Genomic DNA, 72,089 nt, shown 5'->3' with positions numbered 1-72,089 from the left:
GAATTCTGCCAAGTTCATTACACAGAAGATTCATTAGAGACTTTTTAAATTGGGTCACCGAAGTCCCTTTTGTTTATTCATTTCATTTTAGCTTTGTCAAATAAAGCAGCTGTTAATCTTGTTAATGTAAATCTTCTTACTCTGCCCATAGGAATCAGAATATCAACCCCTTTACAAGCAGAGAGAGCTCCAGGTATTCCAAAAACCTTTAAATATTATATCACTTTCAATATTAGGGTTTTAAAATGACATGAATTCCTTGATGAGAAAGTCTTGGCGATGTGTTGGAGATGACAATCTCAGAGCCCAGAGCCTGTAGGGGAGTGCTGGTCCATAAGCAAGAGTGTCCAGGAGTCCAAACACATGCCTTGGCTAACAAGGGACACTCTTCCTAGAACTCTGAGGGAAAGTTATTCTTAAACTTCCAGTGGACGCTATTAATTGACTCACAGAGGAGTAAGTATACATTTATGATTTCACTTTTTGAGAGATTAGATCAGGATTTCTTTAGAGGAACAAATTTGACTTGCATTTACCAAAATCAGCGATGCATATAGCTATTTAAAAAATTGTAAAAATAATTAAGTTTATATCATACTTGTATTTTCTGTAGGAAGCATGACCTTTGAATACATAGCTTAGCCAAGATAGTGTACAATGAGTGTTATCTAGACGATTACCTGAGTGTTGCCTGACATGAACTCACCCTCCGCTTCAGAATGAAAAACTACCTCCAAACATGACACATTAACTAAAGTTAATGATATAATGAATGGCCTCTATACTCTTAAAACTAAAAAAAAAATTCTTGGAAGACATATAGAGAAAACAGAAATGTCAATTACAATTCCCTTTCAATAATTTTCTCAAACTTTGTGTCTCAGTGCTTTGCACAAGAGGAGAGGATTAAGGATTGGAAAAAAAGACCAGTATTTTAGAAGAAGGGATTCTGCTCCATGTGGCCAGGGCAGTGTTTGCACATTCTGCACTAAGTGCTTGTAAGATGAAGAAAAGGGATTGACAGGAGGCTAGGTGGGCTGTAGAGATAATCCTTCGGTATGTCCTAATTTGATCTACTTAGCTATTCCCAATGTGTGCCTACAATCACTAGGAATGTCATAGGTTCCCAGAAAGTTCCAGAACAGTATTCCTTCTTTAGATGGTGACTGTTTACTCTGGGGTTTTACTGGGGACTAGACACATCTGGCAGCTTACCCTGCTCCCCATTCTAAAAGAAGGAAAGACTTTAAAGAAAGAAAAGCTATTCTCATTCCAATCTTGTCAGGGCCTCCAGGGATAAATTCTTTTCCATTTATTGATTTTAACTAATCTCAGAATTTATAGACACCGATTTAAGATTAAAAATATTTGAGATTATAATGTGGTTAACTGGTAATTACTGAGAAAGAATCATGGACGAGCTATTGGCACAAACTCAGTACATAAAGTCCTTAGGCTCATATTCATATCTTACTGAAAGCTGAATTGAAGAGGTATAAATAGCAACAATAAGAGGAAGATGATATGTTTGCCTAAGACAGGGAGAAGGACCCAGGTATCCTTCTGTTCCTCGGTTTCTGTGTTATGACTAAGCTATCAAGTGGATTGTGCAAATAGATCTATGAGATATTTTAAGGTAAATGGCATATGACAAATTATATATTCCGTTGTACAAGATTTGTATTTAATGTTTATATTTCTGTATTATTTATAATATATAGGTATACTTGTAGGAGGAAAATCTAAAAGCATACGTTCCAAATTATTTGCTGTCTCTACTATAATATTCTACATTCTTTTCCTCTTTTTACATATCAGACAGAACTTTTCTAGTTTCTAAATTATCCATACAATAAAAACAGACACAGAATAAATGGGAGGTGTTACAATTTCCAACTGTCTTAGAACGTATGAAAATAATTGTTAGACTTTAAAATTTTGCTCTGGCTACCTATGTCAGATGTCATTGATGCTTACTCTTCTTTCTGAAGATGCTGTCATCACTGGTTACTGTTAGGGATTTTATTCACATTTCAATACACGGAAGATCTGTTAGTAACTTTTGAACCTATGTTATATCTTCAAATCTTTCAACTTAATTACAGATTACAAATGTTAAATTGGTAGTGTAACAACCTCTCAGTCCAGAGAATTTCAAACATTAGCTTTTCCTCCCAAAGACATTGTTCCTAGCATTACTCACTTGAAAAGTTTTTCACTCCACTAATGAACAATACTGGAAAATACTGAAGAAAATCTTCCTACACATATAATGACAGAAAAGCCACTGAAGGTATGCTTTTGCATGACACTGGAGATAGAAAACACCATGAATTCCAAGGGCTGTGTGTGAATGTGTTTACAATACTGTCCGTAAGTTCACATAGAAGTCTCAGACTCACATTTGTTTTCAGTTTTGTATCCTTAACAATTTTTGTGGTTTCACAGTGAACAGAAGCAACGAGTAACTTTTCAAAGCACGAGAACACTACCGTTGGATGCGTCATAATCATTACTGCTAGTAATTAAGAGAAGTCATCAAAATGTCATATTACTGATTGTCATGCAGTAGCATCATGTGCTACACCTTCAAACTAAAGAGGACCTTAAGTTATATCATTACATTAGCGATCCCCACATGCATTATAAATGTGAAACATTAGAAAGATAAAATAAAAGACATCAGTTAGTCACACTTCAGAGTCAATTATTTTTCCAAAACTTGACTTACTACTCTATAGATGTTTTTTCATGGAATAATGTTATTTGTAATTGCAGTAAGATAATTATGTTTCTAGAGCCTCTAATATTTCCAAAGTGTGCAGAGTTGGCTTTAATCCCATGGTGAAGCATTTGGTGTCTGTGAGCTGAAAATAATGAGATTCAAAGGAGGTGGGTTGCTGAGGTGGATCTTCACTACATCTTAATATGATTCATTGAGGTTATCCCCTGTGTGATCCTACTACCTTTCAGAGTTACAGCTCTAAAGAAAACCAAACGCCTAGTTAAGGACATTTCCGAGACAGTTGCATAAATGTGAGAACTGGATGCGTGGTTGGAGTTGACCCTGTATCCACCCGTAAGAAGAGGATATTTTAATCAATGCATCAAATCCATTCTTGCAACTATGTAATTGGAGTCTCCCAAGAAAATTTATTTTCATTCATTGATGTAGGAAAAATAGCAAGCCCTAAAGACGCTGAAAGTATTTGATTGCTATTGTAATTAACTTGTGATAACAGAAAAAAATGATAAAGGAGCTATTGACTCAAAATTTGTATTGTAGAGTTGACCAAGGAAACAAAATTGAGATTAAAATGTTCATTTACACAGGAGATAAGACAAGGAGAAGAAGCCGGTTGTTTCTTTGGTAATGAATATTAGCAGTTTTATGGCGTGACTTAACTCAGTAGCCTTCACTCCACTTTATTGCAAAAAAAAAAAAAAAAACAGTAAATAAAACACAAAATACGAAAACCATGGGCATAGAAAGTTTTTATAGAGTAAGTTCAGTGATAGAACAATATTAAAAAGAAGTGAAAATAGGAAAGATGGAAGCTTTTTATGTGTCAAGAAAAATACTGACGTTGACATCCAACCAATAACCACTGTTAGGCATTGACTACGTGCTTTGGATGTGTTAGTCTCCCTCATTATCCCAGCAAAAAAACATATTTCCTAACCTCAACAAATTTATGTTGTCAGGGTAAGTACCATGATGGAAATATGCTTTGTTTGGCAATGGTGCAGAAATAGGGGTTGGGGGATCCAAGACAGCTACCGAGTTTGAAATAACTTCCCGAAAGAAATAATGCTTAGGCTGAAAATCAAAGAGAAATCAGTATCCTCAAAATGAATTCAAGAAATTTTAAAGAAAGATAGAGTAGAAAAAGGGGAAAGGGTTCGATGTGGGATTATTCCAGAAAACTGCTTCCAATGAAGTTATTATACAACACGTGGTATCTTGTGTGAGCTGAATTTCTGTAACCAATTAGCCTTATTAGAGGAAACACACGGGGAGAAGAGGATGGGGATACAGAGTCCGTGAAATCAACTTTGCATGTGTTCAAGATGAGATGTGAGTGGCTGTATATAACTGAACTTCAGAAAAGAGATCACTACTACATATATGGACAGAAGGATTATCACATAAAGATTCCATGCGAAATCAGAGGACTTGATGGACATACCCCCCAAAGTTAATATACACATTACACACAATGTCACAAACATTATTTTGTTGTTGGGGTTCAACATAAAATTATAGTTGGTTAATGGATTTTGGAGAGCCTCTATAGCAAGACCAAATTATCTGTTATATAATTGTGTTTTATCAAGGACCAAGCTACAAGCAACTATAGGAGACTGGTGATGAACTTAAGATTTCAGCTTGAAAATAGAGAAGAATTCATGGCAGTAAAAGAAAAATTTAATATTGATGACGTAACAATGCAGTGTTAATAAAACCAATCCAGAATATAGACAAAAACTTAAACTTGAAAAATATAATTGAGATATAGAATCTATAAATTATTGGATCGTGGCACAGTTAAGTTTGATCTATAAGAAATTTCTATTCAAAACCTACAGAAGGGATATTTAAAAACTAAGTCCTCCAGTATGCTAACAATATTAATCACCAAATTAAAGAATAAATTTCAAGTGAACCAGCTATCTGCGTGACTTTACTTGTCAATGTTTATCACTACTGAACTTTGCCATCGCTATATTCTAATAAAATAACTGATTTTTCATGAATGTTGGAAAAAATCAGAGTCCATATATGAGAAACCATACAGTAACAACATTCATTCTCCTGGGATTAACAGATGATCCACAACTTCAGGGTCTGCTTTTAATATTTTTATTTTTTACATACTTATTGAGTGTAACTGGGAACCTAACTATTGTCTCACTTACATTAGTGGATTCTAACCTTAAAACACCAATGTACTTTTTCCTACAAAATTTTTCCTGCTTAGAGATCTTATTCACATCAACGTGTGTTCCTAGATACTTATATAACCTATCAACAGGTGACAAGACTATTACCTACTGTGCTTGTGCCATTCAAGCATTTTTTGCTGATCTTTTTGGAGTGACTGAATTTTTTCTCCTGGCCACCATGTCCTATGACCGCTACATTGCCATCTGCCAACCTCTGCATTACACCACCATCATGAGCAGCACAGTCTGCAAAACATTCATCCTTTGCTGTTGGATGGCTGGTTTGTTAATCATACTCCCACCATTTAGCTTGAGCCAAAATCTGGAATTCTGTGACTCTAGTGTCATTGATGGCTTTCTATGTGATGTATCTCCCTTCCTGGAGATTTCATGCTCAGACACCTGGGTCGTTGAGCAAGTGGTTATAGTCTGTGCTGTGTTGACCTTCATCACAACCCTTCTTTGTGTAGTTCTCTCCTACATATGCATAATCAAGACTATCATAAGATTCCCTTCTGCTCAGCAAAGGAAAAAAGCCTTTTCTACCTGTTCTTCTCACATGATTGTGGTTTCTATCACCTACGGCAGCTGTATCTTCATTTACGTCAAACCTTCAGCAAAAGAATCAGCGGCTATTAATAAGGGTGTGGCAGTCCTCACTACTTCCATCGCTCCTATGTTGAACCCCTTCATTTACACCTTGAGAAACAAGCAAGTAAAACAAGGCTTCAATGTGTCAATCAAAAGAATTATGTTATCTTCCAAGAAGTAAAGGAACACTAAAGGTGATGATTCAAGTTTTCTTAAGAGATTGGCCTCCCCAAAGCATATATCATTAAGCTCCTAAAATAATTTTTCCCTCCTAATCTGAAGTCCTTTCAAGTTAAATTTCTCAGAATCATTCTTGTATCCAGCACTTCCCTTACTTAATAAGGTCACTTGTAGAAAATAAACCTCTTTTATTGATGTTATATTCATAGCTTTCTATAAAGGACAAAAATGTAACACCATATCCAGCCTCAAAAAGGTGCAAACCAAATAAAATTTTTGAACAACAAAATGTGGATATTAATAATGTAGATTTTCAATCAGTCAAATAAATAATAGTGTTCACTTTGTTCTATCCATAGCTTCTCAAATAATTCCTTGATTCATTAAATATACATTCATTGAGTGCCTCATTCATGGTAAATAATTTCAGTGAAATGCAGAACAAAACCAACAATAATCCTGCCTGCATGTAGCATGTATCGCAGAAGAAATGTCGACCTAAAGTGTAAAAATAAATCAACACCATTATTAGGAATCACGAGGCAAAATTTAAATGAAAGACAACCAAAACAACAATCATGAAAATCAAGTATAGATCATGCAGAATTAATCTACAATACTGAAATTATTAAAATCACAAGTAAGTTTCCTAAGTGAAAGTGATACAAGCTCTTCTCAAAAGACATAAGAAGTTATAAAGAAAAAGACAAAAATGGTAATTGAGTTTAAGGAATCAGTGTGATTATTGGTAATGCAAAAAGCATCCAAAAACCTGAAGCTAGTAGTAAATCTTCAAATCCAAATTGTAGTTTAAGGAAGCAAGCAAGTGACAGCAAATCGAGGGAAACTTGATGTACTCATGAAGAAATTAAGAAAATCAAACCAACAAAATATATGAAAGCCGCAGTCAATGTAATACATCATATTAATATAAAATTTGCATTGTTAAAACAGCAGTAATTTTGTTTGACTATGTGCTATAAGCACAACATGATTAAAAATTTTTTTCTAGATTATCATGACATATTAACGAATAGAGATTGGAATGGAGATGAGCCTAACAGTATAGCGCCAACATTATTTGAAAGGGTATGGAAAATTCAATTAACCATGAATAATTATAGTGAAGGAGTTATGAATATCAGGACCATGCTGATTCCCATAGCAAGACGTTGCAATCAGGTAGACAGGACAGGCAGGGGGGGAAGAAATTTGGCATGTTCTCAGATAGCTTCTTTTAATAGAGGAAGAATTCTCTCTAATAGCCAATACACCAATATTTTTATTATCATTTCTTCTATCTACTTTGATATATTTGCTCCAAAATTCTCTTGACTCAAAATTCCCCCTAACTTTGGTTCCTTTGCCAAAACTCCACACATTTCCTTGACTGGCTACCTTTATGGAAATCAATAATTTGACAGACCTCTGGGTTCCCTAATGGTGTGAAGTGGCACTTTTTATAATCAACAATTTACTCTGTTGCTATTAATTTATTCTTAAGTTTTCTAAAAGCTTGCAGGTACCCTCTGACCTACCATGGACCAAAGAGGGCCCAGAAGCATCTCTGAGTGTGCTGTAGGAGGTGGGTCCATCCTGCAGTTGCAGGAACTGTAGCCTGGTGGGCCCAGATGCTCAGCTCTGACAACAGTTAGGTCTATAAACATGTTTCTAGAACTCTTGCGTTTTTAACTTCCAGAGACCCATTTACTCGTTCTCCTAATTCTTTTTAAACTGTCCAAAAGAGCAAAAAATATCCTAATGCTAATAGCTAATATATTTTGTGTATTTATTCTGTGTCTTTCCTTGGACTAAGCAGTCTAAATTGATTATCTTATTTTATATCCACAATGACTTTGTAGGTAGACATTAATTTTAACTTAATTTTTTAAGAAAACAAGGAAAGGAAACTGGGGAACCAGTTGAGACTTCATTGAAGCCCGAGGTATGTCACTCAGCTGCTCTACATACACAACTCATGCTTTTCTCCAAACTTTTAGAAGGTTTAGGAGAAGGGTTCTCCATACCTCTTTTCGACAAATACATCAATACATTGAGGAAGCAGCCCTCAACTTGTATAATAAAAATTCATTAAGAAAATGTGGAAATACTTCATTATCTACAGAGAAAGGGACTAGGAAATTATTAAAAAAAAAAAACAAAGACTTGAGGATTTTAATTGCTTAAACTCTCAAATTCATTCCATCTTCTCAGATAAGGTTTATGCAATAAATATATAAATATTTATAAAATAAAGACTATAGATAGATGCAATATAAATATAGAATATGTACTTGTATATGTATATATATTCTAATATTTACATATATTTTTAAGAAGGAAGTATAAGTCAACAGTTTCTGGAAAAGTTTCTAGGAATTTCTCTGAGATAAACTCTCTTAGGAGGCAGTTTCATTCTTACTCAAATTAATGTGCAAATGCTATAAAATAAAAGCCGGTGGAATTCCTGGCCAGAGTTTCTCTGTAGCTTGCATAAATGTCTCACTCCTAAATGCCCAAGTACATATACACTGTTAGAACACTTACAGTTAAGTGACACCCACAGGGGATGCTGCAGTATCCTGTTCCTATCTTCTTACTCTTCCTGCTGTGATGTACACCCACATGACTTCCTGACTTCCAACTACCAGAAGCCACCTAGGGTCAAAGTCTTGTTTTCCGGCCACCAAGGCCTATTTTGGCCAACTGTGAGAGAGGCCAGAAGTGCCTAAAATCAAAACCCCTCAAGAGGAGCACGGATCCAAAGACTATGATGAATTGGTGTAAAAATATCCCTCCTCCCTTGACCCACAAGTGGAAGAACTCTGAGGCGTGCATTTTACCCTCGTCACCAGAGTTTCCACAGTAGGATGGAAACATCTGAATGACTGTTCTTAAGAATCTTGCACCCTTAGGCTCCCCTACTCTCTCTGACTTGAAGGAGTGGTCCACTCCTCCTTGCTAGACCATCACAGCCTCCTCCTGTTTGGGGAATATACAAAAAGTCCTCATGTGAGGCAAATGCACTGGAAGATGATACTTTTTTTCCTTAACATCTGTCCTCACCTCAAATCCTGGTTTCTATAACAACACCTAGGATCAGCTCTCAACATGCCCTTCCTAAGGAAATACTTACCCTTCTGTAGAAGGAAAATAATCATTCACCAAAATGGCTAATATGCACTGCAGGAATCAAGATAACACATATAAGAATGGATCATGAGGTGTCAAGACTTGAGTGAGGGTTAAATAAAATGCTGAATAAGGGCGATATTATCTATATAGGGATACTCGTAAGTGACTCAGTATTTAAGAAAAACGCCTGAAGCCAGTCCTAACGTACCGCTAGTCTGAGTCCTTAAAGCCTGGACACTTTGGAGCCCACAGTCAATGAGGTAGGGAATCTGGAATAGCTTTAAACGGTGTTTATAAAGGTTGGAAAAGTCTCAAAGAGTTAGGAATACTAGACTGGATTTATGACCTAAAACCAGAGAACTCGCTAGCTGTGAGAGCTCAAAGGAAATTCCCTTCACAAAACAAATAGGCAATGTTCTAGTAGAGGCCACACCAGCGTCATTGGGAGCTTAGTGGTGGCTGTTGTTTGTAGACCAATGGTTTTGGGAGGGGATCCTGCCATCTCTCAGTGGAAAGATTCCGAGTATGAAAGGCCAGGCAGTAACACTTAATTGTTGATGACAAGGTGGACACCATTTTCCCGATTTTCGTTTACCTGGGAATGGAAATCCAGAGTCACTGACCCACAGAAGACTTTCACAACCTCTAATAGAGTAGGACTGAAATGGGCAGCAAAAAAGGATTTTATTTGATCTAAACAATCAAGAAGTCTCAAAAAGAAGGCTGAGGGAAGCCATCGCAATGAAAATTCATAGTCCCTTGCTCAGTTTCCACATGTGAGCCAGTTTTCAACTGTCAAACCCAGCATTGAAGGAGAAGCCATGTCTTCTTATGGAAGGACCCTGCAATGCCACAGCAAATTTTGAGAAAAGTTTTTCAGTTCTTCCTCAAAGAGAAGTGTGGTCACTTATCAGAGTAACCATAGACTTGGGAAAAAGGGACTCTCAAAGCCTTGTGAGGTTTGTTGAAACTGACCTTTCACTTTCTTTTGGAACTGACTCTGACAACACAGGACACAAATGCTGTTAGAATTTGAGTGTTTGGAGGCCAGCTGGTTGAATCCTGTCTAATCATCTTGCAGTAGATGCAATAGATCCACAGTCCCTCCTAGTCTAGTAATCATTTCTCTGCACCTTGAGTGTCTAAAAATCAGGATGGACACATTAGTAACTGCCAGAACTCCTTATTCATTCCTTGAGTACCAGCCTGGCTAAAACAGGCAAAACTAGCAATTGTTTGCCAACGTGGTTCCTAACCTGCCGGTGGGAGAATAGATCAGTACAGCCACTTGGGTTAACTTCCACTAAGGTATAATGTAGCGGTTACATTGCATTTCATTCTTCCCAGAGGAATATACAATTGACATGGCACTATTTATTGAATCTATCCTTCCCCTTACAGCTGTAAATTTGCTGTAATTCGGGGGATCAAATAAGTCTAGATCTGTTACAGAAATTTCTATTCTATTTCACTGGCCAATTTCACTATGTTTAATTTTTATTGTACCAATACCACAGCATCTTAATTACTGTAGCTTTATAATAACTCTTGAGATTTGTAGTAAGTCTTCCAAATTTGTTATGCTTCCAGATTGTCTCTGTTGTTTACTTATCTGCCTGTGGAATCATTTCTTTCATTAACATGAAATGCCTCTGTTACTTTGTTTGCTTGCTGTTAGCCATCGTATTAACGTTAAGATAGATGCTTGTACCTCTCTGAACATTTACTAGTACAGTTTTTCCTATCCCATTATTCATACATTTAATATTTAATTTGGTTATATTTTCAACATTATAAACTATGCACAGGTGGGCTCTGTGGTTTTTTCTTTTTTTTTTTCCTTTTTGTTCCCAAGTAAATTTTGACATTCTCTGATTTTTAGTAGATGATAATATAATAAAATATAGATCAGAAATATAACAGTTTCTTATTTTTTATATTTTCGAACTTGTTACTACTGATGTAGTTTTTACTTTCTTTTTACCACACTACTTGCTTGTCATTGTTTAGATTTTATTGCTTTCTTTTGCCCTCTGGTTATGTGGATGACTTCCATAGAATATTTTTTATACTCCGTATATAAAAATTAATTTGATTCCTGACAAACTTCAATTGTCTCGTTGTGTGATACAAGCAAATTTCTTCTCAATATTTATAATATCATAATTGTGGGTAAAATACACAAATGAGAAAGTTTCATAATAAAAATATTTTTAAATACAAATATTAAAAATTACCAGGAATGATAAATACCAAATTAGTATTGAATTGTGCACTGAGAGGTAAGGATCACATTTGGGCTCTGGTCATAAGTGGGAAGCTTAGTTCTATATGGTAATTGACTTTTGCAAAAAATGTTTTTCTTCATGTGTTGTAAGTTATTTTCTTCTGTCTTTCTGTCCTCAATATTTTTTCTTAGTCATTCACTTTTGCCAGTTTTACTATTATATGCCTTGGAGAAGATATTTTATCATCGAAATAATTGAGAATTCTATTAGCTTCATGTATTTGTGAATCTTGTTACTTCTCCAGGTTTGGAAGTTCTCAGCTATTTTTTCTTTGGACAAGCTTTCTGCTCCTTTCTCTCACTCTTCTCCCTCTGGAGTACTTATAATCTTTATGTTGCTTTTCCTAATTGAATTGGATATTTCTCAAGGAATTCCTTCAGCTTTTTAAAAACATCTTAGTTCTTTCTCCTCCTACCCCTGTAGCATTTCTATATTTCTGTCCTCTAAATCATGAATTCTTTCCTCTATAAAATCATCTCTATTTTTAAGGACTCTAAATTATTTTTTATTTCATTAATTGTGTTCTTCATATCCAGAATTTCTGCTTTTTTTAAAGAAATAGTTTCAATCTCTTTGGTGAAGTATTCTTTCTTCTCATTAAGGTTATTCTTGAACTCATTGAAGTGTCTGTCTGAGTTTTTTTGTAGCTCACTGAATTTCCTTATGACAGCTATTTTGAATTCTCTGCCAGTTAGAATGTAAATTTCTGTGCCTTCAGGGTTGTTTTCTGGAGAATTGTGTTTTTCCTTCTGGTCTGAGGTGTTGTTGTAGTTTCTTATGGTGCTTGATGAACTAATTTTTGTCAGTGTATTTATCATAGTATTAGGTATCAGATTCCACGTGTTATCACTAGGGGGAAGCGGGAGCTATGTTTCTGATCCCATCCATCTGCTGGGAGTTGTTGGCATACTATGGGCACTTGTGCCAGCCAGGAAAGTGTTAGGCCACATATGTAGATCTGCTGCTCCTTCTTCTTCTTGTTGCTTTGGCTGCTGTGCTTGGTGGACGGGGCTTCCTCACATGGTCTGAGACTGGGTCACTTCTTGGGGCCACAGTGGCATGTTGGGTGCTCCCATCACAGGGAAAGTGATCACAACTGGGCTAAGTTCTGCCACTGCCTCTTCCTATGGTCACGCTGAGATGTATTGCCACTTTTGGGATGCAGCAGTACTATGGGTGCTCGTGTTGGCCAGGCATGCATTTGCACCAACATGTGCATCTCTTCTTGTGGTCACACCAGCTGCTATGCTTGGTGAGCTGGTCTTCTTTGTGGGGACCAAGCCTGGGCCACTCTTTGGGGTGAGAGTGGCATGGTAGGCTCTCCCACCGCTGGGAAAGTGGTCTCAAATGGGATAAGGGCTGTTGCTGCCTCTTCCTACAGTCACCCCAAGGCACATTCTTGCTTTCAGGATGAAGCAATACTATGGATGCTTGTGCTGGCCAGGAAATCATTCACATGTGTCCACAGGGCTGCCTGGGAAGGGCAAGGGAGTGATCACCTAACTCCACCACTTCCTAGAGGGCCCATCCATCCACCTTCAGATATATAGCTGCATGGGTCTCTCAGGCATCCTGTTGTGCTGTGTGAGTTTCCTCCATTGGTCAATGATTGTCTATTTAGTTGTAGTTCAAAGGCAGAGAGATAAAGGGAACAGCTCACTCCACCGTGTTGCTGATGTCACTTATTTTCCTAATTTTATTAGTCATCTGTGTGTTTTTGCAGTTCACTGAAATTCATTACAAGAATTATTCTGAGTTAATTGTCTTTAAGGTCATAGATCTCTATTTCTTTAAGGTCAATTATTGGCGAGTTTTCAGTTTCCTGTGGTAATGTCATGTTTCCCTGATTCTCTGTGATCCTTGTATCCTTGCATTGGTAGCTTCTCATTTGAGAAAGATGTCTCATCTTCCATCCTTTCCGGGTTCAGTTTGGTAGGGAAAGACTTTCAACAGTCAGCCCACCATGGCCCTGTGGACAGGTCAGCTGGTCATGGTGTGTGCATGCAGGGCTTGCTTTGAGGCCCTCTAGTGGGTGAGACCACAGCTTATGCTCTGAGGATGGGGGTGGGGTTATGTCACTAATTGGGTTCTGTGGTTTGGTGGCCCTGCTGGCTTGGCTGCATGGTCAGGTGACACCACTGGGTGGACTCCCTGTTGGTTGGGGTTGCTGGCTGTACTTCAAAGTCAGGTGGGGCCACTAGTTGGGTTCTATAATCGCCTATGGTGAGCAATGTTGCAGGTTATGTTCCTTGGCAGGGCAGTGCTGCTGGTTATACTCCATGATTGGGCAGAGCTGTGGGTTTGGCTCAGTAAATGCTCCCAGACAGGTGGGAGTTCAGGCTGTTCTCCCCAACTGGTTTGATGCTGCTGGCTGGACTCCATGTATAGGCTGAGCCCAAGGCAGGGTTTTGCTACAAGATGGAGACTCAGGTTGTGCTCTGTGATTGAGTAGGGCCATAGGCTGTGCTTGAATTTGGGCGGAGTTACAGGCTGGGATTCCCCATTGGGTAAGTTATTGGCTCTGCTCTGCTGTTTGGGGAGGGGATTGACTGAGCTCTCTGGTTGGAAAGGGCTTCCAGCTGTGCCATACAGTTGGGTGGGGCTAAAGATTGTGCTCTGTGACTAGAAGAGGTCACTGGCTTTGCTCTCTGCCAGGGCGTGTCTGCAGGCTGTGTTCAGTAATAAAGCAAGACCAAAGGCTATGCTCTGCTGCTGAGTGGGTTGTGGGCTCATCTCTACGGCTGGGAAGTACTGTAGGTTGAGCTCTGAGGCTACCCAGGGTCTCTATTCAGTCTCCCTGGTTATCTGGGCCAGAGGTTATCCTTAATATTTGGGCAAGGCTGCTGACTCGGGTCCCTGCCTGAGCATGGTTGTAGGACATATTCCATGGCTGTCAAGCTTCTGCAACCAGGCTTCCCAATGGAGCAAGACTAAAGGCTATATTCAGTCATTGGGCAGGGCTATGAATTTGCTTCCTTGCTGGTGAGTCATAGAATGTGTGCCATGGCTGCTATAAGGAATGGCTGTAAAAGGGCCTCCATGGCTGGTACATCCCTGATGATCTAGTCCCACAGATTCCCATAGTAATCCTCATGAGATGAGACTCATTTGGGCTTCCAGGAAACATTCTGCAATGTTGGTGAAGCTTAATGTCAACCTGGGACTCTCTTTTTCCCACTGAAGTCTCCCAGGGGGCCCCTCTTGGTGCAGTGCTATGCCAGCATATTGGAGGAGCAATGTGTTCAAAGTCTAATTACTCTTCTACCCTTCTAATGCTGTCATTCAGGGTCTCTGTGGTCTGGGGGGGGGGGGGTTCTTCAGCCACAATCCCAGGTGCTGGGATTTTCACAAAGGTTTCTAGTCTATAGAGAGTTGATATTTGGGCTTCATGTGAGACAGACTGAGTCATGAATGATCTATGTCACCATGCTGTTGGTGTTACTCCCTTAGAGTTTTAATATTGAGAGCTCTAGAGTGCGTAATTTTGTTTTGATAACTTTTAAAGCTACAGTACACTACTTCTAATTACTGTTGAATTTTTAAAGTCTAGATATTAAAGTATTCCCAATAAGTAAGAAATGGTTTGTGGAATTTAGAATACACATAATGAGAAGACCATATGGCTAGAGATGTAATTTCATTTATTTTCATTTCTATTGTTGACATTAGATATTTTGTGAATCTAGTCTCAGGTGCGTGAATTAATTGAAGGAAACTTTTTATGTAAAATAAGCAAAAAGGAGAACTAAATGATTTGATTTTGGTTTTCTGACTATAAGACAAATGTGTTCTTGAAGGAAGGCTAACTCAAGGAGTGTATGGAATAGGAAGAAATCATATATTTGGCAAATTTGTGAAAGTTTTTCATGAGTTATTCAGATTTAAATTTAACTTAACCTCCAACATCAATAACATCTTGCTTCTTTGTGAGAAATGCAATCCATTTTATTGGACCTTTGAAGGCTTCTATCCCTTGTTTGTTTCAAAGGGGACAAAAAAATGGGTTAAGCAAATGAGCAACTGAAGTAGTGAGCCAGAACATGACCTTATTAACGGCCACTCCTTCTTTCCCTGAAGATTTGATGTAGATGAAGATGCAGCTGCCATAGGTGATGGAAACCACAACAATGTGAGAACAGGTTGAAAAAGCCTTTTTCTCTTGTTAGACAGAAAAGAATTTGAGAAAGGCCTTGATGATGTTTGTGTAGGAGAGAGCCACACTCAGTACAGTGACAATCAATATTAGCACAGCACTGCTCCAATTTTTTCTATAACACTGTCTGAGCAGGTTATCTGTAAATTCGAGGGCGCATCACAGCCAAAATGCTCAGTCACATTAGAGTCACAGAATTGCAGCTGGAGGCCCAGGCCAAGAAGTGGGAGGATGATTAACAGGCAAGCAAACCAACAACAGACAACAAGAGCAGTGCAGACCCTGTTGTTCATGATGGTTGTGTAGTGCAGGGGTTTAAAAACTGCCACGTAGAGATCCTAGGACATGTTTGCAATGAGAAGAAAAAATCTGTAGCTCTAAAGAGGACAATAAGAAATAATTGGGAGGCACAAACATTATAGGTAACGTTATTATCATCAGACATCATAATATATAGGAATCTGGGAATACAGACAGTAGTGAATGAGATTCCTAAGGAAGAGAAATTTTGGAGGAAAAAGACATGGGCGTTTTAAGATGGAAATCCAAAAGTGTGAAGGTGATAATGAGGTTCCCAGCCACACTTAACATGTAGGTGAGTAACAAAAATACTTGTAGAACTTATAGTTTTAGGTAATCTGTCAATCCTAGCGGGACGAATTGCTCTATGATTTCTCATCACTGCCTTGCGCCAAGTCAAGAGCAATTCAACCTGAAGAGAGAAGTGTCCTAAGAAGCTAGCACTGGAACCTGAATGATGGATACAAGCAATATTAATATAGTGCTTGTCATTTGAATTGTAGAATTAGAAATCATATTTATAAAGATGTCAACAGATAAACTTTAATCACGTGTTTGGTTTCATATGCATATTGTCAATATTATCGCTTTAGTAAATGGCTCTTGTTTGTCTCAAATCTGTATATTATTATATTATTGTAGACTTTTTCCCCAGCTTCTTCTTTCTTTGCTTTTTCCCAAGGTACTGAAAGGCTCCACTTTCATAGCCGAGTAGGATCTGTCAACTAGTGTTTTATGCTTATCTCTGATTGTATTTTAACAGAAGCGAAATCATTTCAAAGGATTAGTTCAGTTCTTTGCTATTTAAATATCTCAAACTGGGTATAAAAAGTTTAAAATGCAAAGGTATGTCTTTGTGTTTCCTGTATGTAAGTCAATCAAAGCATTTCTGAGCTAGTAAATGCCTTGCTAAGCAGAGGGTTTCCTGAAATAGTACAAGGAAAATCGTCCTGGAAACTGAGTATAAAGCTGATTTAGTCTTGTCAGGGTGCTTGGGTCATGGAGAGAGCCCAGAAAGTATTAAGTGTGTTAATTGCTCTTTGCCAGCCTGAGCAATCTCCATGCCTTTCCCGCCAGCACTCAGTCTTTCCAGAATTTGTCTCAGAGCATCCTTAGTGACCTCTCCTTTCAACAATGTCTGCTGTTCTCCTCCTGAAATCACCTTCTCTCACTAGGTTTTCAGCCCGTTCCCTAACCCTCCTGCTCATATTCCTGAGTTCTCGATATATATAGCTTGCCCAAGCAACATCCTGGAAGAAACAGACCATGTGAGTCAAGTTGCTTTGTGAATAAATGCTGAAGAAGCCTACTTCCTCTTTGGCATTTATCATTGCCAACTTTAGCAACTGCCATCAGTTTTATGCCTCCCTGCACTCCAATACTTCATGCTTTCTCAAGATTCCCATGAGGTAGATTGGTGGAGATCACTCACGGAGATCACCCCTCCTTCATATGAGAACTTGCATTCTGTTGGATTCATATTGTAAGCAGCTACACACCATCCTGTAAAAGAGATCTGGTAAATGCATTCTCACTGGGGATACCAGTAGTTAATGATGGAATATATTGCCCCATAAATGAGTCTTTGTATTTTATTAGGGGGAAATAATCATTCAATGAGCAATTTAGGCATAACCAGAGGTTTGTGGGAAAACCTTACCGCCCCCAATTGTATCCAACGTGTGTATTTCCAGTTGAGAATCAAAAATGAATTAGGTTACTAATTCTGTTCTTCCCTATCACTCCAGCAAATAATCAACATTCCTTCATTCAAATAAATATTTAATGAGCACCTGTTGTTTTCAGAGCATAATATCAGAGACTGGAGATCCAACCATGAATTTCCCTCAAGGAATTTCAGGCTACTAGTGGGAAATGGTTTTTCATTTTCTCGCATGCTCAGTGACACAGTAATATGAGACAACAGAGAAAATGTAACTTCGGGTTGGGGGCAATGATTATTCCTTGTTTATTCCTTGACAATCACTCTTGGTTATGTTGGTTGATATTCATGTTTTCCTAAGTTCACTCAGTTTCTCTAGGCTCTTTTCTTTCTACTAACGTTGGCAGTGTCACCTGCCAGCATAAGCCAAGTTAGCAAAGTGCATTCATTATACAGGGTTGACCGTCAAGATTATGGAACAGGCAAATTCTCCTCTGCCTACAGGAGAAATGGTTTACTGGAGAGAAAGTATCTTGCTAAGTACTGTGAGAGCACACAAGGGAGACTTTGATAGCACAAATTAAGTGATAGGTCAGATTTATTTCTGCACTCCTAATTTTCCCTTCTCCCTCCCCACCCCCGTTCCTTTTCTTCCTTTCTCTCTTTCTTCCCATTGTTTTAGAATACATTCTATCTTCATACTTGCCATTGTCATTCTCACTCCTGCTCGCTGTCTCCTAACAAGTTCCTTGGCTCTGAAATTATTGTCTGCTTCTTCTTATAAAGACTCTTAATCTCCAATATTAATTGGAATGACTTGTGAAATAAATCACATTAGCATTTGAATGTTCATTAATTTAATGAGATCGTTAATTAATATAATCTTAATTCATAAAATTTGTTACATCAACATTACTTTCAATATTGCAGCTAAACCTGGGGTGGCAGTCTTTTGGATATAATGTTCCTTTGTTTTGATATTTGTCACCCTGCAACCATGTCACCTGCTTTTTTTGGTTGCCCTGATATTGTAAAAGTTACTTTTTAAATGGCATTGGTTTGGATCAATTAAAATTTGAAACAATTTAGTTAAATAAATTATAAATTTTACAACCCTCAGCTCACAGATAGTATTTTCAATTAACATTAACAGGCAGTCCTTGACTACTTGACCTACGCAAAGCTACATACTATCACTGTCACTTTGAGAGCGCTAAGAATCATTGAGATTCAGTTCTTTTCCTTCATTTGACTCCCTATTTAGTGCATTCTTTTATATATTTCAGACACTTTGACCTTGGTTATATTTGGAACAAACCACATTCAGTCTTCATTTAGGACAGAGGCAGCCCATGGACAGGAGTAGTTGAGGTTCAAAAAAGACTCTAAATGCATGGCACTCTGCCAGCCAAGCCCCCCCACCCTACCTGAACGTGGCAGAAAGGATTTACAAAACAAGTGGATAGTAAGGTCACATTCACTGTAAGATAATTTCTCATATGAGTATTATGTTATTTCTATGTCACTAGTGGACATTTTTAGGTAGAAGTATCTTTTCCACTATCCTTCATATTTTGTCTCTTAAGTAGTAACTGTCTCCTCAATTGATGTTTATGGCTGGTCTTAGAAAGGATAAAGTGACCACGGCAGGAAAATTCTAACTTCATGTTCCTTCAGAATAACCACATATCAGAAATGATTGTTGGTTACCTTCCTACATATCAATTATAATGACCTGAGATCCAGATTTTAAAACTGACTGCACTCACCCTCTGCCTCTAGTTAGAGAAGATGGAAAAATATGTCATGACAATTACACACTTCCTTTTCTGATATTTCTTTATGATAGACCCTTGAGGAAATTGCAATTTGAAAAGCATTAACTGGTGAGGAGGTGCGTACATTTCTGTCCTTGCTCTCACGTGTCAGCGATCTTCACCCTACTCCCATCCGCACACTCGGAGACACACACACTCAGACACATACACACACTCTCTCACAGGCAAGTCTGACAAGGGACAATTCTAGCTTAGGTTTTCATCACTCTTGATAAGATGAGACCAGAGTCAGCCTTGTCCCTCCAGACTTGATGCTCTCCTGGTGCAGCCTGGTACAAGTTTTCATCCTTTTCCTTCCCACTTATCCTTTTTCAGGTAGACTATGAACTACTTTTGGTTACATTAAGAGTCTTGTCGGGTTAGCCTGGTGGTGCAGCAGTTAATTTCGCACATTCCACTTCGGTGGCCTGGGGTTCGCCAGTTTGGATCCCTGGTGAGGACATGGCATCGCTTGACAAGCCATGCTGTGCTAGGCGTCCCACATATAAAAAGTAGAGGAAGAGGGGCACGGATGTTAGCTCAGGGCCAGTCTTCCTCAGCAAAAAGAGGAGGATTGGCAGCAGATGTTAGCTCAGGGCTAATCTTCCTTAAAAAAAAAAAAAAGAGTTTTGCATTCTAAGCACTGTACTAAAATTGCCTGGTCCAGGAAATTTTTCTGTTTTGCTAGGATTTGTGACTGCTCAAAGACCTTCAATAAATTTTTTGTTTTACTATTTCTGCTGCCATTTTTGAACAATTTCCCTTCTGCTGCTCATATGTGACCACGTGTGAGATTTCCCACATTATTTCTTCATTGTATTATACTAGACAGGTTTCAATATCGACCTTAAACTGCTTTCATGACATTAGGTGAATGTTGTACAAATAATTTCATTTTTTATTATCTAGAAGAATCTATGTAAGATTTCTGTTTTTGCATCCTTAAATTTTGGATAAAATCGATGCCATAACACTCTTCTTACTGAATTGAGGAAAGGTCATTATTGTCATTTTTAATGAACAGTTTTGAGGGATAGTATATTTAATGAATAATACATAATCCTGAATGTACAGCTTAATGAATTTTTACACACTGGGCACATCTATGTTACTAAAACTAGATCAAGAGACAGAATGTTACCACAGGATCCCCATTAACACCCAGGAAAACGTGTCTAACGGTGGCAATAGTCTTGACTTTAATGGTTGCATTAATCTACTTTAAATGTTTTTGAACATTATATGTATTCATTTTATAAGTGGATAATGTAAATCATTGTGTAAATATAACGTTTATACTTTGTTTAAACATACAGTTTATGTTTAGTGCACAGTGTTTAGCTGTACACTCCTTCACATACAGTGTCTGTAAACAACAAACAGTGTTTAGCTTCTTTTTTTCAACATTACATTGGTAACATTCATCCATGTTGTGGCATATAATTGTAGTTTGTTTATTCTCTTTTTTGCACTGAATAGTATCTTATTGTCTAGATGTATCACAGTTTATCCATTCACCTACTGAAGGACATCTTGGTTGCGTTCAAGTTTTTTCAATTATGAACAAAGCCACTGTAGGGGAGGAAGACATTTCCTCTTCCCAAATGTGGGTTCTTCTGGCCGGAGAACAAATTAAATTCACATGAGACAGAATAGCAAGAGAAAATTAAACAAAGCTTTATGAGGAACCATGGCCCGGGGCCTTTCTGCCCGAAGGAAGAAAGGGCACCGAAGAAGTGGGGTGCACACAGTGGTTATATACCCCCAAACAGGGTGTTTCACATGTGATTGAAATGTCCCTCCCACAATAGTCACAAGATTGTCCTGTCGGCACAGTGCTTGATGGACACAGCAGGTAGTGGTCTGCTGTCTCAGAAGGCGTAGCAGGAGGCTAGTGGATTGTCTGGAGCTGGGTGGTCACAGGTGAGCGCAGCAATCAGTTCCTAGCCTAAGGAAAGATGCTTAATCCTTAAAGAAATGCCAAAGTTGGGAGGGGGAGGGAAGTCGGTTACAGGAGGTTACCAGAGAAGAACAATAAAATGCAGATTTAAGTCCTTGCCTTTGGTATTGATTAAGAGTTTCTAGAGAGAAGGTCATCTCCTTTCTTCTTCCTGGTACAGAGAGGGAGGCACCTGTACAGATAGAGATTTACCTTACAAATGTAAGTGTCCTAACAAAGGGCGAGTTCCGTTCCTCAGAGCCTCCTTCCCTGTCCCAGTTTATCAAAAGCAATCAGCCTCAAATAATCCTGATGCCAAAGAGACATATCTTGGGGTGGCCAATTCCAGGTCCCCACACCACCATAAAGATCTGTGTGCAGGTTTTTGTGTAAACATGTTTTCAACTCCTTTGGGCAAATACAAAGGAGTGTAATTGCTCGATTGTGCCATAAAAGAAACTGCCAAACTGTCCTCCAAAGTGGCTGTATGAAAAGCCACTTTGTATTCCCAAAAGGAATGTATGTATACATTTTTGAATCTGATTTGATTTGATTTGATTTTGAGGATTTTTGCATCTGTGTTCATGAGAAATGTTGGTCTGTAGTTTGCTTTTCTTGTAATATCTTTGTCTGATTTTGGTATTAAGGTGATACTGTCCTCATGGGGTGACTTAGGGAGTATTCATTCTACTTCTATCTTCTGAAAGAGATTGTAGAGAATAGGCAGAATTTCATTCTTAAATATTTGGTTTAATTTACCAGTGAATCTATCTTGGCAAGGAGCTTTCAGTTTTGGAAGGTTATTAATTATTATTCAACTTCTTTTATGGTTATAGGCCTATTCAGATCATCTGTTGTTTCTTATGTAAGTTTTGTCAGATTGTGTTTTTCAAGGAATTGGTCCACTGCATCCAGGTTATCAAATCTGTGGGCATATAATTGTGTATAGTATTCCTTTATTATGCTTTTGATTTCCATGGGATCTTTAGTGATACACTCTCTTTCATTTCTGATAATGTTAACTTGTGTCTCTCTTTTTTTTCTTAGTTAGCCTGGCTAGAGACTAATTGACTTTATTGATCTTTTCAGAGAAACAACTTTTGCTTTCATTAACCTTCTCAATTGATTTCCTGTTTACAATTTCATTGATTTCTCCTCTAATTCTTATTATTTCTTTTCTTCTGCTTAATTTAGATTTAATTTGCTCTTATTTTTATATTTTTCCTAAAGTGGAAACTTAGATATTGACTTTTGATCTTTCTTCTTTTGTAATATATGCATTAAATGCTATAAATTTCCCTCCAAGCACTGCTTTTTATGCATCCCATAAATTGTGATGAGTTGTGTTTTTATTTTCATTTAATTCATAATATATATTTTTTTTGAGGATGATTAGCCCCGAGATAGGATCTGCTGCCAATCCTACTCTTTTTTGCTGAGGAAGACTGGCCCTGAGCTAACATCCGTGCCCAACTCCCTCCATTTTTTATGTGTGGGATGCCTGCCACAGCATGGATTGCCAAGTGGTGCCATGTGCACACCGGGGATCCAAATCAGCAAACCCTGGGCCGCTGAAGCGGAACGTGCGAACTTAACTGCTGTGCCACTGGGCTGGCCCTAGTTTGTAATATTTTAAGATTCCTTTTTGGCCCATCTGTTAATTAGAAGTGTGTTGTCTAAGATTTTGAGATTTTGAATTTTCCAGTTATCTTTCTATATCAATTTCTAGTTTAACTCCAGAGCAGACATTGTATGATTTCCATTCTCTTAAATTTTTCAAGAAGTATTTTGTGGCCCAGAATGTGATCTATCTTGGTGAATATTCCATGTGTGCTTGATAAGAATGTGTATTCAGCTGTTGTTAGATGAGCATAAACATATATATATATAGATAGATGTGTGTGTGTGTCTGTGTCTGTGTGTATATATATATATATATTTCAAGTGGCCAATAGATACAAAAAAAGTGTTCAACATCACTAATCATCAGGAAAACACAAATCAAAGCCATAATGAGATGCCATCTCACTCTTGTTAGAATGACTATCATCAAAATGATAAGCGATAATGAGTGCTGGCAAGGATGTGGAGAAAAGGGAACTCTTGTACACTGTTAGTGGGAATGTAAATTGTTACAGTCATTATGGAAAACTATGGAGATTCCTCAAAAAATTTGAAAGAGAACTACCATATGATACAGCAATCCTACTTGGTGGTATATATCCGAAGAAAACAAAAACACTAACTCAAAAAGATATATGCATCCCCATGTTCCTAGCAGTATTATTTCCAATCGTTAAGATATGGAAACATCCTAAGTGTCCATTGATTGGTGAATGGATAAAGAAAATGTTATATATGTATGGAACATACATATCAATATATTATAATGGAATATTATTTAGCCGTGAAAAAGAAAGAAATCTTGCTATTTGCAACACTGTGGATGCACCTCTAGTGTCTTAATGGACTCACATAAGGAGGCTCTGGCATAGGAGAATAGAAGTGTAACATAAATACAACTCTTGGAGTTGAACTTTTCTCAATGAGTCTTAAGATCTCAGATTATATAGCCTTTTTTTCTCATATCCTCTTATCTTGCTTTTACTTCTTTTTGCCATTTATATTTGTTATTTAATATCATATATTGGTAATCAAATTTTTAAAAATTTAATCTTATAGTTTTATAGTATATTATACAATTATAATAATTAATATCATTTTTACCAACATTGTATTAATAATGTAAATGTGTGTAAATGCATAATATTTTATGTTTATCTTTGTACATTGTTTATGATAAAAATCTTGCTCGATTTTTGTACTGGTAGGTATTTTCAGGGATGTTGCTTGAAATCATCTGAATTTCTCTGGAGAAGCATTTGCAAATACTGAAATATACAGACCCTTTCAAATTCAATAAACTGGTTTTGAATCCTAGTACTACCATTTTCTAATAATAGTTCTCTTGTGTAAACTTTGATTTCTCCACATATAAATTATGACTATAAATATAACTTGTAGGGTTATTGTCAGGTTTATCAGTATTAAAAATTTTCAATGTTTCAGCTTTAATTCTGACTATTTCATTCAGAAATTTAAAAATAAATATTTTAACAGGACAGTTACTGTTAGCCACAACTTTCTTTTATATTTTGTTCACAGATTAATGTCAAATGTTACTTTTGTATTTTTTATCTTCACAAAAAAATTCTCATTTTGCATTGTCCAAAGTATCAAATCACCATGATGGAAAATTATCTATTGTGTAACTAATACTTGTCCAGGTGCCAGGCATAAAACATTCAAGAATTGGGCATACAAAAGATGATCTCCATTACATTTACGATCCAGAGTAGAGTAAGTATGAGTAGACAGGAAATCCAGCTTGATAAGAGTTATGAGAACGGCAGATAAGTGTGCATATTTACACACTTATAGTTATGCATATTTTAGCAAAAGAAGTAAGGCAATAAATAGGTTAATGTCACAGATGTTCACGAGGGTTATTATGTTCCATAACATATAGAAATATTGGGCCATGCAGAATGATGGATTGGTCTGTCAATCTTTAAATGGTAGTTGTACATTGTGAGCTTCAGTAATGCCTTGCAGGATGTACTTTATGTTCTGAACAAATAGCCACTGATGTCCTAAATTTTTCATTGATTAATATGGATTAGAGAATGAAAAATTAGAAGGTGATTGTGTATTTCATTTTTGTACACAATTACCCTCTAACAAGTTTTAGGGTTAACATATTAGTTATCTATTTCTGTGTAAAATTACCACAAACCTAAGGGCTCAAAACAACACACATTTATTATGTCAGAGTTTCTTTGTGTCAGCCATCCAGACACGGCTGAGCTAGATCCTCACAGGTGAAGTCTCATCTGAGGGATCCACTGGGAAAGAATTCTCTTTCAGTCTCACATGATTGTTAGCATGATTCACTTCTGTGCTGGTTGTTGGGTTGAGGGCTTCAATTCCTTGCTGACTATTGGCTGGAGGTCACCCTGAGTTCCTTGTTACATGGGCCTCTCCATCATGGCCACTTGGTTTATCAAAGGGTGAAATATAAGAAGGCAATAGAGAACGTCTGATAGCAAGATGGAGTTTGCAATCTCTTGTAATCTAATTCCAGAGGTAACACTGCATCACCTTTGCCTTACTCTGTTAGTTAAATGCAAATTTCTATTTCATTCTTCATTCAAGAAGAGGGGATTGCACAAGGCTGGGTATTCCAAAAGGCAGGGACCCTTGGGGGACATTTAAGAGTCTTTCTGTGACATTTACATCTTGCACTACTCTGCTCACCTGAGCAAATATTTTTATATGTAGAGGAGGATTATCTTAAATAGAGACTATAACATCCATTAATTGTATTGTACAATGACTGCTTTGCATGTTGAATGCTACTTGATAAACATGAGAAAGGAAATGGGTTAACATGCTGACTGGGGCTGCTCAATTTGACTATGAAGTGAAAATATATTCATTTGCTGCTACAGTAGAGCAGGATGATATATGGATTGAAAAACACGTAATGGAGAGCAGCTTAAATTCAGCACAAACAAGATCAACAAAGGATGAGATTCCTCAGTAATGAGGGACTTGGTTACCAAACCAAGTATAAAAAACTGAGAAGATGCTAGATGAAGGAAATGGGAATGTGCATAAGTAGTAGTATAGAGAAAATATGAATATAACGTGTAGAATTGTGATTCGGTACCTTGATCTTCTTTTCTCTTTCTCTCTGTTTCATGAAAATTTATATTTATTAAAGGGTTGCTTTTGGTAATTACTTCATAATTTCATCCCAAATTTGCATAACATTGAGTTAGGATTATGAAAGAATCAGAGAAAGAACGTGGATCATCTAAAGATCATGAAATTTGAATGGGATGGGTACACTAAGTTTGATAATTAGATTTTATCCCTTGGGGTAAAGATGAGTGGATTCTTAAGTCTGTTTACACACCAGAAATACTCATTTGTGAAGCATTATATACAAACACAAATAAAAGCATATATTTTTATTGCTTTCATCAACTTTATAAGGTTTAATTTACGTTAATAAAAAGCACACATTTTAAATATACATTTTTGATGAGTATTGACAAACTTATACACTTGAGAAGACTTCATACCAAGCAAGATATAAAACATTTCCAGCACTGCAGAAACTTCCCTATGCTCCTTTACAGTCAATTCCTAAATTCCTGCCTTAAGCAAGTACAGCTCTGGTAAAGCATAATTGCATTATTGTGGGTGAGAACATAATTTTGGAGGTCTATTTATGTGATTTATAAAGATTTTAGAACATAAAAAGGATTCTCTGCCATGAATTGTATTTAAATAATTTTTCCTGTCTATTTTATTCACTTTTAATACTCTATTATGTGAGTTTTGATAAGTTCCAAGGTCATGTCCCTTGTGCAGGAACCAAAGGAGGGGATACACCATCTTTATAGTCCATCAAGAATTCAGGTCATGGATACATGATCTTAAATCAGCGCATTGAATTCTTAAAACTGGTACCTCGCATCTTAAATGGGTGATTCAAAAATGAAGAGATGGTGAGATTAGATATGCCTATCAGTACTGGCAACATGTAATAGCAGTGCCTGGTTTCAATGGCAGTGGCATAAAATGAAAGTTGTTTTTAGCACAAGAGGACATTGGCCAGTATCCATAGCCTTCTGGATAGACTTCCCACTGCTTAGCCTCTCTCTGCTCGTAATCACATTCCAGGCCTGACTCATCAAAGTTGTCAGAATATTCATATTTTCTGGTAAATCTCTTCTCTGCTTACATTATTTAGTGTCAGTTTCTGGATTACTTAGCTTTTGCTACATAACAAATCACCCTAAAACTTAGGCTTTAAACTAAAAAACATTTGTTTGTTCATAATTCTGTGAATTGTCAATTTGGTCAGGTTGTGCTAGAAACAAGTCCTGAATTCTCACCATAAACCTGGTTGCAGTTAACTAATTCATTCACTACTGTATAACATGAATTTCTAAATTTCTCCTTTCTTACCTTGTTTTGGACACTTACAAATTTCAGATCGGTTGCTTCTTTCTTCCATTCTTGGTAGCAAACGTTTGTGAATAAGAATCGTTTGCTTGAAATTAACAGCAATCTAAATTGGTATAATAAACAAATAAATATACACACATACCACAGAAATTGTTGGCTTAGTTTCCATAACTAGTGGAATTAACCTCTCTCATGGTTTGATGGAGAGGTCCATGATGGAGTGAGGGCATGTCTCCATCTCTCTGTGACTTACTTATCTGTGTCCTGGTTTGATAACCAGGGTAGTTCGTTTTCTGGTAGCAACTGTAAATATAGCAGTTTCAGATATTATTTTTTCACACCATATCAGAGGCAGAATGTACATTCGGTGTATCAGACTTCCAGAAAATGTCTTGATTAAGTCTGTTTGACTTAATTTAGATCACAGTCCTGAACTAATCACCATGGGTGCAATAATAACTTAGTTTGGGATACGGAGCTCACCAATGAAATTTGGGATGGAGACAATTTTCGTGAAAACCATCAGTTCAACAAAGTGGTTTACTGGGTGTTTTACCTCCATTCCCAAAGGTGAATGAAGGCTGAACGACAAAACAAGAGATATTCATCAAATATCCCCTATAGAAACAAACAAACATGGGCTTAGGGAAAAGGTGACTGTTCCTGTTGACTTTTACATTGCTCATGCTTCTCCCAAGATGACTGGTATACATCATATGGTGTTTATCTTTACATTTTATATCTGCTTAAATGGTAATAATCCATTCACCTACCCAACTTTTCGTATAGGCAATTATCTATTCATCATTCATTAATTCGCTAACTAAATATGTACTTCGTTTCCACTGTGTGCCATGACTATTATACTTGGAGCTCAGATGTGGGAAGGGGGTGGCTAAAATATGTATCATCCTCCTTCATATACTTATGATGAAAATAAAATTTTCTTTTTCATAAGTGGCATAATGACACAGTATCATGAAAATTGTTTTTAAAATATGCATATTTGAAAATATTTCCATTATAATATGAAGGTCTATATCATTTGCTAAATACTACATCTTATGCCATAATTCCCTAATTGACTTACATATTGCCAAGTAATGCCCATTTGATTGTTTCCAGTCTTTTATTATTACCAAAAGACTGCAATGAACAGGGTTATAAATATATTTTTAGGCTTACTGGCAATTTTGGTATAAATTCCAAGACGTAGATTTTCTAGGTGAAACAATATATATACTTTTGATAAATAATTACAGTGTTTTCAAACAAAGTATGCATTAAGGTGTCTGTTTTACTGCATACTAGGAAACACTGAAGATAGTAAAAAATTTTAGTTTGCGCACATGAAATGGTGAGATATGCATGCTTTTAATTTTCAAATCTATGACTATAATGCAGTGGTGCATCCTTACCTATTGTTGTAGGTAATTTCATTTATTTTTAAATGAATTAAATATCTAATTATTATCCTCATACTTAAATTATAATTTTATTAATTCATAGGAGCTTCCTATATGTTTATGGTATTAGGTCTTTCGTGTTAATTGTGCCATAAAACTATTCTTTTACTTATATTTCTTTTTTAATAATTGTCTCTAAATTTTATTTTGCTATAGATATTTTAAACTTTGTTAGTTAAAACTGTCAATCTTTTAATGGAGGAAGGAAGTTTTGTCTTGCTTAAGAATGACTTCTCAACACCAATATTATAAAATTATTTGGGAAAATCATCTGAAAACAAGGAAAAGGAGTGACTTACTCATGGTAGTTTCTGGTTAAAGGATTAAAAGTGATGTATTTTGTCTATCATAATGCAATGCTCAATAATTAGTTCTTTAGTAAATGAATTTAATGGAAAATTATGATTAAATGGCTATGAGGTCAAAAATTGCAATATTGGTTGTTAGCTTTGTGTAAAATATAAAGTAGATGTGCATCTTTTGAGTTGGTTTATGAAGTTAAGTACATATTACCGTTTTAAGAGGCACGCAACTTTTTTTGAGTGAGTCATTAAAAGCTTGTTTAACTTGCTTATTTCGCAGAGTATATATAAAAGGATTCAGCATTGGTGATACAGAAGAAATAAGCAATGACACACCTTTGTTAATGTTTACCTCTTCTTTTGCAGATGGTTTGATGTAGATGAAGATGCAGCTGCCATAGGTGATGGAAACTACAATCATGTGGGAAGAACAGGTAGAAAAAGCTTTTTTCCTTTGTTGAACAGAAGGGAATTTTAGAATTGTCCTTATGATATATAAGTAGGAGAGAATCACACATACAAGAGTGCTGATGAAGGTCAGCACAGCACAGGCTATAACTACCTGCTCAAGTAACCATGTGTCTGAGCATGAGATCTTCAGGATAGGAGATGCATCACAGGCAAAATGATCAATGACATTTGAATCACAGAATTCCAGATGAAAATCTAAGCTAAGTGGAGGTAAGATGATCATAAGTGCTACCATCCAACAGCAGATAATCATTGTTTTGCACACTTTGTTGTTCATGATTGTCATATAATGCAAGGGTTTGCAGATGGCCACATAGCGATCATATGACATAGTAGCCAAAAGAAAAAATTCAGTTACCCCAAAGAGATCTATAAAAAACAGTTGAATGAAACATGCACTATAAGTAATCGTTTTGTCCCCAGTTGACATACTGTATAGGAATCTTGGAATACAGAAGGTTGTAAATGAGACTTCTAAGATCGAGAAATTTTGGAGGAAATAATACATGGGAGTTTTAAGGTGGGGATCCGCCAAGGTTAGAGTAATGATGGTCAGATTTCCAGTTACGCTGAAAATGTAGGTGATAAATAGAAAAAGAAAAAGAAAAACCTGCAGCTGAGGATCTTCCGTCAGTCCTTGAAGGATGAATGCTGTTAGTGCTGTGTAGTTCCTCATTTCTTATTGATTTCTGGATTTTGCCAAATCTACATTAAATGTCAAAGAGATTTGAACTGCAGAATTCAATGACAAAATCGCTTGATGATGAACACTTTTTTTGCATATTCAACTCATCTAACGTCTATGAGTTTCACTTGTCGATCTGAGGAACACAGATCCTATTTTAGAGTGAGCTGAGCTCCCCAATAAATTTATACATAATGACCAAATTAAATTATTTTATAGATGTTTGTTATTGAATTATAGTGTAACTTTCCCTTTATTAATCTCCTGTAATTAATTTATAATGAATTAAGCATTTTAATTCCTACCCTGAGTTATGCATTTTAAAATTATATTATGTTTATTTCTCATTTTACCTATTATAGCTAGTTGTTATACTGCCAAATGTTTTCCTTCAACCCATAAGTTAAATTTTAAAAATATTCACTATAGTTTCATTCCTTCGCTTTAAAGTTTGGTGACTATTAAAACTCCAAAATAAAGTTTCAGACAAGGCTTTAAGTAAGGCATTTCAAATTGCCTGTGAAATTTTATATTTATCTTGTTTTTAATTATTGATTATTCACTATAAGGTGCAAACATGTTTTGACTCTATAACATCCAAATGTGTAAGTTTACAAGTCTCTGCTAAGCTTCATCATCTATATGTTATATTGACTCTTTGGATAATACTGTGTAGTATAATCTGATTATTTTGTTGTACTCTTTTATCACATTGTGAGGTAATGTTGCTTATAATGAATGAACTTCTGAAGAGCATAAAATCTATACTTTCTTGCTTTCATTTAGCCATTCAGATTGAAACACATTTATACAATGTGTTATGGAGAAAAAGTCAAGACAAAAGTTGCTGAATATCCTCACCATGACTCTGTATTTCCTCCTTTCTCATTTCTTTCAAGTCCACATTCTTTGCTTCTATTTTTATATTTTGCATTCATTTCTTGATTGTTACTGTCTGGCTTTCAACCTCCATGGCCTTTTTAAAGCACTCCATTATGTATCTCCACATGACTTACCTCAATATTATCATAAAAATAATATACACTTATAAACCCATTTACCTGAATGTTTTGGTTTTATGAAAACAAAGTGTTTCCATTGGTAATTAAAACAAAGGTAGCGTTATTGTATAATTTATTGTCAAACCAAGACACTTGAGAAGCAAAGAGGGGCAGTAATTAGTAATTATGTTGATACAACTGGTGACTGTTGAGGGCAAAAAATAAATGTTTGCCATTCAAGTAATCACTCAATTCATGTGTAATATCATAGTTGATGAAGATTAAAAATTGCCAAGGTGCAACTGACTGATTTTCCATTTTATTGTTTATCGCTGTTGGTATATTGATCCCACCATGTTTACGCAATATTTTTTTCAGTGAGATATTAAGACTGAAGACTAGGGACCATATTATTCTGGGTTAAGATCAATAGCTAAATGAGAATTATTTTGCATGTATTCCAGTTATATTGATAGATAATCACATTTTTCTGACTTGTAAACAATGTCTTCACAGTTCCAAATTGTCTCACTTTAACTAAATGCAAAAGAGATCTTCTAAGAATAAGCCATTTTCTTGTGGTTTTAGAATATTGCCCTTGGAAAGATTTGATATGTTTACTATCAGAGCTTTGAACAATGTTTTTCTCTCTTTTGTCTAATCAAGTGAACCCTGTCTTCTGCTACTACAGGCCCAGTACATTGAGTGAAGTCTCCGTGGTAGGCAGACATCATCATAGGGCAGGGAGACTAATTGAGGCTCAGATGGGTAAATTTTGATAGAAAGATAGTACTCTCTTGAGCAGAACTTTATCATCAGAAAGTGTCTCTAGCTCACACTGAGAAACTCTGTCCTGTTTTCCTCTTTTTCACCATCTCCATTCACCACCCAGTAGTTCTCTAGACACTAGATTCAGCTTTGCTCAGATCTCATTTTCCATAATCAGTATCTTGCTTTACCTGAATCCAGTCTTACGTAAATATTAAACATTTAATAATGCCAACATATTCATGTTGAATAAATCCCACTTTAATCCTACTAAGTTTAACTTTCATAAAATATTTTAATTTTGCAAAAGATTGGAAACAAGTAATAAAATCTCAGTTAATACGTCAGTCGGCTATTGATGTGTGTGGGTGTGTACTTGGGTTTTATTTGTTTGCATATATGTACGTTTGTGGGAGATTTTATTTCTGAATCTTCCCCAACCAGGCCTGGTAATATTTTCTAGAGCCATCATTCTAGAAAAAAAAATCTCACACACACATATATATATCTATCTCAGATATATATCATATCTGTAGGATATTCCTAACGAATGATAATATTAGTCTCCACCATATCAGTTATTTATGTCTGTCAGTTTACTCAAGGAGAGAAGTATATCATAACGTTTCCTCACATGCCTACATACAGTGAACATAACTGAAGTAGCAAACATTATCATACTTACCCTTTAAGTAGTAAGATATTTCACAGCAGCTATTGACAGTTTACTTGTAGATACTCATCATGAGACACAGGTTGACCAGGAATATGCCAGTGGAGATATGAGAATGCTTTTTCTCAGGGAACCACACTCAGCTACAAAGTCCCTGGAAATGACCAGAGCCCTCCCATACCTTACAGAGCTTTTGTGAGCAGGTCTCTGCCATTTTAAACCAAGAAGATATGTTGTTGTTCTCTTGCCAGCTAAAATAAAGGAATGCCTAATCTAAAGGACTAGGGATACCATGGGCTAATGAGTGATTAAAGAGAGTAGATCCTCTGAATTTATTGGGCAAGAAAAATATTTGGCATTAATATCATGGCTAGTTAGTTTATGTGTTCTACCCATAACAAGAGTCGATGAAGTCAGCAAATAAAAGCATCCTTGGAGACCCGTGTTTAAAAGTCGTTAAGGAATATTAATATAAGGCTTGGGCAATCAACCTTACACAGGTAACAATGGGGACAGTGCTCTTAGGGACAAGAAAATGCAATAATAACATTAGGCACACCATGATGGTGCCAGACAACATAAGTCAAATGATAAAATGTTTGTTTTTTTCTCCTATATTGTCTAAAGTAATGAAACAGGCATACGAATCTTTTTGCTACTTCCTTAAAATTAAGTAACTCACGGATATTATGAAATGTATGCAGGTAAACAGGAAAAAATGACACAGAGATAACTGATGTAAGTTATTTTGTATAAGTAATGCCAGAGATTTTCCCACTCAAGCATAAGCATGCAAGTGAACCTGCAAAAACTCTTGTAATCTACAATTCACATCCAAGCTATCTGTTATGGTTGTCTGTAATTATGAGCACATAGAGATTTATAGCAATTTTAATGACTGAATTTAAATAATTTTAACCTTGTTTGGATGATAAGTGCCACCACTTTGGAAACTCCAGTTGTTTACATTTCTTTTTTATGCTACTCTAAAGTTTTTATATGAATATCTTTGCACACATGACTGCCTATACACTGAACCATTCTCAGAGGAGAAATTTTTAATTGTAGGTAGAAAATTTTTACATTTATGTGGTTTTCGATATATATTTCCCACCAAATGTATTAAAAAGTATATATGGTTACAATATGGAAAAAGAAATCATTAGAATGAATGTGATTGGGCAGATAATCTTAACACACGGTCTTAGAAAAAGACTCAGCATCTTTGTACTACAGAGTTCTCTGCAACTGGAGTAAAATAGAAGATCAGTAGACAGTTCAGTTCATAATTTTGTTCTTCTTAGTCTAAAGATACATCTGTAGAGGGCCCTGGAAAGAACTGTTTCCAATAATTATTACAACTGTCACAGAATAATGCCTGAAAATCCCACCTCACTATAGCAACAGATTATTGAGAAGGTGAGCAAGACCCTGAGAAAAAAGCTAGGAATGTGCAATTAGACGTTTAGATACAATTCCAAATAAACACGCCCACACCTCATTCAACTCACTTTCTTTTTTTGTATATTCCAGCTATCATTTTATCCCCATTTTCTAAAATACAACCATTAATTTATTCTGTCGATAGTTGAGAACCTCATATTCTGTGCACTGTTCAAGGTGGTAATGTTACAGCAGTGAACAAAGCAGACAAAAATCACTGCAGGTCTTATACGTATATTTTATACAATATATAGTAATTATATATAATAATATATATGAGTATATATATATATGTATATAGAGAGAGAGAAAGAGAGAGGGAGAGAGAGAGAGAAAGAGAGAGAGAGAGAGACATTCTTTTTCAGAGGCCATCAGTTTTTATTCTCTTGAGGTCTACAACTGATTGGCCAAGGCCCACCCACATTATGGAGAATAATCTGCTGTATTCACAGTTTACTGACTTAAATGTTAATCTTGTCTAAAAAATACCTCCACAGTAATAGCTAGACTAATTTTTGACCAAATATCTGAGTAGTGCGGTGTAACCAAGTTAATATATAAAATTATCCATCACAGATATATTTATATTCACATTAAAAATGTGAATGAAATATTGTTCATTTAAAATCAATTAGATTATAATGCAAAGTGTGTATATATGTATATACACACAGTCATACACGCATATGTGTACCCATGCCAGAAATGTATATCAAAAGGTTTTAGCTGTTTATTTGGTTGTCTCTGTGTTGTGATATTTTTGACTTTTAAAAGAATGTTTTTATTTTGATAATAACAGGGATTTACATTATGAAGAAATAATAAAGGAAACTAAGGGGTTTTTATATTCTCCAAAATGCCTTAAAAATGGAAAGCAGTCAGATATATAATGTGACCCTTATCGTTTTGAGCCTCCCCTGTGTCTGGTGCTGTTATTACATCTTCTTGTCTTTTAGAATGCTGACCCGACAACTGCTTTGTGTGTCTTTTATTTTATCAAATTTTATTGCACAGTATATATGTTCGCCTTTGGAGGCTTTTATGATTAAACCCTCGTTTTGTCTAGGACACATTCAATTCCTATACGATGCGGCACTGTCTAAGATAGTTCAAGCTTTCCAGTTACTCACTTCTCCCTGAATCTGTAAGTAACAGCGATCCTTTCTTTTACGGGTGCTCACAAACAATCTGTGTAAAATGACCCCCAGTCGATGCTGTCACTGCCACATCAATGTAAATACTACATATTCCCAGCCTCAGGGATGCTCTTTCAAGGATTTTTGTGGGTAATATTTTACAACAACATATTGGATACCATTCATACAACCAACTAATTGGGCTCTCTAAGGTTATATCTGTTTCCACTAGTAATGAAATAAAAATAAGAACCATGCACATTTATTGTAGAAGTGATAGTCACAAACACCCTGTGGAATCACTGTTGTATATGAAATAACAGTGCCCCTCTTCTCTAACATTAATTTTTCATTCTCAGAAACGCTAAGCAGGTGAATGTGTCACAATGATTGCCTAGGTAAAAAATAGGGAAAGAAAACCTGTCATGATTTTTATGTGGCCTTCTGCAAATGCCTGCGTTGTATGACCGTAATTAACAACAATGTCTGTAGAAGACTATTTGTCTGCTGTCTGATGGCAGCAGTGATGATCACCCTTACCCCAATTGCTTTAGATTTCTTCTTGGAATGCCATGAATCTCATCTTATTGATCACTTTTTCTGTAACGTATATTATATAATAAAATTTACATGATCAGGATTATGATTAATAAAGCATATATTTATAGAGGTTGCTGTTATAGCATTCATTATTACCTTATATAGGTATGTCTATCTTATTTGCACATGATTAAGACAATGTAATCTTAAGGAGTGTTTTATCTTGTTTTGCCACATAATTGTATTTTCCAGGACTTAATCAGTTGAGCCTTTATCTGTATCAACTTTCAGACAATGAAGATGTGTATACAGATAAAGATTTCAATATTAGTGTCTTCTAGTAAGTCCATGTTGAAGCTGTTTCTTTATATCCTGAGAAATAGCCACGTGAAATAGGAATCTGATAACAGAATCAAGAGAGGCATTTTAGTGAAAGCAGTAGACATTTCCTAAAAGCTTGTGTTAGTTTTCTATTCGTGCATAACAAATTGCCACAAAGTTAGTGGCATGAAACAACATACATGTTATCTCACAGTTTGTGTAGGTCAGGAGGTTTGGCACGTCTTTGCTGAGTCTTCTGCTTAGGGTCTTCAATCAGGGTGTGAGATGTGTTGTGTTTTCATCTGGAGGATTGACTGGGAAAGGATTTGCTTCCAAGTTCACTCAGGTTGTCAGAATTCCTTTTCTTTTACTTATAGAGCTGAATCTTTGTTCCATAAACATGGTATATCTATCAATTTACTTAGATCTTTCAAAAGGTTTTTTGTTTTGTTTTTTTTTTTGCTTGAGGAAGATTAGCCCTGAGCTAACATGTGTACCAACCCTCTTTTGTTGTATTTGGGTCACTGCCACAGCATGACTTACAAGTGGTGTAGGCCTGCACCCAGGACCTGAACCCACAAAATCTGGGCTGCCAAAGTGGAGCCCACCAAAGTGAACCACATGGAGCCAGCCCCTAAAAGTTTTTTAACAATGTTTAATAGGTTGCATTATAAAAGTATTGTACACCTTTTGGTGGTTTTTTCCTTAAGTATTTAATATTATTTGATGCTATATATTGTATTTATTTAACTTTCTGAGTATTGATTTTTTATTGACCTTGTATCTTGTGAATTTGTTAAAATAGTTATAGTAGCTTTCTTGCATACGTTTTTCTTCCCTTATTACATCAGCTAGAACCCCCAGTACAATGTTGAATAGAAGCGGTGAAATTAGACATCTGATGCTTTGTACTGATCTTAGAAAAAATTCAGTATTCCACCATTGAATATTACGTAAACTGTATGTGATTCGTTGATCCCCCTTTCCAAGTTGAAGAAATTCTCTTCTGTCCCTAGTTTTCTGATAGTTTTTATCAGAAATATATGTTGGATTTTAATGAATGATTTTTCTACATGTATTCAGATTATCAAAAGTTTTTTAAATGTTTTAGTCATTTAATACGGAGAATTACATTGATTTTCTAATGTTAAACCAATCTTGCATTCCTGGGATAAATCATACATGATCATGTCATATTATCCTGTTTATGCATTTTGAAATCACATTTATAAAATTTTGTTAAGATTTTTTTCATTTATATTTAGAGAAACTATTGATATGCAGATTTTTTTCTTCTAATTTTTGCTTGTTTTTGTGTCAGGGTAATGATGGCATCAAAAATAACTAGCTAATTACTCTTCTACTTCAATAAACTTATTCCTAATGATTTCTATTATTGTTAGCATCTGTACAACTTGTAATTACTTAAATTGTCAATTTCAAGTAATTAATAAGTAGTATCTTTTCTCTTTTATGTTTCTATATTATTCTATGTCTTGACTTGGGAGTTTAATCCACTTACTCTTTACGTAATTCCTCTGAAGAAAGACATACTATTGCCATTTTGGCCATTATTTTTGGTATGTTTTGAAGCTGTTTGGCCCTCTTATCTTTATTACTTACTTTCTTGGAGTTTCATTGATTTTTTTGTAATGACATGCTTTGATTCCTATCTTATTTCCTTTTGTGAGTGTTCTATAAGTATCTTCTTTATGGTCACCATGAGGATTATATAAAACATCTTACAGTTATCAATCAATTTTAAACTGATAACAACCTAACTTCAATTGCATTCAAAAACTCTAGACCTTTATATCTCCATCCCCCACTTTATGTTACAGAAGTAAGAAGACATCAACATATCTTTCTATATTGTATATTTATTTACATATATTTATATTTTTATTGTTTTGCATTTTAAATTCTAAATCAAAATTAAAACTAAATTATGCACCAAGATTACAATACTACAGGATTCCATATTTGTCTATATACTTAACTTTACCAGAGAACTTTATAATTTTGTACAGTTCCATGTTACTGTCTAGAATTCTTCCACTCCTACTTTAAGGATTCCCACTAGTATTTCTTGTAGGGCACATCAAGTGGTCATGAATTGCTTCAGTTTATGCTTGTCTGAGGAATTCTTAATTTCCCCTTCAGTTTTGAAGAAGAGTTTTGCTTGATACAGTATCTTGGTTGCCAGCCTTTTCTTTAAGCACTTTGGATATATTACCCCAATGCTTTCTGGCCTGCAAGGTTTCTGCTGAGAAATCCCCTGATAATCTAATAGGATTTCCCTTAAATCTGAGAAATTGTTTTTCTCTTGCTGCTTTCAAGATTCTCTCTTTATCTGTAACTTTAGACAGTTGGTTTATAATGTCTGTGGGTTTCTTTGGATTTACTGAACGGGGACTTCTTTGAACTTCTAGAATTTGTGTATTCATTTCTTTCCTCAGATCTGGAACATTTTTAGTCATTATTTCTTCAAATCGGGTCTCTGCTCTTTTATCTCTCTCTTCTTCTGGGAATCTCATAATGTGTGTATTGGTCCATTTGATGGCATCTCCTAAGTCCTTTATGCTCTCTTCACTTTTCTTCACTTTTTTTCTCTTTTTGCTCCTTGACTTAGTAATTTCAAATGAACTGTCTTCAAGTTCACTGATTCTTTCTTCTGCTTGAGCAAGACTACTATTTAACTCCTCTAGATAAATTTCTCAAATGCATTATATTATTCAGCTCCAGAATATCTGTTGGTCTCTTTGTTTTAATAGTTTCTATCTTTCTGTTGATATTCTCATATTGTTCATGAATCCTTTTGCTGATTTCATTTAGTTCTGCCTCTTTGTTCTCATTAAGCATCTTTAAAACTGCTATTTTGAATTCTTTGTTAGATAATTCATACATTGTTTCCCTAGGGTCACTAGTTGGAGAGTTAATTTGGTTTTTGGGCCGTGGTTCACTGTTCCTTAGTATGCCTTATGATCTTTCTTAAAATTTGGATATTTGAAAAAACAGCCACCTCTTTCAATCTTTATGAATTGGCTTTGCAAAGAGGATGAACTTCACCAATCATCCAGGCTATTGATTCAGAGGACCTCTCAAATCTTTTCTGTGAATTTGTCTTCTCTGGGATTGTAATTACCTAAAGAGATTTGGCCCATTTTCTCCTCAGGAGCCCATAATCTCTTACTCTAGCTGATGTCTGTCATTGTTACTATAGTCTCTCTGGTGCTATAACAAGCCACAGAACCTCCCCTTGTTCTTAGCAGCCCCTAACCTGGCATCCAAAATATTCCACTCTTCTCATTACCACTCCAGGACAAGTGAGATAGAGACCAGTTCATTGAGTAACCCTAAAAATGCCCAAATATTGGATGCACATTCCGCTTATCTGTTTACCTCCCAAGACAGAAGCTGTGAATTGAGAGTTTCTCCTGATTCCAGGACTCAGTGCCAAGTATGGGGAGGGGCTATGGGATGGGATGAAAAATGACATGAATTTCTCTTCCCACTTTAATGCTACTCTTCTTGGCTTTGCAATTTCTGGAGTGCTGCTAATTTATCTCATTTTTGGAGTTCTTACATTGAGAATTTGGTTTGTATAATGTTGTTCAGTGGTGACTCCATGGGAGAAACAAGGGTCTGGGGTTTCCTATTCCACCACCTTGCTGACATCAGTGCTTTATTTAATTTCTTTTTAGCTTGTGCAAAATTAGAAATAAGTGAGGAAAAATTTTTATTTTTATTTTCTAGAAATATGTTCTCATGTCCTTTTAATGAGAGAAGTTGCCCTGAGAAGAAAGGTTCATTTGAAAAGAAAGAAGGGGCATGACTTGTACATTGTGGGTTCCCAAAGTAAGATTCAAAGGGCTATAAGAAGGTTAACCTGACTGGGTTATAGATTAATAAGAATAAAATAAGTTTAGGATTTTCAGAAGAATTTTAAAGTAATTTTTTTCTACTCAGAGACTGACCAAATTCACCGCAAGCTTACTGGTGTGCAAGACATGCAATCCTTTTGATTGTGTCACTGAAAGCTTGTTTCACTTGCTTGTTCCTCAAGGTATAAATGAAGGGGTTCAGTAAAGGGGCAACAGAGGTAGTGAGCACAGATACCCCTTTGTTAATGTCCACACCCTCTTTGGCAGAAGGTTTGATGTAGATGAAAATACAGCTGCCATAAGTGATGGAAACAACAGTCATGTGAGAAGAACAAGTGAAAAAAGCTTTTTTTCTTTGCTGAGCAGAGGGGAATCTTAGAATTGTCCTGATGATATATACGTAGGAAAGAATCACACCTATTAGTGTGATAACGAATGTCAACACTGCACAAATAATAACGGTCTGCTCTATAAATCACGTATCTGAACATGAAATCTTAAGAAGGGGAGCTGCATCACAGCCAAAATGGTCAATGGCATTGGAGTCACAGAATTCCAGTTGGAAACCCATACCAAGTGGTGTGATGATGATCACCAACCCAGAGACCCAGCAGCATAGGACAAGGATGGCACAGACTCTGTTGTTCATGATGGCCATGTAATGCAGGGGTTTACAGATGGCCACATAGCGGTCATAGGACATGGCTGCCAGGAGAAAAAACTCTAGCCCCAAAGAGTCCAATAAAAAATATTTGACAGCCACAGGCATTATAAGTAATAGTATTGTCCCCAGTTGATAAGCTGTACAAGAATCTGGGAATGTATACTGTTCTAAGATGGAGAAATTTCTAAGGGAAAAATATATAGGAGTTTTAAGATGAGAATCCATCAAGGTAAGAGCGATAATGGTCAGGTTTCCAGTTATGCTCATAACGTATGTCAGAAATAAAAAGATAAAAACAAGAACTTGCAGCTGTGGATCCTCTGTAAGTCCCAACAAGATGAATGTTGTTATTGCTGTGTGATTTTTCATTATTACCTTTGATGTTTTATGCAATCCGCATTCAGTAAGGGAGAAAGAATCTGAGCTCTTTTCAGTCATCAAAAGGATCATAACACCCCAGAAAGAGCAAACACCAGATTATTCCAAATTGCTCCCTTCTGCTTTTTATTATGGATTCCAGGACTTTTTAAATCTCAGATACAAAGATCTCCCCTGAAAAGGTCTCTAAGCTCCAGGTACTTCCTTGTAATTTTCCTGCAGGAATCCCAATAATCTCCTTGAAAATTTGTGTTCTTCATTCTGCACTAACATCCTTAAAAAATTAAGAAAAAAAAATACATTTCAAAAATTCAGAACATGACCCTTGCTATTTTATCTGTATCTCATTTTTTATTAGAACCATCTTGTCTTCAAACCTTTCTCTAGTGTTTAACGTATACACACACACATACAATTTTGTTCTACAACCAGTTTTCTACAATTTATGGACTAAGACATCAACTACTTTTCTAGTTTCATTCAACTTAGCTTATATATAAATCAATCTAACTAGTTGGTTTTTACAGTCAAATTTAAATAAAATTTCAAAAGACAAAGTATTTTATTCCTGTAACTACCTGTTTTACTCCTGTCCATTTTTCATGACGTCCATAGCTATCTTCTCTACATATTTACCTATTATTGATTGCACAGGTTACTGAATTCTGACTTCTATTTCCACTAATAATCAACAGGATCATTGCCCAAGTAACTAATGTGACCTTTACTGTCAAAGACAAAGGAGATTATATACATATCAATGGAGGAGATGTATATGATAGGAGATTATATGCCTTTACTTCCTATGATATACATATATATATGTACATAATCTCTTATGAGAGAAGATTAGATACATCTCCTATCATATATATGCATTTATATATGATTAAATATCATATATAAACATTATGACATTATTATATAATTATTATGTATATAATTATTATACATATGGGTTTCTTGTCTTGATTCTTTTGTTGCATTTCTCAATGCTGAACTTTTCGTTTTGCTTTGTTTTGCTGAAGAAGACTCATCCTGAGCTAACATCTGTCACCAATCTTCCTCTGTTTTTCCTCTCATGTGAGCCATGGCCACAGCATGGCCACTAACAGACAAGTGGTGTAGGTTCACACCCAGGAACCAAACCTGGGCCACTGAATTGGAGTGCACCGAACTTAACCACTTTGCAGCTGGGACTGGCCCTGAAATTTTTTAAGCCATATAATTTTATTGCTTTTCTTTGATGCAATATTTTCTGCTTCCCTCTTCATTTATGACAACTTCTCTTAGAATTCTTCATGCATTCTTTTTATATGTACTTCATTAATATTGGTACAACTCCAATTTTGTTCTATGTTATCTCTCCACTCTGTGGTCCCATCCTTTTCACTGACTCTCCTGGTGCCAATGGCCTTCTATATCATATCTAGATGATTAGATTTCCTTGGAATTGCAGCACATTATATCAAGGAAAAACAAGTATTTTAATTTGAATATCCAATAGGCAGTTAAAAATAATATGGTAATTGAATGTCATCACTGGCTACTCAACAAAGAACTGTTTTCCTCCTTCGTTGCCCCCTTGTACTTACTCATATAGCTATGGAAAACTTATTACTCCTTCATATTATGCATTTCAGTGAATGACACTGTAATCCTCTCAATTGTTAAACAGAAAATTTGGATCTCATCCAGAACCCTTTTCTTTTCCAATTGCATATTTTCAGTCATTTACCATTTCTTGTTGATTCTACCTCAATATCAGTTTATGAACCAGTCCATCATTTTCATCCTACAAAATAATCTTTCAGCTAGGTTAAAAAATCTGTCTCAAATTGATGTCTATTACTTTCCATGGTACATTTCAGACTATTTTCCACACTGCATCTAGAGTAAGCTTTGATACACCACCCCAAGTTCTAGACTAGTTCAGGTACATCTGCAATATGCCATTTGCCTTGATATTGGTATAGAGAGCCTTGGGATTATTGATTATTTGTGGATCTGTGTCTCCAGATATGAGATTATTCAGATCAGAATTTTCTTGTTTAGTATGGAATAGTAAGGGGGACAATTAACTTTATCATATCCTATTAACCAGATTAAGGGTGTCTTGAAGGTGATAGGAAACATTCCCTTAAGAATAACAAGAATTTAGATGTGTTGTGTATTATGAAATGCTGTGTTAATAAATATAATTTTATGCTTTATATTTTTAAAATATTGTTTTCCTTAAACATAAGAAATTTAAAAGGCACAAAAATGACTCACAGGCGTCTCTCTCAATTGTGAGGAAATTGTACAGAACACAATCCTTGACAATACCAGAATATGATTATTATATTTCTCAAAAAAGGGCATGTGTTCAATGCCAGGTTAGCATATACTTTTCTCACCTATAGTTTGGACCTATTCTCTCTAAACCATATGCTATCCCTTAAATTTATTTCTTGTTATATTCTTCATTAATCTCAAGAAAAAGCTTTCCATTGTTTAAGTAGCAGTCATTCTCTGTGGAACATATAAACTTAAAAAAAAAACCCTGGTTCTGTTCAGAAGTACCTCTAGAACATGGCCCAATCGTAGCTTTAATATTATTGACATACCCTGTGTTAAATCTTGACTCTGATAAATATTTCATTGGTGTGAGAATTTGATGGTGCCAGCAGTACTTGTTTTTCATAGAAGCAGTCATTTTAAAGACAGTTTCATGCTGCTAGGAAAGAGTATCTTATAGAAATCATATGTTATTTTCTTTAATGGAAAAAAGTAAGCGTTTTCTTTGATAACATTTCTGTAAATCTAGCATTTTACTTCACTTTTTAAATTTTCATCCCCCAAGTTGCTACTTAATATCTCCATTGGCTATGCAAATATACCTCATATTTTAGAAGAGAGTATTATTACTAGTATGTTCCAGAGAAAGCAAACTAAGTGACACGAGCGACATCAAAATACTTACTCTTATAAGAACCATTCAGGCTTGAGTTGTAGTTTTGACCACAAAATTGTGTAGAGGGACTCAAAATTAAACAAGAACGTGCTAAGCACAGCGCGGATGTAGTTGAAGTTCCTGTCTCTCCTGAAGCCGCTCGCACTTACAAGCAGCTCTGGGAATAAAGGTGTAGAGCTATCCTGATGTTCTTGTCTCTCATCAAGTCAGATATTATTTTTCATTATAGAATATGTTCAACTAAAAAGTGAAAATATAGGTTTTCGAAAAGCTAAATGGGAGGAAAGGCTAGCAATCAAATAGAGGAAAGCCAAAAAGTCTCTTTGGTTCTTGAAGAATTGATCTGACCCTACATTCTTAAGGGAGGCCAGTTTTGTTGTAGCACAAGTTTCATATTAAGAAGACTAAAGGGATTTGTATCTACTTAATCTGCAACAGGTGTACTGGGATCAACCAAAGTAAACAAATGAAGCTGTCTTTGGTGACCCTGGTTCAAAGCTATTAACTAATTCGACATACAGTTAACGTTGACAACGGGACAAAGCAACAGACACGGCGTCCTAGAGGACTGGAGGGCGCCGCAGTAACGCGCCCTGAGGGAAATGTGCATCATCGCGCTTCGCAATTGTTTTGTGGAAAACAAAAACACAAAACCAAAAATTTCTTTTAACATTTTGTCTTAGCAACAGTGTTCTTTCATAAGATTCCATCTGAGAAACATGCATATGGTATTTGGAATATGAAAAATAAGAAGCTAATATAGTTTGGCGGCAGCTGTCAGCAGCAGGAAGGAGTCAGCAGTCAGCCCACAGGAGAGTTTGCCAGTGACTTCTGTGCATCCTGAGAATTAGCAGCTTCCTTGCTGAAGATACCCAAGATCATTGATGGATATTTTCTCTTACTCAAGCATTTTATGCAATTCTATCATTTACTTCCTCATCTTCGCTTCCCCGATTCTCCATTGGTTAGGTAGCCTCTATTATCCTTTAACTCCCTGTCTATCTGAAATGTCAGGTATTTTTTATTTGCCCACATAATCCCATTTGATTCAGAGATCAGTAAGAAAATGTGAGAAATATTTGGAAGCAGAACTAACAAGATTTGATGAAAACTTTGATGTAAGAATAGGCAAAAAAGCAGTAACAGATGAATTCCAGATTTCCGTTAAGTAAGATGAAATTCAGCAAACAAGATAACAGATACTAAGAAATTTTGGGAGGAGGGTGAAGATGATATTTTCAGTTTTTCAATCCTGATTTTGATGAGTAACCAGATATCTACACAGAGTGTAAAGGGGATAATTGCAGTTGCAGTCTCAGGCATGCTGTAAAGGATGGCTTGTCAGGGGAACTCTCATATCTGGGGCTATGACTAGTTTAATTACCTCTTAGGTGCTTTGATAGAGGATGCCATTCTTGCTTAAAATACATGCTTATTTGAAGTTCTTTTTTGAGTTAAGAGTCAAAGTAGAATTTGGCTTGCTGTCTACTACCCAAACCATATCTTCATTTTGAAAATTAAAAAGATATTTAGGCCTTGGGCACGTGACAAAAGTGGCTTATTCATAGATTTACAAGTCCTTATCACAGAATGCAATATGAAAATCTGAGAGAATATTTTAAAAGGGAGTACACAAAATAAGAGTGCAGAATTACTGTCAACAGTTAGTTACAGATGACAAATATTTCATGCGTAAACTGGAAAGGAAAGCCCTACACAAGGGAAGAGACAGGAAGCGAATGTGTTCTTTAAAATCAAGGCACTGAGAGATTAGATAAATGTGTACAAATTGCTTAGGGATGGTTAGCTTATATCACAAATAAAACAAGTTGCACAAATAAAATAGAAGTCAGAGTTTAGTAGTATTGATTTAGTACAATCTAGTGAAGAAATACATGAAGTCTGCAGCAGGTAGACTTGTCAGATTTGTCAGAGATGGTTTTAAGGGAAAGGATGCTTCTTCATATATCTGCTTGTCTAGTTAAAAAGAAGAAGCAACGATAACAACAACAGCAACAAAAAACCACAATGATATTCCTTTTCTCTCAATCTGTTATCAAATATACTCAGCTTCCCTAGTATACTGATGCCAGGAATGTGGCCCCCTGAGTGAAAATTCCAGCCACTGAAACCATTTTTTTAAGTGATTAATTTACATTATGTCTTATACATTTGACTATCTTTTGACTATGATTGATAAGAATTCAAATTGGATAAAACAGGCCACTTGCACAAGGCAAAGGGCCAATTTTTGCTCTCATAAATTTGTCAAGTCTATGCTACCATTTAGAGAGTATCCCTAGGGGGCCTTTACCTTGGGAAGTGCCTTGCTTTTCATACAACCAAGTTAGTTAAACAGAGTGGGCTGAAATACATTTGAATCTTACATCTATACTCAAGAACAATTTTCCCCTCGTGTCAAGCAAGATTAGCTGCAACCCCCAACTCTACCTGTCAGTTGATAATATGACCCAGACTATGTGAATAAGAGTACTTATTATAACAATAACAATAATAATTGCTAACGTTATTGAGCACTTACTGGATTGCTAGCAGTGTTTTAGACATTTAACCTATATGTAATAATAACAACAAATCTATGATTAAGTACAATTATTGAACCTCCTTTACATGTGAAAAATTGAATCCCAGAGGAGTTTAAAATTTCCTCAAAATCTCAAGCTTGTGAATGACAGAGCCAGAGGACAAATCTAGACAGCTTAACTCCAGCACACATACAGTTAAGCAACACAGTGTAGCTATGGAACATATAATTGATGCTCAGGAATTAAAGAGATGGACCAATAATTGACACCTATGGAAAGGTGTATCAATCAACATCTTCCAACTGACACTTTTATTGAACTTGATGGCAGGCAGTCTCCTGCTTTTTACCATGAACTAAACAGAGTAAATTGAAGTCTACAAGGAACTGTACCATGTATCATGTGACAGAAGACTATATGTTATGGAAGAAGGAAGCAAAATTGAACTAGGTAAAGATATATATTGAAAATACAGAGAGGGAAGCAAATGGGAGAAATTATTAGCCATAAGTAGTCATGGTATAAATCAATCTATCTACCCAGCTCCTGAGCAAAGTAGAATTTTTCTGGATCTTACAAGACTTTCTAAAATTTTCGATCTATTAAATCTTTTTTTCTTAACCTATTTTTATTTTTAATGTTTATTTGGCAAGCAACATAATCACATAATACGATGGTCAAGTCTTATCAATGTTAGTCTGAGACATGGATAAGAGAGAAAGTAATACTATTCGTTAGTATGCATATGGATAAAGAGTCCTAAATCACAACCTCAAGTGAACTGAGGTCCCCAGAGAGAAGAGTATTATTATTACCAAGCCAGATGTTGGTAGCTCCTTCTAAAATATTTTGTAGAAATGTGAGTATGTGTTATTGCCTTTTATTGGAGTAATAACTCTAATTATAAAAATTTTACATTCATGAAATTGTTCTTAAAGTCAGTTCATTGTATTATTTTTTAATTAATAAAATGCACTAAAAGTAAAATGAAAAACCTAGCATAAAGTTTTCTTTTCCTTTGCTGATTTTCTGTCATGATGACAAATATTTAGTATATTTTTTAAATTTCTATGTAGACTATAAATAAGTTAGTTAAATTTCACGCTCAATACAAAAAAATTACCATACTCTTTCTTTGCATTGTTTAACTCTTATTTTACTTTTTATTTTATGTAAGTTATTTCAATACCCATATGACTGAGTTTCCTCAGTGTTTCATTTCAAAAACAGAATTAAAAACAGAGTTTGTGGGGGCCGGCCTGCTTGCATAGTGGTTAGGTTCGTGTGTTCCACCTCAGTGGCCCAGGGTTTCAGGGTTCAGATCATGGGCGCGGACCTGCACACCAGTCATCAAGCCATGCTGTAGTAGCATCTACATACAAAATATAGGAGAACTGGCACAGATGTTGGCTCACGGTCAATCTTCCTCACAAACAAAAACCCAAAACCAAAATACAGGGCATGTGTGTGCGTGTGTGTATACATAAATACATATATATACATATACGCATAAATATATACATATACACACAAACACATATACATATATATACACATATGTTTGTACATGGATATGTATGCACATTTGAATCTAGACATTCATGAATTAATCACTAAATAAACCTTATTCTGCTTAAATATTTTAGGCAGTGGTTAATGTCATCACCATGTATATAATTTGAAGTACATTGGTTAATATATGAAATAACTTTAGTCCTAACTTTTCTTATGATACAGCATATGAGTTGTATCATATGAAAATGCATAAGATCATTACATAGTGATTTTGTGCTGAAGTTCATATAAGAAAGATTTGCAGTGTAAGAATATTAAATTCAAATTTCATAAACAGTTGTATTTCTGAGAAGAAATATAAGAAAGAAGATAAAGATATTAAAAAATGAACTATTCATTGGTTCTCTGTTTAAAATTGTGTATGTTTCAGTCATAAATTATAGTTAGATCATTGTTTTTGAGGAGAGTATGTTTCTCACAGCATCCTTAAATGCTTGTTTCACCTGCTGGTTCCTTAAGGTGTAAATAAATGGATTCAGCATAGAAGCGACAGAGGTATTGAGCATAGCTACCACTTTTGTCAAAGCAACCCCTTCCTTTGCTGATGTTTTCACATACATGAAGATGCAGTTCCCATAAGAGATAGAGACAACAATCACATGGGAGGAGCAAGTTGAGAAGGCCTTTTTTCAATATTTGTAAATTTATTGAGACTTGTCTTGTTTCCCAACATGTGGTCTATCTTTGAGAATGTCCCATGTGCACTGGAGAAGAATATGTATTCTGTTGTTTTTGGATGTCATGTTCCTATACAGCTATTAAGTCCATCTGGTGTAGGGTTCCATTTAAGGCCACTGCTTCCTTGTTGGCTTTCTGTTTGGATAATCTATCCATTGATGTAAGTAGAGTTTTCAAGTCCCCTACTATTATGGTATTGCTGTCAATTCCTTCCTATAGGTCTGTTAACAGTTGCTTTATATACTTTGGTGATCCTGTGTTAGGTTCATATATATTAATAAGTGTTATGTCTTCTTGGTGGAATGTCCCTTTTATCACTATATAATGTCTATCTTTGTCTCTTATCTTCTTTGTCTTGGAATTTGTCTTGTCTTATAAAAGTACGACTACACACACCTTCTTTTGCTTGCCATTTATTGGAGTATCATCTTCGATGTTTGTCTTTAGAGCTGAGATGTGTCTCCTGGGTGTCTTGTTTTTTAATCCATCCAGCTACTCTGTGTTAATCCATTTACATTTAGAGTCCTTATTGGCATATGATGGCTTAATATGATTATTTTCTCTTTTGTTTCCTGGTTGTTCATATTTTCATTGTTTTTCCCTTGTATTTCTGTTTGCCATTTCAGTTTGGTCATTTTCTATGATGTTTTCCTCAGTATTCTCCTTGTTTGTGATTTGTGACTCTGCCCTGATTTTTTGTTTTGTTGTTACCATGAGGTTTGTATAAAAGATCTCATAGATGAGATAGTCCATTTTCTGCTGATAACATCTTATCTCCTTTAGTCTATGCAGGTTCCCTCCTTTTCCTCTTCCCCTTCTATGTTTTTGTTGCTGCAAATTATTCTTTTTTGTGTTGTGAGTGGGTGAGCAAATTGAAGTGTGTATAGTTATTTTTGATGTTTTCTTTCCCTTTATCTTTTTTGTTATAATTAAGAGTTTACTAACCTATTTTGATATAGAGTTTCAGTTTTATGATTTTTCTGTCTACTCATCACCTTGCTCAAAGCTTTGTAAATCTTTGCCTTTTTGTTTTGGGTAGGATGGCTCTTTTCCATGTTCTGGTAAGGCAGTTCTAGTGATGACAAACACCTTCAGCTTTTGTTTGTCTGGAAAAGCATTTATTTCTCCTTCATATCTGAAAGATAACGTTTCTGGACAGAGTATCCTTGGCCGATAGTTTTTGTTGTTCAATATTTTGAATATATCATTCCACTCTCTCCTAGCTGTAGAGTTTCTGCTGAGAAATCTGCTGAAAGTCTGATGGGGGTCCATTTGTAAGTTATTTTCCTCTCTCTTTCTGGCCTTAATATTCATACTTTATCATTGACTTTTTAAAGTTTTGATACTATATGCTTTGGAGAAGGTCTTTTTGCATTGAGAAAATTAGGAGTTCTACTAGCTTCGTGTACTTGTATATCTAGTTTTTCCCCCAGATTTTGGAAGATCTCAGCTATTATTACTTAGAATAAGTGCTCTGATCCATTCTCTTTCTCCTCTCCATCTGGGATAGCTATTATCCATAGAGTGCTTTTCCTAATTGAGTGAGCTATTTCTCATAGAATTTCTTCATTTTTTAAAAAAAGTTCTCTCTCCTGTTCCACCTCTATCATTTCTAGATTTCTATCTTTGAGCTCACTGATTTTCTCTTCCATATGGTCTGCTCTATTTGTAATGCTTTCAACTTTATTTTTCATCTCATTATTTGTGTTCTTCATCTCCAGAATTCTGTTTGGTTTTTTAGAGTTTCAATCTCTTTGGTGAAGTATTCCTTCTGTTTATTAATTTTATTCTTGAGTCCACTGAACTGTCTTTCTGAATCTTCTTGTCATTCGTTGAGTTCCTTCATGACAGCTATTTAGAATTATCTGCTGGTTAGATTGTAGTCTTCTGTGGTTTCAAGTTTGGTTCCTGGAGAGTTGTGATGTTCCTTCTGTTCTGTCATGTCACTGTAGTTCTTCATGGTATTTTATGAGTTGATCTTCTGCCAGTGCATTTGTAGTAGTAACCACCTTTATTATTTGGGTAAGGCTTTGGTTACTTTGGTTCTGAGCTGCTTCTGGTTGTATTTCAGAGCCTGAACTTTCCTCCCTCCTCTGCTAGAGGCATCCTCAGTGCTCTCCTTGTGCTACTTGTGCTTCTGAGGTTGCTAGTGCCTTACTGTTACAATGTTGCTGCAGTCTCAGGTATTGCCACCAGGGTCACCAGGCTGCAGGCACTTCTGCTGCTTCTAGACTCACCTGGGTCTCATATTTCCTCACTGGCTCTGCATGGGCTCTTCATGGGCTCAGAAGCTGAAGCCCTGGGCACCACCTGTGCTGCTGCTCCCAGGTTGTCTAGAGCTCCTGGTGCCACCATTGCTAGGGGTGCTTAGTTCATGGGTCTTGTTGTCACTGCCAGGGGCCCAGGGACCCAGGGATTTGTATTCAGCACCCACTACTGGTGGAGAAAATGTCAGTGGTGCCACCACTGGGGCTGCATTCATGGGTTCTGCTGTGGTTTTTGAAACAGCATGTCACAGATTCCACCTGCCACCACTGGTGGAGCCAGGAGCTAAGCAGGGAGTGAGTGTCATTGCTGCCCCCTCATGCAGCCTTTGGTTGCTGGCTTCAGCCAGTGTGTTTTGAAAACTCAGCTAAGGGCGCTCCACTCCAGCTGAGAAATCTGTGTTTTGTATACTGTCTCCACTGTTGGAAAGACTGGGCCACAGTTGGGGGAGGGGTTAGTGGTTAGGTCACTGGCTTTGCTCTGTGTCCTGAATCTTTTGGACATGTGTTCCACCTGCCACAACTGATGGGAGGACAAGGGCTAAACTCTGAGTGTTGTCTGTCCCTGGTACCTTTGTTTGCAGGAGCACGTATTGGATCTGCGTTTTGGATTGCTGCTGCCAGGGGAGAGGGAGGGAGCTATTTCCCTACTTTCACTGCCTCTCAGAGACCCAGCCTACCCACCTTCAGGTGTATAGATGCATACATATCTTAGGCATAGAATTGTGTGGTGTAGGGAATCTTTTGTTCGTCAATGGATGTCTGATTGGTTGTAACTTAGAGTGGAGAGACAAAGGGAATAACTCATTCCACCATGATGCTGATGTCACTTCCAGTATCAGTTTTAATGTCTAAATATGGTTCCATTTTATGGATATGCCATAAATCTCTCTTTTTGGAGTGTTTAGAATTCCCCCATTATAAGTAGTATTAGAATGCATAGACACACATATACAGATTAGCATTATTGTCTCATTGCTTTTTGAGAGGTACCTATTATCTTTAAGTTTTCACAAAAGGACTTACTGGGTCATAACTTTGGATGGTTAAAATGTTCACGTTTATTTTCATATATCTCTAAAGAAATGGTTGTTTTTATTTCTTACCTGTATAAGCATGGCTATTTTAACAAAAACTCAGCATACAAAAGATGAATATTTTTAACCTTTATCAATTGATAGAGAGAATAAAATATCACTCTCCTCTTTAGGGGTGGAGATTATATATCTATACATATGTCTATATCTATATCTATATATATAAAAAACAAAACCAGGCAATAAGTGGTTAGGAGAATGTGCTAAAATTCAAATCCTTGTGTGCTGCTTGTGGGAATGCAAAATGGTGCAATTGCTATGCAAAACAGTATATTGTTTCCTCACATAATTAAATATAGCATTGCCATATAATCCAGCAGCTCTACTTCTGGATGTATATCCAGAAGAATTGAAATCAGAATCTCAAACAGATATCTGCACTCCCACGTTCTCTGCAGCCTTATTCACAATAGCCAAGATATGACAACAACCTAAATGTTCATTGATACATGAATGGATAAAGAAAATGTGGTGTACATATACAATGTAATAGTATTTAACCTTAAAAAGGAGGGAAATTTTGACACATGCTGCAGTATCAATGAACCTTAATGACATTATGCTAATTTTAATAAGCCAATCAGAAAAGGACAAATATTGTATAATTTCACTTATATGAGGTACCTAGACTGGTCAAAATCATACAAACAGAAAGTAGAATGGTGGCTGCAAGAGGCTGGGGGAGGAGATATGCTGTACAACATTGTGCCTGTAGTTGACAATATGGCAGTTTGCATTTAAAATTTTGTTAAGAAGGTGGATCTCATGTTAAGTATTCTTACCAAAATACAAAAAGGGGCCCTTTCACATTCTCCCCTGGGAAGTTCCACACACAGTTGCACTAAAGGAAGAGGGAGGAAGCTCTAAAGCATTTGGAAGCTAGGCTGTGTGTGCTCTAGCAGCCCAGGGCTTTATCGGGGCAAACTTGAGGCATAAGTAAGCAGCAGACAACTGATGTCAGGTGCCTGAAGATTTTCAGCAAAGCTCAGTTCTGGTTGGATGCCTGCCAGGAAGTGCCCTGCAAAGCCATATCAGGGGATTGAGAAAATGGTTGATTTTCAAAAAAACCTCTTTTGAATTGCTTAACATAAGGATTGGCTGTCAGAAAACATTTTATGGTGACTGTGAGAGGGATACTGTTTTCTCTACTTGGGGGAAAATACATACCATGAATCTTCACGCTGGGTTAGATGTTATATGTGCTAGTATAAAGTGCTCCCAGTTTTTGACATGCATGCTTTGTTTCGAATGCATAAATTATTGTAGGAGCCATGACCAGGAAAGGAACAAGGAGGTAGGCAGGGTGGTGTAAGGAAGGTTAACTGAATTGGGGTGTAGATCTAAATTTGTGCCGATTCACTGAGTCTCCAGGGACAATTCCTTTTCCCTCTCTGGGTTTCACTTTCTTCATCTCACAAGTGAGAAAGTTTAACTATATCTGGGATAAAATAAATCTCATCTCACAGGTCAAGTCTAATGATGTTGGTACTGTGTTGAAAAGGATTCTGAGGTCATTTCCTCACTCTTCAAGAAATAATTATGCAACTTATCTGCAATTATTTACCAGAGCCTTGGGAAAGGGAGATTAGTTGCATTTCTCTTTTATTTGTTATCCCTGGATGAGTATATATCTATAATCTCCTCTAGATGGAAAATTCTGTTATTCTAAACACTTCGATAGTTTCCTTGATGTTTGAGACTGGAAAAGTATTTTTAACCCCTTCCAATCATTTAAAATAATATCACACACCAATCTTCTAAAAAAAACATAAAATTACAGACTCTGTTTTTAGGTATCAAAACTCAAAACATAAATAAAGCACAGAGTATAGTCAATCAATTTACTCAGGTTTTCGGTTCCTTCCATGATGTGTTCTGGTAAGTGAGCTCTGTTGTTCATTAACAAACTACAGTGTGCTAATCACACACACACAAATACTTTAAATGAATGGTTTATGGATCTAAAGCTTATGCATCTAATAACATACTAATAAAATCTTGGGAATGTTTTGAAGGCACCGGTTTTAGAATTTTGTATATTTTTTCAGTAATTCCTTTCATAGTTAAAACAAACATTCAGATTATCTGTTACTTTATGAATATTTGCTAATTAATACTGTATCCTAAAAATGAGTGTTTTTATATAATTGCAGAGTATCATAACTACATTAGTATCATGTAATTATACAATTTTACTGTTTTCTTGGTATTTTGAATATTATAACTTTATAATATTTACATTTGTCTCACATTTTTATGATATTAGAATTGCATAAGTTTTTTTAATTACGAGCTTTTGTAACAACTGTACTCCTTTCTTTATTTTTATTAAATTCCGTATTATCTTTATGTTTTTGTTTTTCCACATAGTATTGAATTTTTCATTTTTTTAATCTTCAGACTCCTGAATTTTACATTTAACTCCAATATTTTAATTCTTACAAGTTAAGTAGTGTGAGCTACTTAGAGTGATTGAAAATAGCAAAGGTGAGTGATTTCTCTTTGATCCCCGCTTATTTATTTGAGTACTAATGCAATTGTGTTCTCTGATGCTCATGTGCATGTTAAAACCCTGCATTGCATAAAAATCCTGCACTGATTTTCAGTAACTTCACGGACTGAGTTTTTATGATTTCCCATGTTTATTTTCTGATAATATGCTATAGCAGAAACAAAAAGTCACTGAATGTAGTGTAAAAGCAGTCACTCCTAATAACCCTGTTTATAGGACTCAAGGGAGGAGCTCACCCTGCCTAAGGGCTGCAGCCTCTCACAATTCCAGTTTATTGTTTAACAGGAGGTGTGTAATCTGAAAAGATATAGATAAATATTTCTGATGGAGCAGAGTTGGTGGAAAAGTAACCTGATAGCTTGAAATACCCCATTTTCACAGTAGAAGATAATTGTTCATCAACTATTTTTTCCCTACACAGATTCAGAATATCTGATTCAATAGATTACCGGAGTAAGAGTAGGGAGGAGACAGAGCCCATTGCTAGAATAATCATAAAGCACAGTTTTCTCAGATTTGAAGTTAGGTTCCACTCCATTCACTACCTGAAGGTGGCTGTAAATTTTATTTTGCATCATTTATTTTCACGTAAGATTTTAATAGGCTATCTCGAGCTTGCTGCTTCTGAAGTTAAAGGACAATATGTATTTGAAGTCACATGTCACAATCTCCCTATGTGTGAAATCTCTCTATATAGACATGTGTGGAATGGCTATATGGATCTGGGAAAATTAGGAAAAGAAAAAGGAAAAAGAATACAGAGACCTGCAGTTAAATGTAGAAAAATGAAATTTAAAAAAAGCTATAAATTGTGAAATTTGAATTCTACCCTCCTTTTCTTAAAATATGTTATGTTTTTCATAGCATTTATCACTTTAAAGTACTAGGTACATTACTTTTCTGTTATGCTGGCTGTCTAATGTGTATGTCCCCTCACTAGAAGTAAGATCTACAGTGGCAGGAATGTTTGTATGCTTTATTCCCTTGTGGATACCACCTAGAACAATGATTGGTATTTGTATTCATGGTATGATTTATTTGCGGTTTCAGCTGCAGATTTCATACTGATTAGTTCTTGTTTGACAATAACACTTTTTTGACGAACTCCCTAAGGGCCTGTTTCACCTGCTGGTTCCTTAAGGTATAAATAAAGGGATTCAGCATGGGAGCAACAGAGGTATTAAGTACAGCTACACCTTTGCTCAAAGCCACACCTTCCTTTGCAGATGTTTTTACATACATGAAAATACAACTCCCGTAAGAAATGGAAACCACAATCATATGGGAAGAACAAGTGGAAAAGGCCTTTTTCCTTTGCTGGGCAGAAGGGAACTTCAGAATTGTTCTAAGGATGAGTGTGTAAGAGAGAATCACCAAGGCCAGAGTTACCATGAGTGTGAATACTGCTAAGAAAAACGCCATGAGCTCTAGGAACGCTGTGTCTGTGCAGGCAATCAGCAGCATAGGAGAAGAGTCACAGGTGAAGTGGTCAATAATGTTGGAATCACAGAAATCCAGTTGGAGGCCCATAATCACAGGGGGAAAGATAATGAGAAAACCAGCCAGCCAGGAGCTGATTACAAGCCGGATGCAGACCTTGTTACTCATAATGGTTGTATAATGTAGAGGTTTGCAGATAGCCACATAGCGATCATAAGACATTACAGCCAGAAGAAAAAATTCTGTGGAGCCCAGAAGGATTAAAAAAAATACTTGTGTCATGCAAGCATTATAGGAAATGGTTTTGTCTCCTACATCAATGCTGATCAGAAACCTGGGGATACAGACTGTTGTGAATGAAATTTCTAAGAAAGAGAAATTCCTTAGAAAGAAATACATAGGAGTCTTCAAACAAACATTAGATAGTGTTAACATGATGATGGTCATGTTTCCACTTACACTCAATAAGTAGGTGAACAACATAAAGAAGAATGTCACAGCTTGCAACTCTGGGTCATCTGTAAGTCCCAGAAGAATGAATTCTCTAACTGATGTCTTATTTGGCATGACTAAACTTGGAATTCTGTAGGTCTGTAGGGAAAAATAAGAGTGAATGTGAACTCCTGATATAATTTTAAACACAGTTGCAGTGCTCTTATTCTGCACAGAGAAAATAAAACATGCATTAACAAGAAGTGGCAAAATAGTCATCCCTCAAAATGGCAAACATCTCAGAATTTGTTTAGTAGGGAAAAATTAATGGTGTTTTATTATTTCAAAAATCTTAGATTTTAATCTCAGCTTTGATAATTCCCTGCTATATATTTTTGGTTACTTATTTAATACACTTAAAACTGGTTTTTACAGTCATAAAAATACGTAATAATGATAAATACTTAGCTTACTTCACTGTGGAAGCAGTTCATTTGGTAAGATTAAGTAAATTATTGAAATACACACTATTTTTGAAAACTTAATGCCCATAAAATTCTAAATGCTAATTTTGGAGTTGGAATACTTATTTTTGAGTCATAATGCACTCTTTTTATAAAAAAAAAGTCTTAGTTTCAATTCAAAGTAAAAAATTAAACAAAAATATTGTATCTATAGGCAATTGATTGAAGTCCATTCCCTTTTGCATTTAGGCAAAATTAATCCTATTAGGTCCTCTTTGACTAACGTTGGCACAAAGATAATGTCAGCCTTTATTAATAAACAAGGTTATAGTATAAAAGTTGTGATTGGACTCCTTAAATATAGTCAATAATGTAAAAAAATGAAAGAAATCAGGTTGCTCCCTGTAAGATTAAATATATAATTTCATAAAGTTGTTCCATGACAGCTTTTATCAAACTCTGCTTTCAAAAATAATAGTCTGATAACTTTCATGTTTATCAAACTCTAGTTTTTGGGGATGTGATAGAAAAAGAAATACAGTGGAAGGAAGACAATAACGACAGCAATAGTAGCAATAATTAATCCTATAATAAAATATGATGAGTTTTACTGGTATTTATTATTATTATCACTATTATTAATATTATAGCAAAGATCTAAACAGCTTTTACCCGGTACCCAAAAATGCCTTCAGTAGGTCCTATTAAGATAATTATTTTTCAGATGAGGAAATTGAGGTCCACAGGGGTTATGTAACTTGCCCAAGGTCACATAATCAGTATATGTAGATAGGTTAGCATCCATGTCTGTCTTCTACTGCACCATTCCTGGTTCTTAACACAGCTTCCTATTCAATTTTTACTGGTGAATTGAAGAAGAAATTAATGATTGAATGATGTACATGCAACTCAGATTAGACTTGGCCTCAAAATCCAGAGATTTCTTTACCTCTGTGGGTTAGCTCTGTGCTCATACATCAATTATTCTTAACTAGTCAATCCTAACAGGTGAATGTACCAGTAGTGGTGTGTGTTAACATAATGGGAATTTTAGGTAAAGAGAATCACAGAATGCCAGTGAGGTAGACACTCAATATACTGAAAGATATTTACTTGTGTAGTTCAGTATGGTGTCCTTTCTCTCTAGAAAGAGATAAACTAGATTGTGATAATTAAATGAACTATGAGTGTAAGCTGATTTAGTAACAGAATGAATCAAAGTGTGAAATGTTAGCATGTGCACATGACAGTGGTGTGGGGTAATGCATCCTGTGGCTGATACGACTATACTTGGTCATACAAGAGAGATCTGGCTAAAAAGTGTTACCTGACTCCCTCCTGAGACAAGTGTGATACATTTATGAGCTGAGTTGTGACAAATTTAGGAAGCTATAGGCAGAGAAAATAATAGAAGATTTGACAAAATGCCCTTATGATGCATTTCAAAGAGAGTAATTGTTAGAGTTTTATGATTCAGAAAGATAAATTAACGATGTGGATAGAGAGGGAATATACTCACTTTCATTTTAGTCCTTGATGGATCCGAATCAGAGTTTAAACCTAGATATTTGATTACCTGCAATAAGGGAAACATAATGTTTTAGATAGAAGAAGTTTTTTAAAACACATGTTATAAAACGACTTCACTTTTCTACACTTATTATTTAAAATTTAAAGATTTTGTTCAGATTTCCCCTTGTCATAAACCATCCATTTCTCAATCAAAAACTTACTCTGTGAGGATCAGAAAATCTAAGGAGCATACTTCCAAAAATAGTTTGTTTTGGAAGTTAAATGTCATATGTTTCATGATTATTCTGATATTGCTCAATGACACAGCCTTTCCCAAAAGCTTTTCTCCAAAAGAAACAGACACATTTTATGTAGTTTTGAATATAACGTTGTAGAAGAGCTTGTTTTTGAGGGAAACATAATAGAAAACTCTCTGGAGACAAAAAAAATGATATATCTGCAATATAATTAAATTTGGCAACACTTTTTAATTGGGTCCCCTTGGGAGCCATTAGGTATTGGAGGAATATAGAATTCTACCTATAATATTAGGCTTTGTGTGAAGCAAAGAGAAAGACTGATGAAAAAATTATTTCTTCCTTGATTATTTTTTAAATTCTCCTTCTGATTATTTTAAAAGAAGAGACAGTCACTTTGAGTCTCATAAATTTCAATGAGAAAACATGAATGATGAGAAGAATTCCCTACGTAGGTTTGTTCTACAGTAAAAACATGGATGAAGTATTTTTTTGAGTACAGCTAAGGTTCTCGTTGGCAAAGGTCATGCATTTGTGGTAGAGTACTTTCATATAGTATTAGAACTTTCTTAAAATAAATACTTGTATACTTGGATTTAGAGGGACTAGATAAAATGTGTGATCCAAGATTGGGTATTTTATAGTTTAATTTGTATTAGGTCATTAGCACAATGGATTCCAGGTGCCTCGAATGATGATATCATAGAAATGCCAGACTGTATGGTCTATGCTCTACCAAGAGAATCAAAGCTAAAACAATCCCTGTTACTTTGCATAGTAGGAAGCATTTGTAGGGCTGAAGTAATAACTATGGTAAACAGTGCTCTCACATTATCAGGCAGTGCTAAAGACAAGATAAAACCTAACTATATAAGTCTAAATGGAGAAGTTATCTCATTCTTATACCAATATCAGCCAAGAAATTCCTGACGTTTGAACAGTGGATATACTCAGTGATATTCAACTGAATTTGATTATTTTGCTTTCTTTCCTTCTCTTGGCTTTCCCTCTTTCTTTTTTCTTTTGAGTCCCGTTAAAGAAAATGTACAGAAATGAATCTCTGAAAAACAGTTCACTTGGGAAGAGTACTTTTGCTCATTGTTTTAGAGTCATGTTTCATGAATGACTCATAAAAGAAAAAGAAAAAAAGCACAGAAAAAAGGCTCCTTGAGACTGGTCTTGACAAGGATTTTTTTAATATGATAGCAAAAGCACAAGCAACAAAAGCAAAAATCAACTGGGACTAGATCAAACTAAAAAGTTTCTACACAGCAAAAGAAAAATAAACAAAATTAAAGTTAACCTACAGAATGGGAGAAAATATTTGCAAAACATATATCTGATAAGGGGCTGACATCCAAAATATATAAAGAATTCATACAACTCAATAGCAAAAAGGAATCCAATTAAAAATCAGGCAGAGAAATTGAATAGTTATTTTTCCAAAGAAGATCCACAGACAGACAACAGGTACATGAAAAGGTGTTCAGCATGGCTAATCACCTGGAAAATGCAAATCAAAACCACAATGAGCATTCCGGCCCTGTGACCAAGTGGTTAAGTTCACACCCTCTGCTTTGGCAGCCCAGGGTTTCCCAGTTTGGATCCTGGGCGCAGACCTAGCATTGCCCATCAGTCCATGCTGAGGCAGTGTCCCACGCGGCAGAGCCAGAAGGACCTACAATTAGAATATACAACTATGTACTGGGGAGCTTTGGAAAGAAGAAGAAAAAAAGAGATTGGCAACATAGGTTAGCTCAGGTGCCCATCTTACAAAAAAAAACACACAATGAGATATCATCTCCTACTTGTTACAGCTATCATCAAAAAGACTAGAAATAGCAAGTATTGACAAGGATATATGGAAAAGGGAACCCTTGCACACTGTTGATGGGAAAGCAAGTTGATGCAGCTACTATGGAAAACAGTATGGAGCTTCTTCAAAACCTAAAATAGAACTACCATATGGTCCAGCAATTCCACTTCTGGGTATTAATCAGGAGGAAATGAAAATATTAACTCAAAAAGATATGTGCACTCTCATGTTCATTTCAGTATTGTTTACAATAGCCAAGACACAGTAACAACCTAAGCATCCATTGATGAATGAATGAAGAAAATTAGATATATATATGCAATGAAATATTATCCAGCCATTAAAAAAGAAGGAAATCTTGCCATTTGTGACAACATGGATGGACCTTGAGGGCACTATGTTAAGTGAAATAAGTCATATGAAGAAAGACAAATATAGTACGATCTCGCTTATATGGAATCTAAAACAAAGAAAACAAGAAAATACCCTAATGATTTTTATTTTGTGATAGTATTGCTGGAATCTGTTTGGAAAAAATTGTAACCCATTTCATGAAAGCACAATAGTTAGAAATACATGAGTGCTTAAAGACACTCTCATCTGTCTATGAGCAATAAGAAAAAGTATTTCTGTCACTGCTTTATAAAATATGTACAATACTTTAAATTAATCTGTGTATCAGAGTAAGCTGGAAGTCAAGAAACTAAAGCCAAATTCACTTACCCTGTATGTAGACTCATTACTACTCTCCCAAGACAACCAATTTTCTCAGTGACACATTGAAATTGAGGGTCTTATTAACCATAGAAACTAGGGTTGAGCACATTTTTTACAGTTTTCAAATACCTTAGAAGGACATTTCCTTGAATATGGGTAAGGAAGGAAGAAGCTTATAAGAAGGAAACAATGGAAAGATAGAGTTTTTGCTAATAAAGGAAAACTAAGGCATAAGTAATTCATGTATCATCATTTCTGAGATACTCTCTTGAGAGTCAATATCTCATACCATTCAAGATTCTGTGTTTGTCATTTTCTTCATGTTGGTAGGAAAGACCATTTTTGTATCAATTGTGAGAGTCCAAATACAATATGAATTTTATTGGGGATAGCTTAACTTACCTTTCCAGACCACTGTTTCATTTTCAAATATGATTGGCAGAAACAGAGAAACATTCAGTTAAATATTCTATTTTTTTAGGAAATGCAATGAATGGAAAAAAAATAAGGCAAATTTTATCTCGTATGTTACGCTTAAACTTTGCTATTTTTTTCTAGGAAAAGTAATACAAAAATAAATGCAACCTTATTTCCAATAGCAAAGATAACGGTTTTGACAGTACACTTTATCTAAATTTCTATTTAATTTTTCAACACATTTTAACTACATTTTATTGATAAATCAAGGGGACATTTTAATAATGCCTTTAATTTTATAGCATGTTTTCTTGGTGACAGAAGAAATTTTTTTTTTTAAAGATTTTTATTTTTTTCCTTTTTCTCCCCAAAGCCCCCCGCCGTTACATAATTGTATATTCTTCGTTGTGGGTCCACCTAGTTGTGGCATGTGGGATGCTGCCTCAGCATGGTTTGATGAGCAGTGCCATGTCCGCACCCAGGATTCGAACCAACGAAACACTGGGCCGTCTGCAGCGGAGCGCGCGAACTTAACCACTCGGCCACGGGGCCAGCCCCAATGACAGAAGAAATTTTAGAGACATTAAGATACATATTTTTATTTATTTCACATAAAACAAATTTCATACTTGTGTGTGGTTTTTAGTAAGCTTCTAATATTATAGCAATCTGTATTTTCTGGATAAATTCATAATCTCATATAAAACTTCACTTTTATATGAGAAACAATGGAAATTATTGATTTACACAATATTTAGTTATACAGGTGAGAGATTGACCATTTTCTATATAACTTGATAGTTAGAACCTGGTTTCTAGGCTAATAAGAAAAAGAGTCATTGATGACCTATAAATATGCCTAGCTGGAAAAATGAAATGAGGTGTTTAAAAAATTTATGTAGAGAAGTGCAGAGAGTTTTTCCTTCAGCTTTGCTTTCAAGGGCACATTTTTCACATAATCACATTCATTTACTTGAAGAAAAGATCATTCTCTGGAGCAGGGTCTTGAAGGCTTGCTTCACTAGCTGATTTCTTAGTGTGTATATGAAAGGATTCAAGAGAGGAGCCACTGAGGTATTGAGCACAGCTACTCCTTTGCTTAAAGTTACCCTTTCCCTTGCAGAAGGCTTAATGTACATGAAGATGCAGCTACGGTAAGAGAGGGAGACAACTACCATGTAGGCGGAACATGTGGAAAAGGCCTTTTACCTTTGACTCACGGAAGGAGTTCTCAGAATTGTCCGGATGATATATGTGTAGGAGAGAATAACTAGTGTTAAGGTGACCATGAGTGTTAACACCGCTGAAAAAAAATGCCATGAGTTCTAGAAAGCGAGTGTTCATGCAAGAAAGCTGCAGAACTGGAGAAGAGTCACAGATAAAATGGTCAATTATATTGGAGGCACAGAAATCCAACTGCAGCAGCAGGGTATAGGTGGAAAGATGATCAGGAATCCTGCAAGCCATGAGCTAAGGACAAGAAGGATACAGACTCTGCTGCTCATGATGGTTGTGTAATGTAGAGGTTTGCAGATGACTGCATAGTGGTCATAGGACATGGCGGCCAGAAGGTAAAATTCTGTTCCCCCCAAAAAGATGAAAAGAAAAATCACTGAGCAACACAACCATTATAGGAAATGTTCCTGTCCCCTGTCACAATGATGACAAGGAATCTAAGAATGCAGACAGATGTGAATGATATTTCTAGGAATGAGAAGTTTCAAAGGAAGAAAAGCATTGGAATATGCAGATAGTTATCTGAAAGGGTGAGAATGATAACAATCAGGTTCCCAGTCACACTTAGCATATAGGTAACAAGCAGAAACAGGAAAAGTACAACCTTATCCTGTGGGTCATTTGTCAATTCAAGAAGAATAAACTCTGTTACTTCCATGTAATTTCTCATTATTTTCCTTCTTTTTAATGATATTCTTTTTTAAGCTTGAAATACATGAAAAAATAAGAAAGCCATGACACCAGCAAAAAAATACATGCATACACTCATTCAGATGCTTCTTTTTTGTTTGTTTGTTTGAGGACGATTCACCTTGAGACAACATCTGTGCGAATCCTCCTCTATTTTATATGTGTCGCCACCACACCCTGGCTGTCAAGTGGTGTAGGTGCAGGCTCGGGATGCTAACCCACATACCCGGGCTGCAGAAGCAGAGCATGTCAAACTCAACCACTACACCAAGGGGATTGTCCCAGGACAGACACTTTTTAAAAGATCACTGCTGCCTTTTACTTTTAGAGAAAAATGATTTTGTAGCGAATAGAAACAAAATATTTTTTAAAACTCTGTTATTTATTGACATATATTAATTCATTATTCCTATGTTTCCTTCATTGTATTCTTACCTATTTAAGTCTAACTCTCTGCTTCTGAATGTTTCTATATATTTCTGAAAACAAGAGGAAAAAAAGATTAAAATTTCTGAGATTGAAACCTTCTCAAATAAAATTCTGGGAGCTTACTCCCAGCATACCACAGTACTCTTGAAGATACTTTTTGTTGTCACTTTCTTCTTCATATACATTTTTGATTTTTCTATTTTGAATAAGCATGTCTGTCTCCTTCCCCATTCAAACTTTTAAATCTACGGAGTTGATTCAGCTGTCCCTCTGTCAAGTAACGTGTTCCTGATAACAGCATACAGAGGTATTTAATCGATGGGAGGGTGTCCTCTATCTAATGCCAATGTCTGCACAGCAAGACGTTCTATTATTAATCAGTAATTTGTTATAATGTTGTATTTAGAAACTTTTAAGATTGCAAATATATTCTTCTTGCATATATTTTTATTAACTTCCTATCATGAGTTATTCTCTGATATATAAAGCAGCACTTTTACTTGAGTCCTAATTTTATTTTTGTAAACTGCAAGATTTCTTACCTATTTCCACAATCATTTGGCACTTCACAATATTGCCTGTTCTTTTCCTGAGAGATGATGAAAGCAAACAGCTCAACATTCAAGGTAAGTCTTGGGGAGGCAAAGATTATTTCTTTTTTCTTTTTGTTCCATTTTTGGCTTGTAGTATAATTCTTGAATTTATACGGGATTTGTTTAATTGTTTGTTCCTGTTTAAAGTCTTTATTTTCCATAAAAGCTTGAGATGTGCTGGCATCTAAAATCATTTTTTTTAATACTTAAATGTCCTGACAGTCTGCCTGTCTGTAATGTCTCATTTGTTTTCTATATTCTTCAGAGGTTTCAGAGCTTTCAAAAGAAATAAGATTTTCTCAAGATTAGCCAATTAGTTTAATATGTGAATGAACTTACTCAAAATTTTTACCTAGAAAATTCTGGGAGACATATGTTTCCAATTTCCATCATCTGGTCTCTTTGTGATCATAACATAGACATGTTTTTGTCTTTTGCCTTTACACAATGGGTGCTAACCTTCACTATGTATAAAATTCACAATGTGCAAAACTAAAACATAAAATATATCTCCTCAGTGTTAAAACACATCAAATAAATTGGTTTCAATCTTGTTAAAAAATGATTAATGGTGTCCTGATATTTATTATTTTAAAAATGCTTATTAAAAGATATCTAGTTAAGAACACAAAAAATCATGTAGTCCTATCAATTACAAAATATTTATGTTTATGGGGCCGGCCCCATGGCGGAGTGGTTAAGTTTGCGTGCTCCGCTGCAGCGGCCCAGGGTTCGGATCCTGGGCACTGACGCGCTGACATGGCACCGCTCATCAGGTCATGTTGAGGCGGCATCCCACATGCCACAACTAGAAGGACCCACAACTAAGATATACAACTATGTACGGGGGGTGGGGGGTGGGGGTTTGGGGAGATAAAGCAGGAAAAAAGAAAAAAGATTGGCAACAGTTCTTAGCTCAGGTGCCAAACTTTAAAAAAAAAAAATTTATGTTTTAATGAACAAAAATATTGCATGAAACTATTATATTTTTGTAGTTTTAAAATTTTCTTCATTTATATATTTCATATAAATTGTGTAGTTTAATTTTATTTTTCATAGTGCTGTGCATAATTGAGATTCCTTTCATAAAGCACTATTAAAGCAGAAAATATATTCCTGAGAGAAATTATCAGAAAAGTACTTGTTTTTATCGTAAATATCACTGGTTTAGTCAATGTCTTTTTTAATGGCTTCTTTAATTTGTTCAGAGTGCTTTGAGATTTTTCAAAAGCCTTTGCAATCTATTTCTCCTCCGCCATCTTATATTTCTAACCAAATATCCAAAATATTGATAATAAAGAGGAATTCCAAGAGCTCCTCTACCATGTTTATTGTCGGTGTCGCAATCCAACGTACACATCAGGATAGATGGGGAGAGGGCTGATGGCCACTCTGAGTTTATTATAACCAGCGTTTCAATATATACATAGCTTACATCTGTTAAACATATACAGGTGTTCTGGATGAAGTAATTAGCGAATGCCAAGAATTCTTAGTGATTTCTCAAGGAGCCCTCCCTAGGCCTCTGTTCTGATATTATCATGTTTTTGCTGTGCTTTTCTATTTTTATCTCGGAGGAGGCAAGGCCTCCTAGGCAATGGCTCCTCCTGCTCCTGATATCTTGTCTCCATTTGTGCCTCTGTGTCCCCCGGGCGACCGATGCCCGTCTTAGGTTGCCTCCCCCTGGAGGTCTTACCCGTCATTGGCTAACTGGCCTTCTCACCTCAGGGTCACAGCTTGTTGGCAAGCCTTTTCCAGTGATTATTAACCCTTCCTGTGTCAGGGGCGGCTACATTTATAAAAAGTGCATACATCAACCCATTTCTATACATTAACTCAGATTTCTCTAAGGATAATCCTATCTATTGCCATTTAAGAACTAGCATCTTGGTACTTGAAACAAAATAAGTTATAGTTGAAATGGATGCTAATGCTCTGTTTTTCCAAGCTTGGTGGTCAGGATGATATGATCTTTTGTACAGAGATGATGTTATCCAGGCTAGCCATAATTTCATCTGCTCCATTTACAATGGACTCAGGGGGATTCATTGATGAGGAAACAAAAGGCACCATGAAGATTGGCGTTCTCAAGATATCAAGCATTAAACAATAGTCTGAATTAGTACACAATTTAAAATGGAACATGTAGGTGATTGTGGCCTGAAATCAGAGCAGAAAAATTTATTGAAGGATTTACATTTTCCTAAGAATCTATAACTTCGTGAGGAGTAGAAAGTTAATAACAAAGCAATAGAGATTAGCAGTTTCCATAACGGCAACAGACTAAATTGTGAACAAGTAGGTTTTTCTCTAATCTCAAGGCAAATATTAAGAATTCATTGTCATATTTTAGACTAGGGCTGAGGTCTCCATTATTCTACACCATAAGAGATGTTAGGCTTGTCTTTAAGGTTTTACATCTTTCCACTGAATGATGACGTGGAAACCTCATTGTGACTAGAATAACTGCCATCTATTCATTCAATAATTACCTTAGGTTCTGAGAATACAAAGATGATAAAGACAGCTCTGCATAATTTTCCATTTTTAACAGAAAAGTGTGAGAATTTTACATTATTTTTGAAATCTCAGATTCCTTTTCTCATGTTCAATATAAGCGATATTCTCCCTGGCATCATCTAATTACTCACTGCCTTGATCTGAAAACACATCTACAATATCCCACTCACATTCATTATTTGAGACTTATAGTTAGTTGCTATTTAATTTAGGAGTTCCATGGACATATAAATAGTTTACATTGAATGGAAATTGGGATTATTTAATGATCTTAAAATGCTAGGCACTTCCGTAACAAAAATTTTAAGATTATTTTTACTGTTTCTGTGAGAGATAAGTGAAGTTATTCAAGGTATGTTGATTAAGCAGTGCAGTGTACATACTGAAAAGGGGGTTATTAAAGCACAGTGGCCATTTTGAACTCAAAGTATATTATATTATTAAAGATCAAAGTAAAGAACTTGAACAATGTGCCATAATCATGCTCATATTTAATTACAAACATTGTCACATTAGTGTTTACATGATGTCTATCTGTAGGCCAAAATCTTATTTAATATTATACATTATGGAGAACTTATTATTAAATAAAGATACATGGAAAATTGCATTAATGTATATGAACTCATCTTAACTTGATTACATCTGCAAAGACTCTATTTATAAATAAAGTCATATCTACAGATTCCAGGTGGACATGGATTTTTGAAGGGCACTATGTAAACTAGTACATTACCCAAAACAAATGCTTCTAGTAACAATTTTAAACAATAACATATATCTCCACTCATCATAGCAATTTATGTGCTTTCAAAAATTTTTGCAGAATCTGCTCTTATATCAATATTTTCAATACTGGATTATAGGAGCATGCATAAAGATTGACAGAGTTAAGTAATTAAATATGTTAAATTAAGAATAACTAAATAAACATGTTAACAAGTGATTTAATCTTTTAATACACCTTTTAAGAACAAATCCATCAAAGACTGAAGATTGTCTTAAACCTATGGTATACCAGTTTACTGATGATGAGATCCATATAATAATATTTTAGCTTCAGTTTACTTTGAAATTCACACCTGATCCATATTTTTCCCCCAGTGATCTAAGTGGTACAAATTATCAGTTAGCTATCCAGTATGCAGAGCAAAAAAGGAATATATGATTATTTAGTATTTACCTTCATTTTACAAAATAGAGAAATAAGAATAAAAACTAATAAATGGATAAGTTTAAAACTATAAAGAAACAAAAGAGAACTGAAAAAGTGATGAATAAAATTTATGTATAGCATATTAATAAACTCCTTTCTGTTTTTTCATTTTGTCTTCTATATTAAACAAAGCAACACTCCTCAGCTCACCCTAAAGGCTTCTCTCCAATCAGATAAAATGTCTTATAAAATATTTTCCCTAATTTTAACATTTTACAGTTATGTTGCTGCAGAAATTATTATTGTGTTTTTAAGGTGGCAATTTTCTATTTCCTTCATTTATTCTATATTTGTTAATTGGTATTCTTTTGTAAGAAAGAGTTAACCCTTTTCTGACTTTAATTACTTATTCAACCATTTATTTATAACAATATGCACTAATGAATATCAATTTTTTTCTTTGGGTTATAATTCAATACTACTGTAGGGGAGGAAGACATTTCCTCTTCCCAAATGTGGGTTCGCCTGGCCGGAGAACAAATTAAATTCACATGAGACAGAATAGCAAGAGAAAATTAAACAAAGCTTTATGAGGAACCATGGCCCAGGGCTTTCTTCCTGAAGGAAGAAAGGGCACCGAAGAAGTGGGGTGCACACAGTGGTTATATACCCCCAAACAGGGTGTTTCACATATGATTGAAATGTCCCTCCCACAATAGTCACAAGATTGCCCTGTCGGCACAGCTTTATGGACACAGCAGGTAGTGGGTCTGCTGTCTCAGAGGGCGTAGCAGGAGGCAAGTCTATTGTCTGGAGCTGGGTGGTCACAGGTGAGCACAGCAATCAGTTCCTAGCCTAAGGAAAGATGCTTAATCCTTAAAGAAATGCCAAAGTTGGGAGGGGGAGGGAAGTCAGTTACAGGAGATTACCAGACAAGCACAATAAAATGCAGATTTAAGTCCTTGCCTTTGGTATTGACTAAGAGTTTCTAGAGAGAAGGTCATCGCCTTTCTTCTTCCTGGTACAGAGAGGGAGGCACCTTTACAGATAGAGATTTACCTTACAAATGTAAACGTGTCCTAACAAAGGGCAAGTTCCATTCCTCAGAGCCTCCTTCCCTGTCCCAGTTTATCAAAAGCAATCAACCTCAAATAATCCTGATGCCAAAGAGACATATCTTGGGGTGGCCAATTCCAGGTCCCCACACTACGTTCTTTATTTTTTTCCAAATTCTCCAGCTTTGGCCATTTGCTGCCTTTTTAGGTTGCCTCCTGAGTCCTTTCAACTAGGCTTCATCATTAAAAAAAGAAAATTTGAAGTCTTCCTAGGGCCTGTCAGTGAACGGAAATAGGAAATCTTTGCATGCACATGAATCCACGTGCGCACACATCTATATTCATTTATATATCAATATGTCTACGTACACATATACACACACGTAGGGAGAGTCAGTTCTCATTACTTGACATAGTTATGTTCCATAAAGTTGTCCCAAACACTGAATTAGGAATACTGAACTCTTGCTCCTAGGGAAATAGAGTGTTAAATTCCTTCAAGGCTTTATCACAACATTTTCATCAACCAAAATCGTTTATTATATAGGTTCCAAATACATTGTGCTCTAAAGGTTATTTTGCCAATGTCCTTATAAAACAGGTCAGTCTCATCAGCATTGAAAACTTGCTCTTCTACATAATCTTTTCCTCAATAATATATAGTAGATATTTTTAAAATTCCTCCACGGCTTACTGATATGCAGAAACTGCCTCATCTGCAAGTTTAACATTTTTCACACCTTGTCATCTTTTGAAAAGCGTGAACCAACCAGCAGTAGCCGTGAAGAGTTTAACATTTTCCTACTAGTGGGCAACATGACCATACATTTCTTTGGCTTTTAGCTTCACAGCATTGCTGTTGTTATGATTTTTTTTGGAAAAAAATCTATTCCACCATATGCATCTGAAATTTATCCACTTTCCATCTTTTCCAAAGTATCATCACACACGGAAGATGTTACTTTAGCACTTTCAAGAGAGATCTCACATAAGGAGCAGTGGATTTCCTCTTCCTTTTTATGGATGTTCTAGGTTTTTGATTGATTGACATTAACTCACTGCCAACAGCCCTATGACTGACTCACACCTGAACAAACCAGACCTAATAGGTATTTTCTCTGTAAGTCACATCACAATGTTTTTGTTCTTAAGAAAATTAGTGATTTACTTCTGTGTTTTGGGAGCCATTTTAAGCAGTAAAATCACCAATAAAAAACACAAAGTGTGAAGAACATGGCATTAAATAGCCATGAAAAGGCCTTTTGTTTAAGATGATAAAAATGACAAGTAATAGTACATATTGGAGTATAGGAGGAAGCCATTTGGTGCAAAGCTGATTTCGCCTAACATTATTGTTTTTCCAAAAGGGCCTGACGTGGCCATTGAGCTTGCATTGTATATCTGCTTTAAGCATTTCCTGTGCCCCAAAGGAGAGAACAACTGACCTTAAGATAAAGGTGCAACTTCCCCCACATTAGCATTTCCTTAAGGATAAGCATCTCTCCCTAGTCTAGGAATTGATTGCTGTGCTCACCTGTGACCATCCAGGTCACCTGTGACCACTCAGCTTGAGATAACAGACCTGCTTCCTGCTGTACCCACCAAGAGAGCAGACCTCCTTCCTACCTGCTGTATCCATCAATCGCTGTGCCGACAGGGCAATCTTATGACTTTTATGAAAGGGACATTTTGATCACATGTGAAACATGTTCTTTGAGGGTATATCACCACTCTGTACATCCCACTTCATGGGTGCACTTCTTTCCTTGGGGAAGGAAGGCCCTGAGCTATATGGTCCTCACATTTGGCTCAGGATAAACTCACCCCATTTTTCATTTATAGATTGGTTATGGATTATTTGCATTGACAAAGGTGTGAACTGAAATAAGAAGGGAGAGTATCACCTTGTTTAACCTCACCTGTGAATGTAAGTGATGGGTAACTCACATTTTTTGCTGCTCTGTGCATGTCCTGGACTGACTGCAAAAGTGCCCTTGCATTGATTGGGGGTTTATTAATAAATTTTAGAGAGAGGACAAATTTACAAATATCAGATCCATGAATGGATCTGTGTTATATAAAATAAACATAAGTTCATAATGACACTTGTGACTTTAATCCTCCATTCCAGAGTTTGTTCAAGCACTCCTCATTTGCTTATTTATAATTTCCTTCCCTGATAGGGAGGAACCTTGTTCTTATTATAGAAAAATGTTCAATTATTCAAATCTAGTAAACGCATAGAGTAATTTTAGAACTGCTAACCATATGCCTGTGAGAAACAGATTTGCCACCAGGAGTACAGTGTTTGTGATCTTATTCCATCAGCCATGGATCATCAAACCAAAACACTGTTTTTCAAAATGACTCAGGCCAGTGCCTTTCTTATTTACTCCCTTTAGTACTGATTATGCCATTAATTTGTAAAGCAGTGAGATTCATTTGTCACAGTATGTGTCCCTCTTCAGTTCCACCAACATCCTGGGTGATTAGTAAAAGTCACTAGCTATGTGTTGTTTACTGTTCTATCAGTGTTTGAAAATGCATAGAGTCTAGCATCCACCCACAGAACCACATAAGGCAGGTGCATCAGCTCACATGTCCCTCATGTTGCCCTTTGTAGTCAACCCTTCCTCCCTCCCAGCTCTGGCAACAACTGATTTCTTTGTGTCCTGATAGATTGCTGTTCCAGAATGTCACACAAATAGACTCACATAAGGATCTGGATTCATTCACTTAGTAAAGTGAATTTATGTTTCACCTACACTGATTTGTGAATCAGTAAGTGGTTTCTTTCTAGTCCAAGCAGTATTCCATTACGTGGCAACACCACAGTTTGTTTATCCATTCACAAATTGAAGAACATCTAGGTGGTCTCTAATCTATGACAATTACAAATAAGATGCTTTATGCAAATATAAGATTTTTTTTTCACTTGAG

At 35.9% G+C, this 72,089-nt stretch overlaps 3 protein-coding genes and 1 pseudogene across 4 annotated transcripts; 1 reads left to right on the top strand and 3 right to left on the bottom strand.

Annotated features, from left to right (window-relative positions):
• Positions 1-4,783: 4,783 nt before the first annotated feature.
• LOC106832643 (olfactory receptor 6C2-like) lies at positions 4,784-5,719 on the top strand. The gene has a single exon (XM_014843476.3). The coding sequence runs from the start codon at positions 4,784-4,786 to the stop codon at positions 5,717-5,719; it is 936 nt and encodes a 311-aa protein (XP_014698962.3).
• Positions 5,720-26,275: 20,556 nt separating this feature from the next.
• LOC106832610 (olfactory receptor 6C68-like) lies at positions 26,276-29,970 on the bottom strand. The gene is made up of 2 exons (XM_014843441.2): positions 29,055-29,970; positions 26,276-26,349 (listed from the first exon to the last, which is right to left on the bottom strand). Exons 1-2 carry the CDS (start codon positions 29,968-29,970, stop codon positions 26,276-26,278), a joined length of 990 nt encoding a protein of 329 aa, XP_014698927.2.
• A 9,884-nt stretch (positions 29,971-39,854) lies between these two features.
• On the bottom strand, positions 39,855-40,778 carry LOC106832609 (olfactory receptor 6C2-like; annotated as a pseudogene).
• A 7,469-nt stretch (positions 40,779-48,247) lies between these two features.
• LOC106832642 (olfactory receptor 6C65) lies at positions 48,248-56,422 on the bottom strand. 2 transcript variants are annotated; one of them, XM_070494794.1, is made up of 2 exons: positions 55,541-56,422; positions 48,248-48,307 (listed from the first exon to the last, which is right to left on the bottom strand). In XM_070494794.1, the coding sequence occupies exons 1-2, from the start codon at positions 56,420-56,422 to the stop codon at positions 48,248-48,250; spliced, it is 942 nt and encodes a 313-aa protein (XP_070350895.1). The 2 variants fall into 2 exon arrangements, with proteins under 2 accessions (XP_070350895.1, XP_014698961.3); XM_014843475.3 differs by lacking the exon at positions 48,248-48,307 and adding an exon at positions 53,336-53,362 and having other exon boundaries at positions 55,508-56,422.
• Positions 56,423-72,089: the final 15,667 nt, after the last annotated feature.

Source organism: Equus asinus, chromosome 22, assembly GCF_041296235.1.
Source record: "Equus asinus isolate D_3611 breed Donkey chromosome 22, EquAss-T2T_v2, whole genome shotgun sequence".
NCBI classification, from domain to species: Eukaryota; Metazoa; Chordata; class Mammalia; order Perissodactyla; family Equidae; genus Equus; species Equus asinus.
This window is presented reverse-complemented; position numbering and strand designations above follow the sequence as displayed.

Bases quoted from the DNA above. Each gene is read 5' to 3' on its own strand.
- LOC106832643 (XM_014843476.3), top strand. From the start codon at position 4,784: ATGAGAAACCATACAGTAACAACATTCATTCTCCTGGGATTAACAGAT.
- LOC106832610 (XM_014843441.2), bottom strand. From the start codon at position 29,970: ATGAGGAACTACACAGCACTAACAGCATTCATCCTTCAAGGACTGACG. The intron at 26,350-29,054 runs GTTGCGTGCCTC...TTCATGGCAGAG, and splicing joins TAATGACTCACTCAAAAAAA to AATCCTTTTTATGTTCTAAA.
- LOC106832642 (XM_070494794.1), bottom strand. From the start codon at position 56,422: ATGCCAAATAAGACATCAGTTAGAGAATTCATTCTTCTGGGACTTACA. The intron at 48,308-55,540 runs GTGAAACAGGCC...AGGAACCAGCAG, and splicing joins ATACCTTAAGGAACCAGCAG to GTGAAACAAGCATTTAAGGA.